This window comes from Chionomys nivalis, chromosome 11 (genome assembly GCF_950005125.1).
Source record: "Chionomys nivalis chromosome 11, mChiNiv1.1, whole genome shotgun sequence".
In the NCBI taxonomy this organism is placed as follows: Eukaryota; Metazoa; Chordata; class Mammalia; order Rodentia; family Cricetidae; genus Chionomys; species Chionomys nivalis.
The window spans coordinates 7,645,015-7,698,853 of NC_080096.1; the positions used below are offsets into that span (position 1 = coordinate 7,645,015).

General features: G+C 50.5%; 1 protein-coding gene across 1 annotated transcript; it reads right to left on the reverse strand.

The window, feature by feature from the left end:
* Window positions 1–21,616: 21,616 nt before the first annotated feature.
* C11H1orf127 (chromosome 11 C1orf127 homolog) lies at window positions 21,617–52,194 on the reverse strand. Its single transcript, XM_057784964.1, has 12 exons — window positions 52,169–52,194; window positions 44,180–44,280; window positions 40,557–40,655; window positions 38,040–38,164; window positions 36,817–36,960; window positions 31,757–31,795; window positions 30,341–30,478; window positions 29,752–29,836; window positions 28,462–28,658; window positions 28,082–28,205; window positions 23,274–23,467; window positions 21,617–22,822 (listed from the first exon to the last, which is right to left on the reverse strand). Exons 1-12 carry the CDS (start codon window positions 52,192–52,194, stop codon window positions 21,800–21,802), a joined length of 2,295 nt encoding a protein of 764 aa, XP_057640947.1. The 3' UTR covers window positions 21,617–21,799.
* Between the last annotated feature and the right edge of the window lie 1,645 nt (window positions 52,195–53,839).

Sequence of the window (53,839 nt, forward strand, 5' to 3'; positions counted from 1 at the left end):
CCCCAGCACGCCTGCCTCGGCTTCCCAGGTGAATTTGTAGGCACTGAAATGGTCTAATTTCCCACACAAGCCATGTCAAATATAATTTGGGTGCAAAGTTGGTAATTATACGTAACATCAGTCTGATGTTAAAAACACTGAAAAATTTAGCAAGAAGAGACGTCTGAAGAGACGGAAGTCTGAGGCCCAGCCAGAAAGAGGCAGGCCCAGGCCCCGCCGAAGCCAGAGTCTTTAATTAATAATAGCATGTTTTCAGGGACTCAAGGACGCAGGTCCCCAACTGTCTGAAATTCCTTTGTCTACCAATTACCAGCCTCTAGGGGTGGGGGTGGGAGCCAGGGAAGAAGGGGGGCACTGATCTTGTTAAAGAAGTTGTGCGCTTTGAGTCAGGGCTGCACCCCACCTGTGGGGCAGACTCCTACTGGCCAAATGACCCCCACTCTGCCCTTGTGTCCCCAAATACTGGTCCTAGGCCAGAGAAGAGAGAATCCTACCTCCTCTACTCAGGATGAATTGTGGGAAGGGGGTGAGCTTAGCCGAGTCATTCAGAAGGTTCAATGAGTCCAGAAAATGCTTAAATAGGGCACAGAAATCACCCGCCTGTCTCTAGCAATCTCATTCTTAACTCTAAATTCCTTAGTCCTCATGGCAGTCCTGCCCCTCCTCACACAACCTCTGGAAACCCCTTCTAAGGGGTTCTGTAAACCCACGCCTCCCTCTGCCCCTGAGAGCCTACAGAGCACTGTTGAAAGCCTCAACCTAGGCACTCAATGGCTGGAATTACAGTCACACATCACTGCATAGGACTTCCGTGGTGCCGCAGTGGGCAGGAAACCACCTTCACTGGTGCCCTGAGAAATCTTCAGTCTGGACTGGGGGCAAAGTTTAGTTGACAGGATTCCTGCATGGCATGCACAAAGTCTGTGGTCAGTCACCAAAACAGCATCAACTGTTGTGGTGGCAAACGCCTGTAAACCCAGCACTGCCGTGATGGGGGCAGGAGGATTGTAAGCGCACAGCTTCAATCCCAGCACTCGGGAGGCAGAGGCAGCAGATCTCTGTGAGTTCGAGGCCAGCCTGATCTACAAAGAGAGTTCCAGGATAGGCTCCAAAGCTTCACAGAGAAACTCTGTCTCAAAAACCAAAGAAGAAAAAGAGGAGGAGGAGAAGGAGGAGAAGAGGAAGAAGAGGAAGAGGAAGAAGATGAAGAAGAGGAGGAGGAGGAGGAGGAGGAGGAGATTGGACAACATAGAAACCCTCAAGGCTATCCTAGCTACATGAGATCTTGTTTTAAAAAATATAGGGGGGAATGAAAAGGGAGGGACGGAGAGAGGGGGAGAGGCAAGAGGGGGAGAAGAGAGGAAGGAAGAAAAAAGGGAGCTCATTTCTATTCCACAGACCAGGAAGCTGCGCTCAAAGGAGCATGTCCACCGCATGGGGAGCTGGGAAGCAGAATGAAAGGCTGATTGAGATCCCACCACCAGCAGCAAGTGTTCCTTGCCCGTGCAGAGATCAGGTCCTTCAAACACCACCCTCAGCCCGAATGCCAGCCCCAGCTGCGCTTCGGAATGGTGCTCCTCAAGCCTCCCACTGGCTGCATTTGCAACTTTATTTAGAGCCATGAATGTCCAGGTTTGAGATTTTCTGGGTGCTGCTCGGGTGCAGGGAGTGTTTTAAACTTCCAGGTGACTCTAACGTTGGGTGTTGAGCTCACTAAACTTATTCTACCGAAGCTTAGCACTCTCAAGGCTCTCCAGCCATAATGTACATAAATATCAGAGGTCTTTTTCTTTTCTTATACATCCTTTTAAGGTTACTTTACTTTTTATTGTTTTTTTTTATATGTGTATGTGTGTGTGCGCACGCGTGCGTGTGCACGCCTGTGTGAGTTTAAACCAGCAACTACCCATGGAGGTCAGAGAACACCAGATCCCCAGAACTCAAGTAACAGACTGTTGTGAGCTGCCTGATGTGCTCACTGGGAAACGAACCTGGTCTTCTGTAAGAATGGCAAGCCCTCTTAACTGCTAAACCATCTCTCTAGGCCTCTGTGGGGTTCCTAGGTTCAATCCCCAACGCCACATGGTGGGGTAGTTATACACACCTGTAATTCTAGCACTGGGTAGGTGAAGTCAGGAGGGCCAGAAGTTCAAAGTCATCATCAGCTGCATTTTGAGTTTGAGGCCATTCTGGAAAGGACATTGGGGCACACACCTTTAATCCTGGCTCTCAGGAGGCAGAGACAGGATGATCTCTGTGAGTTGAGGACAGCCTGATCTATATATCAAGTTTCAAGCCAGCCATGGCTACATGGCAAGATCTTGTCTCAAACAGGCAGGGGGAGGGGGAAAGCTGGAGAGATGGATCAGCACTTCAGAGCCCTGGCTGCTCTTTCTGAAGATGCAGGTTCCGTTCCCAGTACCCACAGGATGGCTCACACCCATCTTCCCTGCAGTTTCAGGGGATCTATCACACTCTGCGGGCCCTCCTCAGATGAAAGGCATGCACGTGGTATACATACATACATACATACATGCAGGCAAAACATGCATATAAAATGAAATAAATAAATAAATCTACAAAAACATTTAAAGGAGAAAAAGAAGGAAAGAGAATAAAGTGTAGGCCCTGACAGTGTGGGTCTGGATGGGAACCTGTGATTCTAGCAAGTCTCCTGTCGTCGATTCCGATGCTGTGACTACAACACGCCAGGTTTGTCTGAATGTTCCAGTCATCAGAAGGATTTACAGGTAGCAGTGTCCCAGCCCAGAGACGCCGATGGCATTTCAATGGGAGGCCAGCAGTTTTCAGACGTGGGTATTGGCGTGCTAGTATCATTTGGTGGCTGGTGAAATGGCTCAGTGGGTAAAGGTTTCTGTGCCCAAGCGTGGCAACCTGAGCTCAATCCCTGGAACTTACATGAAGGTGGGAGAAGGGACCCAGCACTACAAAGATGTTCCCTGGCCTCCGCATGTGTGCCTTGGTGCACGTATGCACACACACCAGTAATAATAATAAAAGGTCTTCCACGTATTTTGAAACAATATCAACACTACCAATACTAAGACACATACATTCCTTGCCAGATGTTTTGGGGAGTTTATTTTATTAGTACCCACGTGATTCTAAGAGAGAGTGAGTGAGTTGAGCAACACAGCTCTGAACTGTACCCCAAACCCTGAAAAACTCAGGTTTCATTCCCTTCAACAAGGGATTCAGATACAACAGATTTGGGGTAGAACCTGAGAAGCAGCATTCTTTTATCTAAAAAATACATGTGTGTGTGTGTGTGTGTGCATGTATGAGTGTGTGTATGAGTGTTTGGATGGATGTGTACCTGGTGCCCTTAAAGACGAGAAGAGGGTGTCTGATCCCCTAGAACTGGAGTTACAGTTGGTCGTGAGCCACCTCATGGAACAAAACCCAGTCCTCTAGAAGACCAGCTATAACTCTTAACCACTGAGCCATCCTGCCAGGCCCTAAGAGTCAGGATTCTTAAACTCCGCTGAGGAGGCTGTAGCAGCTGGACCTCATCCTCCGGTCTACAGCCTGCATCAGCACCACCCACCCTCCATCTTGTAGGGAATCCTCACGGGCCTTGGGGGACTCCACAGGGAAAACATAGACCAGAGGGAAAATTGATGTGACCCAGACCACAACCTCTAGCCACCTCCTCTGTGGCTGAGCAGGCTGAGGGCAGCTTGGCCCAGGGGACAAGCAAGAAAACAAGAGTCCTGGTTTCTTAATAGCACTGGGTGGAGCAAAGCCTGGGAATCCAGGCGGGAGACTTCTACACAGCAAGTTCCTCGCTGTGGCTCCCTGGGCTACCCACCTGGGCAAGTCAAGACAGCACCGCCCCTGCGTGTCTCCATGTCCTGATCTCTAAAGTAAGAGAATCAACTCGCTGCACCTCGCCTTGTGTGTGTGCTTGTGTGTGGTTTTTATTTTTAGATTAAAGTCACTGCTCAAGGCAAAAAACTCGAGGAGATCAGAAGCGCTCACAGCGAAACTCTCTTTTGGAAATAACTCTATTCATCGCTCTGCGTGTGTGGCTCCAGACATTCGTTTTGCATGTGCAAACAAAGGTCTGTGTACATTTTCATAAATGGGCTTGCGTGTACTGTTGCGAGTTGCTTTTAACATTTTGCCATGCATCGTAGAGTTCTCCCTCGGCTCGCCGTAAATATCAGCCTTGTTCTTTTTGAAGTCTGCATAGTATTTCACAATGTGGACAGACTTTTTTTAATCCCACCATATTATTTATTTATTCTACCATTCTCATGTCGATGGATATTCAAGATATTTCTAGGGCCTGGGGAGATGGCTCAGTGGTTAAGAGCTTTGCCTGTTCTTCCAAAAGTCCTGAGTTCAATTCCTGGCAACCACATGGTGGCTCACAACCATCTGTAATGAGGTCTGGTGCCCTCTTCTGACCTGCAGTCATACACACAGCCAGAATATTGTATACATAACAAATAAATAAATATTTAAAAAAAAAAAGATATTTCTATCCCCCCATAATAGACAATATAGCAATGGATGCCCTTACACAGGAGCCTTTGAATACATCTTTGTGTGTGCATGCATATGCGGGCGTGCGTGTGTGTCTGTGTGTGTTCGGCATATGCGTGTGTTCCTGTGGATGTGTGCCCATGCATGTGGTTGCTGGAGCCCTTGCATGCATGTGACGGTCAAAGGTCAGGTTGACATCAGCTATCTTCTTCAGTTACCCTCCTCTCACCTCTTTTTGGCGGGGAGGATCTTCCTGAGAAACTATTCATCTTCTTTTTCTGGGCACTGAACTCAGAGCGCCATGCGTGTTAAGCACATGCTCCACCGCGGGGCTATCCCTCTCCTGCCAAGCCCCTGGAATCTTGATAGGCGTTGAATCGAATCAACAGATTTGGGGGTGGGGCAGTATAGCTTTCTATGTTTGCGTGTGTGCACATGTGGAGGCCAGAGGCTGACATCAGGTGGTGCTGAGCTCGCTCCAGCTTTTTCTTAGCTGCACTCATTCACTCCTTCATGCCTCCACTTATGTAAGTGTGCACATGGCTTCGTCAGGCCCACACGTGGAGGTCAGAGGGCAGCTTTCAGGGTCGGTTTTCTCCTCCCACCATGTGGGTCCTGGAGCTGAACTGGGGTCTTTGGGCTTGGTACCATGTACCCTTGCCCACTAGCAGTCTCCCTAAGCCTCCCTCTTGATTTTTTGAGAAGGGTCTGTCCCTGAACCTGAAGTTCATCTGTTTGGCTAGGCTCACTGGCCAATGAGCTCAGCAGAGCCTCCCGTCTCTGCCTCCCAGTGCTGGGATTAAAGATGGACACCAGGTCTGGCATGGTAGCGATCTTCTTTAATCCCAGCACTCAGGAGGCAGAGGCAGGTGGGTCTCTGTGAGTTTGAGGCCAGCCTGGTCTACAGAGTGAATTCCAGAATAGTCAGGCCACATATAAGACCCTGTTTCAAACAAACAAACAAACAAACAAACACCCTGTATTATGGAACTCAAGGTAGGACTCGGTGGTAGACCAGTTGCCAAACATGTCCAAAGCTCTGGGGTGAATCTCAAGCATCAAATGGGGTGATACCTATATCTTGCTCTCTCCAGCAATCCTGCATTGATTTATTATGACCTAGTCAAGCTTCAGTGTGGACAGACCTCTCTCTCTCTCTCTCTCTCTCTCTCTCTCTCTCTCTCTCCCATTCTTTTTGATTTAGGGTCTCATTATGTAGCCCTTGGACAGCCTAAGTATACCATCACATCTGGTTCAGAAAAACCCTCCTTAAACAAGCTTCCACGCCCAGTAGTGGTGACACACGCCTTTAATCCCAGCACACGGGAGGCAGAGACAGGCTGATCTCTGTGAGTTCAAGCCAGTCTGGGATACAGAGTGAGTTCCAGGACAGGCACCAAAGCTAGACAGAGAAACTCTGTTTCGAAAAACAAAAACAAGAAACCATGCTTCCAGCTCTCGATCAACTCCATCTTGGCCTCCTCACTCAGAGGCCCTCCCGGAGCTTGCGGAAGTGATGTCCCCCTCGCCACGATCAGCCATAAAGCTCAGTTGTGTTTGCTGAATGACAGCCACAGGAACTATTTACAGAGCCATCACTTGACAAGACAAGAAGAAAACAGCAAAGACACATGTCCAAACTTCATTCATTCCTCGTGCATGTGAGTGGCACTTGGCTGAATCAGACGATGGGTTTTACATCCGGAAAGAATAGTTCCTTGATAGTGTGTGTGTGTGTGTGTGTGTGTGTGTGTGTGTGTGTGTGTGCTTCCTTGCTTGCTTGCTCCATTCAGAGTGAACGGCTTCAGGGACAACACACTTTTAAATTTCATCAGCACTGTCCACTTCCCCTCCACCGATTTCTCCTGTCTAGACAATAAGCAAAGCAATCAATCTAACTCAGATTTGTGGCACTGCCAATTTCTCCGGTGTAAATACTTCTACCATGGCCCACATCAGCCTGCCAACATGCAGTCTGTGCCAGAGCTGAGAAAAGCTGCCCAGTGGCAAATCTTTCAGTGGGGTCCTTGTTGTTACACATCAAAGACCAGTATCCAGAGGGGGTGAAGACGTAGGGAATTGTCTCAAACGAACAGCAATAACTCATGCCTTTAATCCCAGTAGCCACACTAGTTGTCATAGAAACTGGGCAGTGCATGCCTTTAATCCCAGCACTAGAGAGGATTATAAAACGGGAGGAGACAGCTCTCAGACACAGTCTCATTCTGAGATTCCTGGAGGCAGAATTGTCATTTTGGACTGAGGTTGAAGTAAGAGCCAGTGGCTAGCTGTTTTGCTTTTCTGAGCTTCAGGCTGAACCCCAGTTTCTCTCTCTGAGTTTTTATTAATTGTGCTTCACCACTAACACCAGCACCACTGTTACCCCAGCAGCACTCAGAGGACCTGGCCTTGGCCCTGCTGTAAACAAGTGCACCATTACACACAATCTCACATACTCACATGGGTGTGAGGGCTGGGCTCCTAAACATGCTTACTGCAGGATCAGAAGGCCTGGTCTCCCATGCTGAGGGTGTGGGTGCTCGACCACCATCAAGGGACCTAGGGGCTATAAAACACTGCAGAAGCTCGGGAGAGAGAGGTCCCTAAGTCCGTGGAGCAAGGGGCTTTCCAGAGAAGGTAGTATTTAAACAGTTTTGAATGTGTTAGGGGGATGCGTGTGTTCACGCCCCGTGCACATGCAGAAGCTAGAACAGGATACTGAGTACCCTCCATTGCCCTCCACTTTATTGCCTTGAGTCAAGATCTCTCACTGAACCAGAATTCACTCCTTCAGCGAGGCTGACTAATCAGCCAACCCTCAAGAGCTGCCCATTTTCAACACCCGGTGCCATGGGTTACAGACACAGAGCCATGCCTGGCCTTTTACATGGGAGCCGGGGATTTGAACTCGGGTTTTTACACTTGCAGAACGGGTGCTCTTATCCACTGAGCCGTCTCTCTAGCACACCAGAAACTTGGAAATGGAGAAAGATTTAGACAAAGACAGCCGAGGAACGGTGCACCTCGAGAGGCTCACCCATGTGGCCCAGGGTTTAGAGCCAGTGCCCTTGTCATGTTAGGGAACTAGGCTGATGCCATAATGTAGGTGGTGTTTTTCAGAATTCTTGACCAGGACTTGAGAGGAAGAAAGACATTATAAGGGCTCAGAAGAGGAATCAATCCATCAAGTGCTTGTCTTATAAGCCTGAGGATCTGCATCCAATCCTTAGAGCCCATGAAAAGCTGCTAGGCCTGGTGGTACACAGGTGCTGAGTAGGCAGAGGCAGGAGGACAGATCCTGGGGTTCACTCCTAGCTGGGCTAGTGTAATCAGGGAGCTCTAGGCCAACGAGAGAACTTGCCTCAAAGGAGGTAGACACCATTCCTCAAGATGACACCTGACTTGTCCCCTGGCCTCCACATGTTGATGCGTACACATGTACCAGCCCAGCACATATATGAACACGCACATACATATGTACATGAACATATATGTTCACATGCACTCCTAATAAAAAGTGGAAACATGCTTTATGTTCGAACAGCATATATTCTATACTTACCCATGTAGACATGCCAGGATGCCTACACATGCCAGCTCGTAGCTGTGTGTCACTGCACGCAGCCTATACAGTGCTGGCGTGGAATCCAGGGCTTCCTGTGTGCTTGCCAATTGAGCTACATCTCCAAAGTGCCTTTTTTGTAAGATTTAGGAGGAAATGCTGACACCTGCCACAACACAGGGAGTCTGGGAGATAGTTCCCTAGGTGACACTGTCCAAACACAGAAGGTAGAGACTGTGAACCTGCTGTCGTGAAGTGCCCTGAGTGGTCAGGTTTCACAGAGGCAGAAACTAAAGCAGCGGGCTGAGAGGGGCGATGGGAAGCGAGCTCTGCCCTGGGCAGCATTTCAGTGGCAGACGGAAAGGGACTAGAGATGGACCTTGGTGACAAATCCACAGCAACGGTGTCATTGATACCATTGAACTGTATTCTTCTTTCCTTTTATTTTCAAGACAGGGTTTATCTGTGTAGCTTTGCAGCCTGTTGGAACTCGCTTCTGTAAGACTAGGCTGGCCTCGAACCCCAAGGTTGAGAACCATCAACTTAGGAGGTGAAGTAGGAGGGTTGGAGGTTCAAAGTCATCCTCAACTACGTAGCAAAAAGGCCAGTCTGGATTCCAAAAGACCCTGTCTCAATCAATCAACCAATAGACAGAGCACAGAAAGACTGGGCTTGGCAGTGCACGTCTATAATCTCAGCACTTAGAAAGTAGGATGGCTTCAAGTTCAAGGCCAACCGATCTACACAGTGAGTTCCAGGCTCGCCACAAAACCCTGCCTCAAAAGAAAATAAAACAAAGCAACAACAAAACAAAAAGAAACAAAAACAAAACAAAACAAAAAAAAACACAAAGAAACAAGAAAATACACTAAGAGCACTGGGAATCCAGATTGGACACATGATCCGACCTAAGGACCCAAGAGAACTTCTTGGAAGAAGCATCTAGAACCAAGCACAGAACCTAGACTCTCAGGCCAACGAGCAAGGAACCTTCAATACCAGCAAGCGACTAGGGTGAGCACCTGAGTCCCCCAAGAACCCCTACAGTGGCAGACAGAGGCCAGGGTGGGAGGTCCCTGCCCTGCCCCACATCCTGGAGATTGTCTGTGGGGCAGGTTGGGAACAGTATCCTTCCCACCCCATCCCACTCCTCACCCCCATCCCCAGCTGTGGCTTTCCTTGCCCGTTAGGGACTGGGGCTTTGTCTTAAGCTCCCAATGCCACTCTGGGCCAAAAGTGGAGATAGGGTGGGGGTGGGGCTGAGGATGCCGCAGCAGGCTTCTCCCTCTCCCCTTCCCCCAGTCACAGCTTGGAAGGAAAGGGAAAACATCTCCCCCTGCAAGAGCCCCCAACCCTAATCACATCTGGTTCCCATTGGCCCTGTTTGGTTCTAATTGACTCACTTCCTGCTACCACCTCTGGGAACCCCCATTCTCCAGCTGTGGGAGCAGCTCCCCCTCCTTCAGCCTTTAGCAAGTTCTGCCCCATGGGGTTCCCCATGACCTGACCTTGCTTCTTGGCCCCCACCAGGAACATGTTTCATCTTGTTGCCCCTCAGACCTTTACTGTGGTTGCTCTCCCGAGTTCTTGGGGTGTCCTGGACTTTCACGGTGTCCACTACAACCTTCTAGGTCTCATCCAGACCTTCCGGAACCTCATTAGCCTGGCCCCTCCACTCCATCATGGGAGCTTTCGTGTACCCATGCTGGATAGCATGTCGTGGGAGAGCAGCAAAGAGGTGTGTCTACCTGAGGGCAGTCCAATTTAAAGTCCCAGTGCTACCCTCAGGAACCACAGGACCCTCAGGAGCAGAGCTGATGGTCCTGGGATGTGGACGTCACGTGGACAGTATGCAGATGGATTGGAGAGGCTCAGGGGAAATGACAGAAGGCAGGAGCAAATCGGTGATGGGAGAAGGGACCCAAGGCCCACGTGGACCCAGAGAAGCGATGGAGGGGGAGTTAGAGTCTTCACCACTGGGTATGGTGACAGCCCCCTGGCAGGCAGCTCTCTTCCCTGCAGGTTCATGTCCTCAGCCCTGGTCCAATGGTGGGAGGGTATGGTTATAGTGTCAGTCAGATCCAGCTCTCTGAGCAACAGGGATGGGGGTGCCACAGGGCTCCTGGGCCCAGACCCTGGCTTTGCTGCTTATAGGTTGTGTGACCTTGGGTGATGGATGTCCCTCAGGACAGTCACAGTGTGTCTCTTAATTATAAAGCTCTGTTCTGTGAAAGTGGAAGGAGGGATGCTCTCCAGTTCTCACAGCCCTGCTTCTCTGGGAAAGAGCTGAGATGATAGGCACTATTATTATTATTATTTAATATTCATCTTACAGAATCAAGAAAGGCTAGGTCTCATAGAGCTGCAGCATGGTTAGCAGAGTATTTGCCTAGGAGACCCAAAGCCCTGTGTTCTGTCCCCAGCACAAGGCGACAGGGCATATAATCCTATATCCCACCTCTAATCCCAACACTCAGGGGTAAAGGCAGGGGGATAAAAAGTTCAAGATCACTTTCCTCTACCTAGTGAGTTTAAGACCAGCCTGAGTAATAAAAGACACTGTCTCAAAACAAACAGATAAATAAAAACAAACAAATCCTGATCCAAGGTCACACAACAGGTAAGAACAAAACCCAGAATCTGAGTCCCAGAGCCTCTTGTTATCTGTCCCTGCTGTTCAGAGGCCAGAAATGTCCTAGAGACATGGGATCTTTTCTGCAGTCTCATCCCTCAGGCTTTGGACCAGATTCTGGGCTGTCTGACCATGAACAAGGTTCAACCTTGCCCCAGTCACCAACCCATAGATGAGCGTCACCTGGGGGCCACATGATGAAACCCCCTGAGCTTCAGACCCCTCATCTGCAGAATGGGACTGCAGCCCGGAGCTAAATGTTCCCAGAGAAGTAAAGGGACCCTGTGCCATTTTCAACTTCCTTGTCACACATCATAGGGAGTAAAAGGAACCTTTTGGTGAAGTTCATCTTAGAAACATTTTAAACCCAATAGTGCCTATGTTTCCATTTCCGTGGGGGGACTGATGTAAATATGACCGATGAACTATGCCGCACCCTTCTGTCGTTATCTATGCGTGCTGAACTCTCAGGGGCATGTCCATTTGGTCTAGCCCCGGGAGCCACTCATGACCATCATCCTGAGCTGTGCAGCTCTTGACTGAAAGGTTCTATTCAGTGTGTGAGCCATCAGACTCCAGGCTGGCCCACCGTGGGAAAGCATGCTGACGAAGGATATCAGTCACCTTGGCCCTACTTGACAGACCTCCCTTTAGCTACACAGGGGCCCCTGCCTAGCACTTCTTACTCCACCAGTAGTCAGGGCTCTTTGGGTACCCTGGGACCGGGCCTGGGGCCCTGTCTTCCTTCTGGGAAAGAGGAGAAGATGGGGAAGGACAGGCTGGGGCCATAAGCAGCGAGCTGCTGCAGTGCAGTGCCGGGCATGGGGACAGGGTTTGTTTGCACGCCTTTGAAGCTGGGAGATGAAAGTGGGGGCCCACATGGCCTGCCTTTGATTCTTTCCTCTCCGGGCCCCAAGCAGCTGTAGCAGGGCCAGAGCCCAGCCCTTCACTGCCCTGGGGGACAGAAGGGGCCCCGGCCCAGAGCTGTTCTCCCCCGAATGACTTGGGGGTGAGTGGACAGACTCATCCAAAAGGAACTGAGGGGGGCAGCAGGTGTGATACTTAGAACTGTGTCATAATACTGCTGGGGACAGCTTTTCGGAAGGCGATGGAGCACCCATTGTCAGCAACCATTCCTGGGACAGAAACACGAGAGGACTATGATCAGCCATTGGGGGTCATCCGCCCTCGATAAATCACTGTACTTCAGTAACTGTGTACGCATGTGTGTGTGCCTGTAGGGGCCAGAGGTCAACGTAACTCTTCAGCTTACTTTTTGAAACACCATCTCTCACTGAACCTGAACTTACTGATTTGTCTAGACCGGCAAGCTGCAGGCCTCCTGCTATCTCTACCTCCCCAGCTCTGGGATTCCAGCACTCTGCCACACCCAACTTTTCCTCGTGTGTACTGGGAGGTCAGGTCCCCATGCATGTTCAACAGCCGTCTACTGACCGAACCATCTTCCCAGTCCTAGTGAATCTTTTTTTTTTGGGGGGGGGGTTACCATGTACCAGACACTGCTCTGGATTCCCCCCTTGAGTGACATAGGACAGAAAAAAAATGTGTCACATTGGAAGTGTCTGGCCATGTCACCCAACCACCACCATCATTATCGCCACTTCTTCAGAATCTACTGATCACTGGTGACCATTGAGGAAAGGGATCCAGCTCTGGGAAAAGCACTCGCTGCCAAGACCTCATCAGGTAAGTGAAGAGGAGGGGGAGGGCACTGGCTGTTGAGGGCCATAACTCAGAGCTGGGGCACTGTGCCTAGGCTCTGGGGTGTAAGCAGTTGGAGGTCATGGAAGGCCCACAAAACTTTGGGGCTAGCAAGGGTGAAAGCAGATCCTTGATAAGGTCCTGAACAGCCTCTGTAGTCCAGGACCTCTGTCACCTCCCACAGTGTAGATCAATCACCCCAGGCCAAACACCTGTCTGAATAGCCCAGGTCTGCCCTCAGGCCGTTCAGGACGTGGGGAACCAGCCCTCTGGCCTCGCTCTTCTACGCCCAGCTCTTGCTGCCTCTTTCGGAGAAGGCAGGACCCATGACAAAGCCAAGGCTGGGGACAGAAACAAGGTAGCTCAGAACAAGGGTCCCAGGCTCCCAAACAACCAGAAGCTGTCTCACTGTCTCCACCCAATGCTGCTGCTCCCACGTCACTAATGGACAGACACGGGCGCGAAGCCTCGAGACTAACTCACCCACAGTAACACTCTTAGGAGGAAGCACAGCCAGGACTGCAGCCAAAGTCTGTTCTTTCCACCGAATTCACTGTCTGCAAGTTTGGTCCTTTTCCTCCCTGCACTCAGAGCAAACCCAGGCGACTCTTCAGAAGCCTGAAGGCCTCCAGACAAGGCCAAAAGAAGAAGAGTGGTGACCATCAGGTAGGAACCACACCAACTCCACAACATCCCCCCTACACCAGAAACGTTGTCTCTACCAGACATGGCAAACCCACGGGGCTTCATACACCCCAACTTCAGATGGAGCCCCAACACAAAGTCATATTGGGAAGTCCTCAAGTGTTGCAGTGTCAAAAGACTGAACGCACTGAGTGTCTACACTGTCCTCTTCAGGCTGCAGAGAGGGCTCAGCGGTAAAGGTGCTCCCACCAAGCCCAGTGTCCTGAGGGTCCCACATGGTGGAAGGCGAGACCTGACTCCTGCAAACTATCCTCTGCCTTCCATGGTTCACACATGCTCCCCTCCCCAAAATAAATAAATGAGTGTAAATTTTCTAACTGAATTTTTAAAAATTGTCTTTCTTTTCTGGGAAAGGGCACATATTTGTACTGATTTACCTGAAACACACATGGCAATGGTGTGACTTTAGCATTTTCTTTTCATTTAAAAATTACAGTATGTGTGTGTGTGAAATATAACTGAAATACTACACTGACCATTTGCTTGCTATTTCTGCTTAGGTTGAGTCTGTGTAAGGGGAAAACGCTAAGTACCTATCAGCACAGGATGCTGGTGGGTAAGGCCCAAGGTGTGCAGGCGTGCAAAGATTAGTGTCCTCCTGCCTAAACGAAGCACCTGATGGGAGGGGCTCTGAGACCTGCACTGCTGACCATGGCGAAGACCGTGCACAGGTAAGTCTGAGTTTGTGAGAGAGCAGTGGAAGCAGTTCACAACACCCAGGCCCCCGCCCACATCCACCCAGACACCCGTCCGCACCTTCCCAGGCCTCTGTCCGCATCCTCCCAGACCCTGTCTGCATCCTCCCAGCTCCCAACCATATCCACCTCCCAAGCTCCCAACCATATCCACCTCCCAAGCTCCCATCCACATCCACCTTCCAAGCCCCCATCCGCATCCACCCAGGCCCCCATCCGCATCCACCCAGGCCCCCATCCGCATCCACCCAGGCTCCCGGCCACATTCACCCAAGCCCCTGTCCGCATCCACCCAGGCCCCCATCCACATCCACCCAGGCTCTGTGTTGGGGAGCCTGGAGGCCACATTGCCGCCTCTCCTCCCTGGGCTGCGTGGCCCCGCAGCTGGCTGGTGTAGAGCACACATGTTTTGACTGAAACCCCCCCTCCACCTCTTGAACACGCCAACATTAAAGGGAGCATAGCTTTGTAAAACTGAAACTATAAAATGCTTCTGAAACCCAGCCCGGGGGATTAAAGAAACCACATGAAAAGGGACTCGGGCCGACCTGGACGCTGACTTCCTGTTCAGAAGTTCGTTCAACATGTGCCTCCCACCCGGGCTGGTGGTGTGGATAAGGAGGACGAGGAAGGAGGATGGCCAGGGCTGGTGGAGGCATCCAGGAGCCTCCAGTAGTCCGAAGACTGACTAAAGGGCCTGCCCTGGTGACCTCAGCAGGGCACTTCCAGACCTCAGGCCTCCAGAGGCTCTGAGAAGGGCAGACACTGACTTTGGCTTTGAGACCCTGCCCTGTAGTAACAGACAGACCAGGAGTCATCCTGTGACAATCTCCCCAGCTTCTGCCAGTCTCCTCTGCCGTCACACTATGGTGTCCACAGGCCTGGATAGGAGGTCCCTCGAGCTTCCTCCTGGTTCATCCTCCTGTCCAGCCACAATGAGCCTCTCTGCCATGGGCTAGGGAAATGGCTCATTGAATAAAGTGTTTGCCGTGCAACCATGAGAATCTAATTTAGATCATCAGACCCATGGGGGAAAAAAAGCTGGGTATGGGGGCTAAAGAGATGGCTCCATGGTTAAGGGTACTGACTGCTCTTCCAGAGGACCTGAGTTTAATCCCCAGCAACCACAGCAGGTGTCTGATAGCTGCTTGTAATGATCCAGCATGCCTGGTGTTTCTGGCCTCCACAGATACCTGCATTCACGCACGCACACACACACACACACACACACACACAAGTCTCCACTAGCCACAGGAGCTGACTGCATATTCAAATATCATCTCTGCTAGTTCTCGACTGTGGGTCCATTCCAAGATCCTAAAGCACTTACCCTACAGTGTTACTTAGGGGAAAGTGGCCAGCTAAATGCCAGGTATGTGGTAAGAACACCACAGGGGCAGATGCCCGCCAATGCTTCTCACATTATTGGGCATGGCAGGGTTAGGACAGCCCTATAGGATGCTAGGTCCAGCTGGCACAGGCAGAGCCTTGGGCTGGAAAGGGAAGAAAGGATGCTCCACACTCTGGCCTCACAAGCCCGAGGTTTGAGTTCTGTCTTGCCGTGTGGCCCCTCTCTGAGCCCAGAGCATTTGGTCTTAGAAAAGGTGGAGATGACAAGCTGGTCAGAGATCTCCTCGGGGTCAAATGTTCTAATTTGGGGCTGAAAAATAAAGGGGGCTCTGGTCTGCCTCCATCATAGATCCTTGATTTAGTGGCCAAAGAAGGGCCCGCAGAGACTGCTGGTCTCGAGGCTGCACGCACCCTGAGTTCACTCCCGACGGACACAACACCCACACCCTCTACATCCCCCACACACATAAAATGCAGCCCCTTACAGGCCACACAGCACAGGCCACTTGGCAGCCACTCCCAGCCCCCAGCTCACTAGAACCCTCCCTCTGTTACATAAACTCCCGGTGCCCTCCAGGGTCCCCCGCAATCACTTACCTAGTATTAGGATATTAAAAAATATGGCAAGATTTTAAGAGACTTATTAAAATGCAATTAGCAGCATGTACAACCTAAGCAGGGAGATTATTTTTAAAAATGACTTGATTGTGCGGAATACCGCGCACCTTTCTGAGGCCGTAAACCTGCCAATCACACGCTCTCAGACGAGAAGTTTCCCTTGCTTTCTCTTTGTCCTTCAGGATTCTCTCACACTTCCAGTAACTATGAAGGCGGTGCCCCCCCCCAACCCACAAAATCTGCCTGTTTACACGTATTTACACTAAGACCATCTGAGAGAACCCATGGAAGGAAGTCAAGGGTGAGTCAAGTCCAGAGCCAAACCTGGAGACGCTTAAGTCAGCCAGAGGGTGGGCAAGAGATGGAAAGGCCCCTACCCTCACCGCTACTGCTTAGATGAGGGTGCAAGCTTCTGCTTTTGGGAAACTATTCTTTGATATGAAAAAGTTGAAGACAGAAACGAGGAGGAAGGCGTTCTGGGGGGAGAGCTACGGCTGACCTCTTCTGAGGGTTGCACCCCAGAGGCCTTCCCCACACCCAAGCCCCCCTGCCCCCTCCAGCAGCCACGGGTCAGGTTGGAACAGGGTGTTATGCTGCCCTCTGCTGACTGCTCTCCGCATTGCCACTCGGCTCTTACAACCTGGGGACCCGGTGGCAGGCTGTCTCCTTGGGTCCAGTATCAGTCATTCTCCCACAGGTCGGACCATGAGGACCCCTGAAATCTCTCCCACGACCTGAACCTACAGGGAAACATGAACTAGAGTTGTGTGAGGACTTCTGCCAGACCACGGCCTCCCATGCCGCCCCGCCCGGCTTAAGGAGTTTATCAAATGTGCTTGCTACTTCCTGGCATTAGGCTCCCCCTGGCACTTTTATTCCAGCCATAAAAAGGCTATTTCATTGAGAAATAAAGTCCCATCTCCCTGACGTGTAACTCCTTTCAGCACTCTTACTCAACTGCCAGGCAAAATTTATGCTTCCTGGATGCTCTCTCTCGTGATTACAACTGGAAAGTGGGCAGAAAGCTGGAAGGCGGATCTCCTTCCTGGCCGAGGGACGTGTGTTGGCGTCTTGGTCTAAGAATCCTGAGAACCCGAGGGTGCTAGAAGGGTTCCTTGCCTCAGAATAACAAGACCATGGGCTTCCAACTATGTGACCTTGGGTGAGGTCATGAGTCTCAGTTTCCTCACCCATAAAATGGGCAGAAGCATTTCTTCCTCAAAGGGGTGGTTCTGCATGCAGACGGAGGTGGCCAGTCTTTGGAAACAGAATGTCACCTTTATTCTGGAGGCAGGGGAGTTAGGTCTCCCTCTTTCCCGTCCTCTCTGAAGCTTTTGTTTTCAAGTTTGCAACGGGGCAGCCGAATCCTCTAGAGCCTTGTTAGAACACAAACTGCTAGACTGGACTGGCTGAATTTCTCTGTCTGTCATCTGGGGTGTGGTCCAACTTGTCCCCTTCAGCAGTGGCCATGCTAGACAGCGGTAACTGAGCTACATTCCCAGCTCAAGAATTTGCATTTTGCCAGGCAAAGGTGACACACGCCTTTAATCCCAGCACTTGGGAGGCAGAGGCAGGAGGATTTCTGTGAGGCCTGCTCTACAAAGGGAGTTCCAGAAGAGCTAGGGCTGTTACACAGAGAAACCCTATCTCAAAAAAAAAAAAAAAATTGCATTTCTAAGCTGAGCATGGTGGGGCGTGGCTGTAATATATCTCATCGACTGGGAGGTGGAAACAGGAGGATCGGGTTTCAAGAGCAGGCCTCTGCTACACCATGGGCCTACATGACAGCCTGTCTCAAATAAATTAGTAATTTGCATTTCTAGTGTATTCCAGGGAATGCTGATGTCGCTGGCTGGGGACCTCACTGTGAGAACCATGTCTGAGAGCCATGGCGCTGGGGAGAGGGGTGGCTCACCCCAGGTCTCAAGAGAGGAGAGAGGAGATAGGGCCGAGATGTAGTCCAGGTGGTAGAATTCTTGCCTAGCGTGCAGAAAGCCTTGGGTTCCATGTCCAGCCTTATGTGACCAGAACTCAGGAGGATAGGCAGGAAGATCAGGGGTTCAAGTTCATGCTGAGTTACATAGTGAGTCTTAAGACTGTCTTTGGATGTTTGTCAAAGAACAAGCTGGGGGAGGAAAAGGAAGTGGTTATGGAGAAAGGAAAAGGTGACCTCTGGCTGGGTCCATGAGAACAACCTTCTGTCCCTGTTGTCATCCTCCCTGGCTTGCCCTGATGTCTGTAGCAGCACACTTACATGTTTGCACACGTGCACACACACACACACACACACACACTCATGTATATAGCCAGACCTGAAAGAAGCAGAGGCATGGGAACACGGCAAGGCCTGGACTGACAAGGCCAGGGACCCTGCACAGCACCTTCATTTCTACCAGCAGGCGACCAGCCTTATCCTAGATCAGAGGTTCCAGCCATCCTCCATCAACACTCCACAGCGAATCCAGGATCCGCAAGTGAACTGACCCACTCAAGGTCACACCAGTCCTGGGCGTGACCAGTCTGGTCCCCTGACAGCCAGAAGAGCGCTCTCCCCAGCACACACACAGACTCTCTGGTTACTCGGTAATTTGGAGAATTACTGAGTTGATAGCTACAGCGCCAGTTTAAGTAAGAGTCAAATACCCAACAGAGACTCACGGCCAACCCTAAAAAGGCGTGCTGCGACAGAAGCCGTCACAGGAAGCTTCGAAAATATGAGTCCAGAGTCACAGGCTTGGCAAACCCAGGCAGGCCCTGGCCCTGTGCTGACCACTCCACTGAACAGACAGGGAGAGAAATACAATGCATGCGTACTAACTGTGGACTCCACATAGTCACTGGGGAGAAGATGAGAACTCAAGGCACCTATGATGTCCAATCACATCGAATAGCCTGGGCTGGCTAAGACCCCCAGCCCCAACCCTAGTACAAACACCCCTTCCAAGACGTCACGGCACATAGATATGTCAGGCATGAACAGATGCTTGCAAGGCCTGGGAGGTCTCAGTACGGAATTAGATGTTCCCAAGGCAGGGGCAATGTTCACGAATATGCCTGCCATAGCCCCAGCATTGGTCATGGGTACCATTCTGGCCGTGGTACATCAAGAGTCAGGGAGGGGGCGCAGAGTAGGCGCTGTCACATGTTAAAAGAGAACAGAAGCCCTGCACAGAACCCCGAGCACTTTCTAATTAAAGAAGACTGTCCCACTTCTGAGGCGATGAGGCGAGGAAGGCAAGGGGCAAGGAAAGTCTGCCTATGGTTTGTTCCGGCGGCAAAGGGCACCCAGAACTGAGTCAGTTAATGCCTAGGCTCCTCCCGCCTTGGGACTTGCTGAACCATTTATAGTGACTTGCTTTGATTTTACTATTTAGACACAGTCTCATCTATCTCGAATGTGCCAGGTAACTTAGAAGGACCCTGAACATCCACCTCTGGAGGGCTGGGATTCCAGGCATGTGCCACCACACCCAGTTATCCACTGCTGGGGATTGAACCTACAGCCTCGTGCTAGGTGAGGCTACTGCCTACTGAGCTACATCCTCACCCTGAGCTGGATGACTCCATTAACTCCGTTTCCTTCATCTGGTGTCTAAGGATGCAGTGGTATCACACATAGAGGACTCGGGAGAGAGCGCTAGTTCACAGATCTTCAGGATGTGCTCATGCCTTGGTCTGTGAGTCCCAAGGTGGCCTTGAAATGGAGAAGAGGAAGAGTGATCAGTGGCAGAAACAGAGTAAGGCACAAAATGACTCCCAGGAGCAACACTGTAGCAAGGGTGAAGATCCAGAAACAGAGTAAGACACAAAATGACTCCCAGGAGCAACACTGTAGCAAGGGTGAAGATCAGACAGATGCCCTGTTTCTTAGCAGACACATCTCATGCCTGTTAGAACACAGGAGTGGCACAGTATCCACAAGGGACTCGGGAATCACTTCCCTCTAGTAGGGCAGGCATGTCCTGAGCTAACCCCTGATCTCCATACTCCTGGCTGCTGCTCTTGTCCCTATGACCAACCACCTAGCAATGGCCACCTTTAGAAGGCCCCTACCTAAGGCCATTTGTCTCCTAAAGATCTAGATTCATGAGATGCCCACTGAGGTCAGAGTGGAACTCAGTCTCCTTCTAGACATCCAAGCCCTGCAGGTTCCTTCTCTTCTTCACCATCCACACAAATGCCTTGTCCAGTGACCTTTTTGTCCCCGGACCATCTCAGTGCCCTTGTCATTTCTGTCACTTAGCCTAGATGACCTCACCCGACTATTTCTATTCTTTTGGCAGTGGGAAGGATTGTTTGTGCTTACCATTTTTGAGACAGGCTCTCATTTTGTAGCCCCGTGCTGGCCTCAGATCCTGAGGGCTAGAATCAGAGACCTGTGCCACTGGGCTGGCTCCCCTGGCTCTTTCTGAGTTTACCTCTGACCTTCTCCTAGTGCGTTCTGTCACTCAATGCAAGCCCCACCCCCAGCTGTTTGCTTGGTTCTCTTCTGAGCACTGGGAAACATCTGAATTTGTCCCATGTGGTTATTACATCTCCAACCCTAGAATAGAGAGGGAGGGACTTTCCCCTGTCAGGAGGGTCTCCTTGTAGACATCTGTGAAGGGATGGAGTCTTGAACACACATGGTGGGGCGGGGGGCATTGTCTGCAGAATGACCGAGAGCCCAGTGCATCAGGCTGAGCTCTGACCACTGACCTCACTAGCACCTGAAGGTCTGCCCTTGTGGGATCCCTGTGAGTTGACATAGACCCAGGAGAAGCCAAGACCACCCAATGGTGTGTCCAGGATGTGGGACCCGGGCTGCCTTCTATTGGCTTCCCCCTGTAGGTGTCAGGCTTGCCTTGGCACGGGGGGGGGGGGGGGAGCACCATCCCTGGGCAGCAGTTACCCACAGGGGGCGCGCCTCGTTGGGGGCAGGGGAGGGGGCTGGCCTTGGAGTCACGGTTCGGATTCAAGAAGGGAAATCATCCGAGCTTTTAAAAAATTAAATGGAGTCAGTAATTTGATTTCAGAGAGAAGCTGAAAACCCCGTAATGGCAGGAGCAGCTCAATTCCGTGGTGAAAAGGAAAAGCCTTAAATGGGGCTATTAAGCTTTTGCCTGGGATGGATCTGCCCGGAGAAAGAGGAAGGAGGGGGCACGCAGGGGGGAGAAGTCATCTTCGAGGTAGGGACCGTTTATCAGCCAAGACAACCCTGATTATTTATTTATTTATTTAGTTTGCGTTCGGCCGCTCGGCCCCCTCTTCTTGGCTGCGTTTCAAACCCCACTTCCAGCCACAGTCGGCTTGGAGGGGGTGAGGCACTGCCCTCTCAGGGAAGCGCGGAGTGGGATTCTGGCCCAGGCCACAGCTGGGCTCCTGGGCCACTGAGTGTGGGAGCTCTGAGTCACTGCAGGTCAATGGGTCTGTCCAAGCCAGAAGGGTACCAGCTGCTGCCATAGAAACCATAGTTTGTAACACTCCATCCTCCCTCCCCGGGGATTCCAGCATGCTTGCGCGGGGCTTGGTACCCAAGGCTTTATGTGATTCTCGTTCACCTCCTTCATTAACCCCACCGGGGAGGAACGAGTATCATTTCCCCTCCATTGACGAGGAAACTAAGGCTCAGAAAGGCTAGTGCCCTGCTAAAGTCACAAAGCTAAAGAGGAGACACGGGTGGGCCTGGCTATAGGCCTGCACGCTGCCCAGATGCCTTCCCAGATTTAACAGTGAGATGTGAAGTACAGCTGGGCCATCTCAGGGAGGCCTGGGGCTCTTGTCCTGTCGCAGCCGCCTTCTGAAGGGAAGTAGGAACATACCAAACCGCGTCCTCCCTTCCCTTTGTGTCTCCCCTCCCTGGCCACTCTGACTCACGACTGAAGTCTCTAGAAAGGCTCAGCACAGGGGCCTCTTGAGGCCCCCATCCACATGCGCTAAAGCTCAGGAAGCTGATGGCTCTCAGGGGTTGGGGCCAACCTGGCCTCCATCAACTCCTGACCATCAGGGAGGGGGAATCCAGCCTCACTGGGGCAGAGCACTCTGCTTTCTGGGGGAGCCAGAAGGCTTTGGGTGTGTGGAGGTAGGGGGCTGGCTGTATGTGGATGGGCAGGCCTCAGGCCATTTAGGCAGTGACTCAAGCTGTAGGGTCCTGTCTGCACCTTCAGAAGGGGTTGCAGGCTTCTCAGAGGTGGCAGTCAGAAGGTCCCTGGGAAGTACTGTCTGAGGATCTGCTGAGCCCACACTGTGCCTCCCAGGGAGCTCTGAACTGGAGGTCCCCACGTGGGCACTGGCATCTGGCTGTCTCCCTCTTTGGATGGTGAATCTGACATCAGTCCCGGGCAAGACAATGAGTCCCAGCCCTTCCGTGCCCTGCCTTGGTTCTGAGGTTGACAGATCCAGGTACCCTCTGAACCCTTCTCCAGATGGATCTTGTTCATTCTGCAGTGGCTCCTCAACCTTGGTTATTGGTAATATCTCCTGAGGCCTTCTGGGAGCATGGTGGAAAATCAACCCCTCTTCATCGAGGCGGCTCCTGAAGGGCCTTGTCCCTGGTGGGAATTCCTCACTGATGTGGGCAGGCTCCCTTGGGGTGGGATCCACAGACTCTGTTGATTTCACAGTCTCTCTTGACAATTGTCCCAGTGGGAAGGGACTGCCTGACGGCTGGGCAGAGTCCTGCTCAGTCATCATGACTCTTGGAACTTTGGTTAGGGGAACAGATGGTTCAGAACCCAGCAGTGTTTGGGGCCCATCGAATTGCCAAGAAGGCCACAGAGGAGAGGGGACTTCTGAAGACGAATGTGTGGTCATGGAAGCGTGAGACGGGAAGACCACCTGTGAAGGTCTGGGGCCAACCTGGGAAGCTTCCGTGTGCTTTGAGGAGAGTGTAGCTGGAGCCCAGAGATGTGGAATTAAGTCTGCCTTTTTTGGAGGAATCTGAGGACCACGATGCTCTTGGCTTGCACTGGTGGAAGAGGAAGCAGTGGGCATCCAGCCTCCTACTTCCGGTGGAGTCGTTCTCATGAATGGTGCTGCTGGTTCCAGCTGCACAGAGAGGAAAAGCATCAGAAATAAAAGTATATGGCCCTAGCAACCCTGTGAACCTCAGCCCAGAGAAGGATGTGCGGGCAGTGGCCTCAGGCTGGGCTTCTAGGCCTGACTCCAGGACCCCCACCTCCACTGTTGGAGCGTGCCTACCTCAGTTTTCAACCCCCTTGTGAATACAGCAGCTGTCTCTAACGCTGCCTTCTTCAATGTGAGCCAAGCAGGACAGATGCAAGGGCCTTGCCCCAAGGTGGAGCATGTTAGGTCCCTGCTTTCCCTGGGAAACATTCTGAGTTTGAGGAAGAAATGTGACCGGGGTTGTCAAAGTGTAGCTACCCGTGAATAAAGACTAGTGAGAGAAAGGACATAGGCCCAATTAAAGCCATCCACGAGGCGGGGACCAGACCCTTGGGTAGGGAGCAGCACACAGAGCACATGGCTGTGGATTTGCCTCGGTGGTTTCTTTAGCAGACTGGTGCACAAAACGCCGAAGGGGCTCATCCTGAGCAGCCACTCGCGGGATCTGGAACTGGGGAGAGGCAGCAGGCAGCGGCACTTCTGCTGAAACGGTCTCCCATCCAGGGGACAGGGTGGGTAGAGTCGCCCTCGGTGTGGCTGTTGAGACAAGTGACTCTTCTCTTGACCCTTCCAAGTGGAAAGCAGAAGTCAGCCTTCCCCCTAGGGAAGCGAAATCTTCCTGCCACGGAAGCATTCATCCTTTCCCCATAGAAGAGAAGCCTGGTGGTCAGTGCCCAGCCCTGGCTTAAGAGCTGTCCTCATGGCTGAATCTCACAGAGCTTTGAAATTAAATTATCTGCGCTAGAAATGCAGCTAAGTTGGCGGAATGCTTGCTTAACATCACAAGTCCCTGAGTTCAGCCTCCAGAATGACATAAGCCAAGTACTGTGGTTCACACTGGTAACCCCAGCAAGTCAGAAGGTGTTGGCAAAGGGATCAGAAGTTCAAGTTCATCCTTGACTAGAGAGCAAGGTCCTGGCCAGTCTGGATCTGAGACTCTGTTTCAGTGAACAGAGTCTAATGAACTTAAAACACATAAATCCAGGTTTCTGCAGAGATGACCTGACTCCATTCACTGCCCAGCCTGGATGCTACCAGCTGGTTTCATCGGAGAGCCATCTCCTATTTTGAGGTATAATACATTGATTGGTCCAACCCCAGAAATCAATCAGGACCGGTTAACGTTGCCTGCCTGACCATTCTCAGGTTAACCAGCGCAAGCACTGCTGATATCCTAGACCAGACCATACTGTACCATGTTGGGGGGTGGGGGTATCTTGTACATTTTAAGATGGCCAACAGCATCCCTGGCCTCTGGGGACCAGGTGCTGGTGGCATTCCCCCAACACTTCTCGTTCACAGGTCCGGTACAACCATTTAGTATCCTTGGGGTAGGCTGCAAGGTGGTTAAAATGGTGAGGTTTTGTAGGGATGTCGTTGTGTGGTTATGTCTGAGACAGGCTTTCCATAAGTACCCTGGGCTGTTCTTGAACTCAGCCTTCCTCCTGTTCAGCCCCCAAGCTCTGCCATCGCAGGCACGAGGCACCATGCCCGGATCTCAGTCAACACTTCCTATCCTCAGTTTCACACAGAACACTGGACAGACTTGGCCACCGAGGTCAGAGAAGTCAGGCCTGTCTCTTTGTGGGGAATCTGGTGACTCCTGCTGCCTGAACTGCCTGCCACTCCTTTCTTTCCTAAACCCCACTGTGGCTTTGCCCCCTTCCCCTGGGTCCTGGATGCCCTTACCCTCACTGGTTTATGCTTCTTACCTGACCCCCACCAGCATTTCCACCCAGGTCCTCTCACTCACGTCTTGAGATGTTTTATTACAGGGAAACTACATGTGCCACTGTGCACATGTAGAGGTCAGAGGTCACTCTTCCCTTTTGTCACGTGGGTCCTGGAGATCGAACTCAGGCTAGCAGGCTGGGCAGCAAGCACCTTTACCTGCTGAGCCATTTTGCTAGCCTTCACCCAGTCTTTGGAAGATGAAGGCACCCCTCACTCTTATGGCTACACCCCCACTGCCATGGCCACACCTCTCACTGTTATGGCCACACCCCCACTGCCATGGCCACACCCCCACTGTCATTGACTTTTCTTTTCAGGGGGCGAGCACTCCCGCTTACTCCATTGTTCTCAGAAGCTGCCACCTGAAACTGTTAGGATGCTCCTGAACACCCTTTGGGTTTGGTTTTCATTTTGTAAGTGAGAGGGAGATTTTTAAAAATCTGTATCCTGAGGCTGAAGAGACGGCTTGGTGGTTAAGAGCACCTGTTGCTCTTTCAGAGGACCTGAGTTCAGTTCCCAGCACCCATATGGTCTGTCACAACCACCTGTAACTCTAATTCATGGAGAGCTGATGCCCTCTTCTGACTCAGAGGGCACCAGGCATAAACATGGTATACAGACACACGTGCGGGCAAAACACCCACCCGCAAAAACTGAAACGAACAAAAGTCTAAAAGAGAAGTCCCAGAACTGCAGGCATGTAGGCGACCCGTTCAGAGTCTGACTCACAAGTCACGGATTGACAGAGAAAAGACGTTTTGTAAAAATTCCTGGTGAAAATCGGGTCTAACCGGCACTTGTAAGTAAGTGGTTGCTAAAAGCAAAAGCTGAAGAAGGAAAACTGTATGAGCCACAGCCCCTGATCTCCACCCAGGCTTCTAGACTGCAGGGAAAGGCAGGAGTGGAGAGCAGAGACTATAAAAAGAACAGAAAGCTCTGGAAGCTGCAAGGAGGTACAGAAGAGGTGCACTGGGGACCAGGGAGGGGAGAGATTCATTCCGGCTGCTGATATGAAATTAATAAAACCAGAAAGGGAACATTCTTTCCCCGTGTAAATCTTCCCAGGGAGGGAGAAAAAAAATCCTCCTAAAATGTTTTTATTGCTGTTGCTATTTTCGTATTTTATTCATTATCTCCCTGTGAACAACCTACCTACCCTTCCGAGCCTAGAACAAAGTCCACCTCCTCCTGGGTCCACCTACCTTCCACAAGGCTCCAGAGACACCTCCTATCTCCCCTTACAGGCTGCTGGAGAGACCCCATCCGGTGGCCTCTGTTCCCTCCCTGCTCTCAATCCCATAGCAAGTTCCTGCTGAATCCTGGCTGGGTAGAGTTCCACCCCCCCCTCCCAAAATCAATATCAGTGCCGCAGGAAACTGCTAAAACAAAAGCAGCCGAAACATGTAAAAACTTTCGAGAAATATTTCCATTTTTAGCAGCCGGTTAGAACTCGACCCCGTCCTCACGCCCCACCCCCCAACCCATCCCGCCTTGCCTTTGTTTCTGACTTTGGGGCTAGATGTGGTAGGCAGTCCCCCTTTTAATCTTTAAATATAGTTCTGAATATAATTACATTTTTATGCAGCACCGAGACATCATATCCTGGTAACGGGGCATTCTTGCACTATTAACATCTGAGTTCAATCTCCTTCCCGTCTGTCTTCTATTGAGGACAGTTAGGAAGTCCTGAGATGAAAGTGATTGACATCATTTGTGAATTATGTGTATTTCCTCGTGCTGGATCTGAATGGGTTTTGCTCCTGGTGGTTTTGCATGTGTGAATACCAGGTTGTCTGGTCGTCCGGCATTCACCGAAAGCCCTTTCAAGACAGGGCGGTGGCATCCTTCGCGCGGGAGCTTGCACGGCATTTACAGGGCAACTTGCCTCAGATGAAGGACACAAAGCAGAGGCTTGGGCTCTCAGCCAAGCAGTCTGAGGCACTGACCGACCTGAGGCACTAGAGCCCACACAGAGACGGTGGGACACACCAAAATGGAAATGGGACATCCTGTACCAGGTTCTCTCTGCGTCTAATGCAGCATTGTGACAGGCTCTAGGATCCTTAGGCTCCAGATTGAAAAGAAAAGCCGAGGTGGGAACTAGGGATGTAGCCCAGTGGGCAGAGTGGTTGCCTAGTACAGGAAGCTTGGGTTGATCCCCAGTACTTCATAAACTCACCAGAGTGGCCGCTGCCTGTAACCTCAGCTCTTGAGGCCTGGAGGCTGAAGAACCAGAAATTCAATGTGATCTTTGACTGTGTAATGAGTTCAAGGCCAGCCTGGGCTAAATGAGTCTCTTATTGTCGCAAACAAAACAAAACCTGAGACAACACTCAGAGAAGTGGTACACACCTGCAAACCAAGCACCTGGGAGGCTGAGGGAATTTAACACCAACCAAGGCTACACACTAAGACCTGTCTCAAAATTAGAAACAAGCAGGGCAGTGGCAGCGGCAGCGCACGTCTTTAATCCCAGCACTTGGGAGGCACAGACAGGCAGATCTCTGTGAGTTCAAAGCCAGCCTGATCTACAGAGTGAGTTCCAGGACAGCCAGAGCTGTTATACAGAGAAACTCCGTCTCAAAAATAATAATAATAATAATAATAATAATAATAATAATAAATTAAAAAAATAGAAATAAAGATTAATCAGTAAGGCGTTTACCACACCAGAATAAGAATGATCTGAGATCAGATATCTAGATCCCTTGTTTGAAAAATAAAAATAAAAAGGCTGTGGAGCCAGAGAGATGGCTCACTGGTTAAAAGCATTGACTGCTCTTCCAGAGGACCTGGGTTCAATTCCCAGCACCCACATAGCGGCTCACAACTGTCTGTGATTCCAGTTCCATGGGATCAGAGCAACTCCCTGTGCACCAGGGAAAAACATGTAAGAAAAACACTTAGGCACATAAAATTGAAAAAAAAAACAAGCAAACAAAAAACCTAAATGTTCTTAAAGCCCTGTGCACCTGTAATTCTAGTACTCGGGAGACAGAGACAGGAGGATCCTTGACGTTTGCTAGCTGGTCAGAGTAGCTGTCGAGGTAGGCTCGAGGGCCAGTGAGAGACTGTTGAACGAGTAAGGTAGGTAGACACTGGACATTAACCTTTGGCTCCCATATCCATGTGCACACACACATACACATGCACACACACACATGCACACACACATACACATGCACACACACATACACACACACACAGTCGAGGCTGAGCTGGGAAGCCGATGCACTCCCGCCTCTGTCTCCCTTTTCACCACTCAGGACCTAAACCTCTCCAGTTCCAGCAGCGTACTTGACAGAATCACTCAGTTGCTGAGATGTGGGAACTCTCAGTCCAGAGAATGAATACTGCCAAAAGGAGAATGAAGCCAGGGCAAGGAACGAGACCATGGGTGGCATGTACCTGTCACTAGCAAGTGTGTTTTCAGGGCTCCTCACTTACCCACACACTGGAAAAAGTTCTCCACTCTCCAGTGTACTGGGGAGACCATCTCCGCAAAGGCAAGGCTCAGGTCCACCCTGTAGAATGCTTGTGTCCCTGGGGATTCTCTGGCATCTGGGCATAGCTGTGGGACAGCAAGGCATTGTTTCCATGTGATGAGATACATCCCTTGTCCCCTGACTGTCCCTGCTGGGGCCACCTCCTAAACAAAGCTAAACCTCTAGGACATAAACAGTGAGGCCAGCCCCCAGCCAGCCCCCAGCCAGCCCCCAGCCAGCCCCCAAAGACCTGCTTTCTGAATTTCTGACTTCAGGCTCAACCAACAGCCCAAGCAAGAGGTCTCTGAGGAAGAAGCAAGGCCATAACACCAGGATGCTGACCTGGTACTGGAGCAGCAGCAGGGCTGGGATGCTGACGACCACGAAGTCTCTGTCCTCGGTCACCGTGAAGGTGTTGGACTGGTGCACCCGCAGGAACCTGGGGCTCAGGGACTCTTCCACACGGAGTCCTCTCCTAACCAGACCCAGTCTCTGCTTTGGGATGTAAACTGAGACCTCTGCCCCTGGCTGGGATGACACTGGAACCAGAAGGAAACGAGACCCAGAAAACGAGCTACAGGGTTGCAGGGCCTTAGCCAGAGCCACACCTGAGGCCAGCCCATACACGAGTCAGTTCACTTTGACTCTGGAACTTGATGTCCCAAGAAAAGAAGGAAGGGAGTGAGGGAGGAAAGAAGAGAAAGGAAGGAAGGAAGGGGAAGGAAAGGAAAGGAAAGGAAAGGAAAGGAAAGGAAAGGAAAGGAAAGGAAAGGAAAGGAAAGGAAAGGAAAAGAAAGAAAAAAGGGCCACCCTGTCTAGCTCTCGGAGGATACTGCCATTCGAGAAGGTTGCTGGAAAAGCAGTGACAGGAGCAGGCTGGCAAAGGCCAAGACTGCAGTTCATGGCCCTACCTGGCGCCCCTCCCATGGCAAGCTGCTGGTAGGGGACAGCCTGTATCAGTTGTTTACACTTTAGCAAGAACTTTGTTGTACCAGCCCTCTCATAAGGTGTTCTGATCTGGCTCTGCAGTTGCTAAATGAAAAAGCATTTGCCTCCAAATAAAGACATTTCAAATAGTACCAACAGGGTGGGAGTGTGTGGATTTGGCAAGGACATCCCCGAAGACCACTGGACTCCCCAGAGTTCTCATTCTGAGACTTACTTCATGATAAAATTCTCATCAAACCTGCCGTGTTCCTCATCTCTCATCTGCCCTCACAGGACAAAGCCTTCGATCCATCTAACTGCGTAGTGAGAGCTTTAGCATTCAGATTCCTGGAGGTCAGCAGAATACTTCCAGATTCCTGGCCTCCTCACATTGAAGAGGTGCATGGGAAGGGAGGGTATCGCCTCTGAGTCTTGCAGAATATGACCACAGACCCTAGAGCCTGCCTGGGGACCCCAGAAGTTCCCAGATCCCAGATCTGCAGCCCTCAGTAGATAGCACTGTTCACAGTCACACTGAACGCGCTGCTCGGATGGCTCCCACGTCCACAGTCACACTTCACACTCCGCTCAGAAGAGAGGCGGCAGAATGGGGCAGTGGGGACAAGGTGTTTGGCAGAGGGGAGAAAACAGGAGTTGACAGTGCTAAAATCAGAGGTGGGCATCAGGGGCACTCCTATATCTTACCCAGCGGGCACGCAGCCTTGAGGGAGTAGGCATAGGAACCGCTCACCAGCCAGAGTGGCAGGAGCTCTAAGGAAGTGTTCCATACCTGGGGAAGCAGGAAGGTCCCCACTGTGGCCACTGTTCCTTCTAGAGGCACTCTCCCTCCTTAAGGGCCTTCCCTCCCTACTCCACCCTTTCATCTCATCTCTGAACAAAGCCCCAAGAGTCAGGGCCCAGGCCAGGGCCTGTTGCTCCAGCACAACCAGGAAATATTATTTAGCCAGGATATTTTTAGCAGGAAGCAAGCTCGGAGCAAATGTCATGTGAGCCGTCTTCTCTTACACGGCAACTTTGGGCTATTTAAAGAGATGGTAATTATGATCCTGCCACCATGATCAGGACGCGCTGAATACATGATTGCCGGAGCCCCTCATCTGCCGAGCAGAGCACTTTATGCTAATGGGGCCCAATTTTCGAAGCCGCCTGCCTAAATCTGTCCAGTCTCACAGGTGGACACGTGAATTAGCACTGCAGGATGATAAAGTGCTCCTGGGGGTGCCAGGCTGTGGGGACCCCCTCAAGACCGGCCTGGCCACTGTCCACCACTGACCTCCTGTCTCTGAAGAAGTTCTTGTCGTGGGCTTTGGACGGTGACCATGGTGGCACCAATGTCCACATCTAATCCCATCAAGCTGGCGTCCTCCAGAGAAGCCACCAGCTCCCCTCGAAGGGACAGCATCCACGGGGTCTGATGACATAAGGCAAAGTCACAATCCAGCTGACCAGGCCAGGAGACATGCTCATTTAGGGTCAAGGATCATGGGTTCTTGGGGGCGGGACTCAAGATAGTGACGAGGTCATGGAAAGGCTCAGCTGACCAAGGGGTAGAACAGCAGCAACTTAAACATGCTGATGCTCTTATATTTCAGTGAAGCCAACCTCTTACATGGGTGTTTAGAGCACAGATAAACATACTGGGCCCCCGAAAGCAGGGCCAGTCACTCAGCCTCTGTACCATCCAGGCCAGCGCAACTGGCGACCTGAAATAGGGCACCATCAATGGGAGCTGTGAATAAAGATTGGTATCTAGTGACGCGAGAGGTTCAAGGAAGAAGCACAGCCCAGTCCAGACTGAGGAAAGTCTCTAAGAGAAATGGGATCCAAGGATTCCAAAGACTCAAAGGGGTGTGAGGGAGGCTCTCCCCAGGTGACTGTGAGAACCCCTAAGACCAGGAGAAAAAGTGGGTGCCTGGCGTAATGGTGTGATGGCTATGTTCCTAACACTTGGGAGTGTGAAGCAGGGGGATTTACATGATTTAAATGACAGCCTGGGCTATGTAGTAAAATCTTGTCTCAAAACAATAGAAACTAGGGACTGGGGCATAGCTCAGTTAGTACAGTAATTGCCTAGCACACCCTGGGTTTGGTTCCACTTCCTGCCCAAACTATTAAAAAAGAAAAGCTGGACGGTGGTAGCAAATGCTTTTAATCCCAGCCCTCTGGAGGCAGAGGCAGGTGGATCTCTGTGATTTCAAGGCCAGCCTGATTTACATAGAAAATTCCAGCCAGGGCTATATAGTGATATATGTATATGTATGTGTGTGTGTGTGTGTGTGTGTGTGTGTGTGTGTATTCTGCCTCAAAACTAAAGAAGAGGAAGGGAAGGGAAGGAGGAGAGGAGTGAGGGGAAATACAGAGGACAACCATGAACCACACAGGACTGGGTGGCCTTGCTAAGGATTCAGCTCCTGCCACTGGGAACCTTTCAGAGAATTTTACCATGTCAGGACCCAGAGGCTTTCTACCCCAGCAGGGCGCCACCAGGTTCTTTTCCCCAGACAGCTTCAGGCCTCTGTGTGGAGGGTGCCAGGGGGAGTTCCCATTCTGCCATGACCCAGGCCCACAAAACTACTGTCCACGGCCACTCTCCACAGAAGGACCATGGAAGCGACAACCTCCTGCCTCAGAGCCTCCCCAGAACCAGGCCTAGCAGAACCTTCCAGAACAATGCCCTTTCCTCACCTACCTGTCCACCATCGATCCTTGGAGGCAAGGGCCTAGAGACCTGCAGGGAAGAGAGGACGCAACAGCTGCAAACTGTGAGCAAAGGTGACGCTTCTGCAATCACCGCAGCAGGAGTCCAGCGAGAGAGTCGTGCCGCCCGACTGTTTGCTCATTAAGACAAGAAAATCATTTCTGTTCTGGGACTCAAGTGTCAACAGACCCAGGGAAATGTCGCCTCAGCTGCTGCCCTGGGCCAGGCCAGCAGGGCAGCTAGTGTGCGGCGCACAGCTGACAAGGCAGAGGCTGGGTGTGCGCATGACCCTGATGCTTGTGGTGGGCTGGTTCCCAGGCCTATACCTCCCGCCTCATCTTGCCCCCAGTCACCCATCTCTTATCGCCTTTCCTTTACCTGTGGACTCCGAGGAGCAAAGGTAGAGGCGTGTGTTCACCCAAGTGCCATGCTTAGGATGCCCAGTCGTCTCGGGCTAAAATAAGGATGCTCTCAGGCAAACCCGGACAGCTGGTCCCTCACTGCACCTGAACCTCGTGATGCCAGCAAGGGACCAGCCTGGGCCCCAGCTGCACCCATCTGTGCCCTTACCTACACTTCTTTTATTGTATTATTTATGTATTTATTATGTCAGTGTGTATGTTGTGGGCATGCATCTGTCACGGTGTGCATGTAGGGGTCCAAGGACAACTTAGGGGCGTCATCTCTTCTCGGCCGTGCAGGTCCTGGAGATGGAACACAAGCTGTTAGGCTTGGGCAGAAGTGCCTTCAGCTACTGAGCCATGGCACAGCCTCCTCTTACCTCCCATTGCTCGACCCACCCTCACTCCCTTTGCCTTTGCTGCAAGCATGGGCAGGGATACTGAGGCACAGGACAGAATACTAGACCAACATAGAGCAGCTACCCTCTCCCCTTATTCCATAAAAGCTAAGAACACTGAGCCTCAAAAGACTAACGAGTTTGGACACCTCTCCTGCATAGGGTTGTCTCCTCTTTCCCCGGCAGGTGCAGAATTCATTCTTCCTGGCCCAGAGATAAGTAGGCGGAGTTGAGGTAGACCCTATCCCCTCAATCTTGTCAGTGCCTCAGCTCTGCTGCCCCTGGCCTCAGAGAGCTCAGCACCCCACAGAGAGCTCAGCACAGCCCTCAGGGAGCCTGTTGTGTGAGAGCCGGTAATTCCCTCACCTTGGAGGTGCTGCCTTCACTTAGGGAGCAGAGAGGAAGGAGACCGGAAAGGGATTCAACATTTCCCAGGTCAGCCACCAAAGCCTCACTCCAGTCTCTCCACCCCAGCCCCACAGCAACAAGGCAGCCCTGGAGGCTGCGCTCTTCCGTGGAGGGAGCCATTTTGTAGAAAGAAGGGAAAGGACGTGGGATCAAGTGCACAGGCCAAACGCGCCATGCCCTTTAAATGGCCACGAGCAGACTATATTTTGGGCCTGCAGACATTCAGCAGGACCTCGGGTAGTCTTCCCTGGGAGCAATCGCTAATCACTGCATTGAGTTTACCGGTGCCCCTGGGCACACTTAACCCAGGGCAATGAATAGTTATTGCGCAGCCTCCCCGCTCGGGGCTTGTGGGCACACTTAAGCAAGCTCGCAGATCGCTGTAAGCAGGGCATGGCTCGGGTACACCCTTGGGCACCCTGTGCCATCAGCGGGGAGAGGCAAACTATTAAATATCTATGTGCCCTGTGCCCGCGGCTGCATTTAGCCAGGGGCAAGGCTGGCGTAACAGCTTTAATTAAAACTTAATGCAAGTTCAAGGTGCAGCCATGGAAGCGGCTGCAGAAGTCACCAGGAATGAATCAGTCAGTTCAATGAGGTGATGAGGTTCTCTGATGGGTGAGGGAGAAACAGAGGAGATGAGGCGGGAGGGGGGTAAGAAAGGTGGCAACTGAGGCTCTTGCTCCCATACAGCCCAATTTTCTGCAACTCTGCCCAGGGAAATGGGGGTCCTGTAGTCCTGCAGGCTCCAACACCTACACTGGGGAAGGATGCTGGGGACCCGAGCAGGTCAAAAAGGACAAAGTTGGCGCTTGACTGGCCACTAGCTCTGCTCTGCTCCGGTTTCTGTCCAGTGTTGTATGACAGGGGCAACCTTGTCCCCTGGTGGCCGCTCCCAAAATTACAGGCCAGTGTAAAGAGACATGACCAGCCCCCAGACTGTCAAACCCACGCCCCACTATGACCATGTTTGGGGATCTTTAGGAAGAGGCCTGTGACTGTCAGGAAGAAAAACACATTGTCTGGCATGACCACGATGGGCCCTAAACATCCCTTGGCCTCAGGCACTGCCCCTTAAAGCTGCGTAGCAGAGAACTCCAGAGGCAAGATCACAGGGGGCAGGCATAGAGCTGGGGTCCCAGCCTCTGCTCAGCAATCCCTGTCTCAGCACATTTGTTTCAAAGGCGGGACAGATGAGAATGGAACAGAATGCCCCTCCCGAGGCAGACTGGTGTCCATGCAGATCTGATCATCGGCACCAGCACAGAGCTTGGCATCCAGCATGTGCTTCCCACGGATGCTTCTCAAATGGATGGTCGCTGTCATCCATAGGTCTTTCTCTCCATCCTCCCTTCAAGCATCTCCTCTCCTCTCCTTTCCTCCTTCCTTGTGGCATCAGGCAAAATTGAGCACTTGGGTTTTTAGCTGTTTGGGTTTGGTTTATTTATTTATTTATTGTGTGGATGTGTTCATGTGCAAGTATCATGGTTCATGTGTGCAGGTCAGAGGGCAACTCACGGGAGTCAGTTCTCTCCTTCCACTACGTGGGTCCCAGGAAACAAGCTCAGGTTTAGCGGCAAGCACCTTTACCCATTTGCTGGCCAGGGCTGACTTCAAACTTATGGTCCCCTTGCCTTAACTGCCTGTGTTCTGGATTCCAGGTGTGTGCCATCAAACTTCAACATCCTGTTTGGTGGCATGGTCCTTTCAAAGTTAAAGTTAACATTTTGGGAAGCCGGGGATGTGGTTCAGCCAGTAGTGTTCCCTTAGTATGTGTGAAGCTGTAGGTTCAGTCTCCGCCACCACACAATCCAGGTGTGGCATCACACTTGGGAGATGGAGGCAAGACAATCAGAAGTTCAGCCAGGCCATGGTGGTGCATGCCTGTAATCCCAGCACTCAGGAGGCAGAGGCAGGCTAAACTAGTGCTCTACCACTGGACTACTTTCCCAGCTAAAGTCAACTTTCTAAAGTGTAATTTCACATGCAACTACAGATTTCCTGTTTCTCCTTTAAAAGCTGAAATTTCTAGCAAGATGAGGCAGAGCCTGGCCAGCTCATAGCTGCATTCTGCCACTACCAGCCATGGAACCTTAGCAACTCACGTTTTGCCCACTTGTCCACTCTGTAGCATGGGGTCATAAACAGCACTTCCTACTGACAGCTGCTGTAAAGGTGAGACAGTCAACATGAGCAGAGCAGGGGCAGGGACATGGCTCAGTGGCGGAGAACTGGCCTGGAATCTATCAGTGAGAGGTCACGGGCGTGGCTCACGGACAGAACGCTTGCCTAATAGATGTAAAGTCCTGAGTTCCGTCCTTAGCGCCAAAGTAAATAATTTACAAAGCAGCATCCATAGCCATGCCCGGTGCGGCAGGATGAGTGGAAGAGAAGCTTTGCTGAGGAAATGGAGGCTTGAGTTCAATTCCTTACTCCTTTCTCCATCTGACACATTCATTTCTGCTGTGAGTTTGCAACCCTCCCCTGTTCCCAGTCAACCTCTCTCTAGTCCAGGGCTACAGAGGAACTTGAGCTTGAGGATGCCACCAAGCAATGACACACTGGAGGACGCTGTAGGCCTGTGTTCTTCCCAGTGAGGACGGTGCATCGCTCCTTGGTGCCGGGGATGGAACCTGGGACCTTGCTCACCCCAAACCTGAAGGCTATAATTCTTTGACATGATCTGGGTTAAATCAGGATCCAATGGTGCTGAAATTGCTCCGTGGATAAAACGATTGCCTCACAAGGGTAGGGACCTGAATTTGGATCCTCAGAACCCCAACAAAACCAGATGCAGTAGCTGGAGTCTGCCATCTCAGCATGCCTATAGCAAGATAGGAGGCAGCACCCAGAGGCTCCACAGAAGGTGCAAGTGAGAGGCCCTGTCTCAAAGAAAGAAAGTTGAGAACTGACTGCTGAGGCTGTCCTCCAACCCTGACACACAAGAAACTCATCGCATGCATGAGAGAGAGAGAGAGAGAGAGAGAGAGGGAGAGAGAGAGAGAGAGAGAGAGAGAGAGAGAGAGAGAGAGAGAGAGAGAATAGGGATGGGGAGAAGGATGAGGAGAGACTAGACTCTGATGTCAAGTCAGCAACTTTCCTTCTTCTTCCTTTTTTTTTTTTATGGTTCTTCGAGACAGGGTTTCTCTGTAGCTTTGGTGCCTGTCCTGGAACTAGCTCTTGTAGACCAGGCTGGCCTCAGACTCACAGAGATCTGCCTGCCTCTGCTTCCCAAGTGCTGGGATTAAAGGCGTGCGCCACCACTGCCCAGCCCTTTTACTTTTTCTTTTTGCCAGCAATTTTCCTTAATCCAGAGAGAAAAACACAGAGAACACACTACACACTCCTGCTGTTCTGATGTTCTCCGGATGACCTAAAGAACACAGCTGCAGAGACTTCGGTTGTCACCACCACTTGTCCCAACACATGACTCAATGCCCAAAAGCCCAGAGGGAGGTGATATCCAGTCAACACTAAATGTCCACAGAGAATGGGCCTACCCTGTGTCTCTAGCTGTCACCTCTGCTGGACTACATCCCAAAGCTCAGGAACCACAGTCATCTACTTGGGCCTTTGAAGAGAAGCCAGCCCCTGATGACCATTATCACCATCGGAACTCTCCCAGACCCTTCCTGGCTCTCCCCACCCTTCCCCGTCCTCCCCAGTTCTCCTCGGTCCTCCCTGGCCCTCCCCCAACCCTTCCGGTCCTCCCCAGCCCTCCCTGACCCTCCCTGGTTCTCCCCAATTCTCTCTGGACCCTCCCCACCCTTCCAGACCCTCCCCGGACTCTCCTTTGTCCTCCTGGACCCTCCCCGAACCCTCCCAGGCCTTTCAAAGTTGTTACCTGAATGAATGAGGGGTGGCAGCGGACCCTCTGTTCACCCAGCCTCGACATGATCACGGGACACTTCATTATGCAGAGATCACTCCGCTTCAACCTTTTTGTCCCTTTTTGAAACGTTCTGATTTCCAACCTGTAATTTGCTTTCTGGACGTCGGGCAAAATTCACACGTTCAAAAGAAAGAAGAACAAGCAGTTAATAGACCACGATCATAGGTCAGCCTCTGCTCACAGCAGGCACCATGAACGCGGGCCTCCCAGAAGCCTGTCTCACGAAAGAGCTAAGAAGCAAGTGAAAGGGTCTCTGGGATGGGGGACCTTGGCAGATTCTGGCCTGTGACAGTTCAGCCCTGACAGGGGAAGTCCCTGGGGATGACCCTGGACCAGGGGATTGCTCTGTCTTTCAGAAGGTCACCCTTAAAGAGACAGCATGGGTTTTTATCCGCTCATTCCTGACAACAGACAAATTGTTTCTTTCGACCCCAGTAAGAAATCCCTTGGTCCCATTCTACAGCTGAGGCAGTTGAGGCTCCGCGCATGTGAGCAACTAAGCAAACAGCACATGGCTGTTTCTGCAACAGAGCTGCAACAGAGCTTCAACATGCCAAGCCAAGGGATCCCTCAGCACCTAGGTTGCCTTCCTTCATCCTTGCAAGAAGCCCGAGTGTGAGCCCTGGAGTGGGGGGTGAATGAGGTATGGGGGGTGGGGGTAAGGGACTGTCAAGGAGGGCAATGCTGACAGGAGAGGGGCAGGGGGGCTGCTGGAGAGAAGATGATAAGCCAGGCATGGGGATACACACCTAGAACCCAGCACTCAGGAGGCTGAGGCAGGAGGAGCCAAGGACTGCTTGGGCTACAGAGTGATTTCGACGCCAGCGTGTGCAGAGAGAGCCTGCCTCAAAATAAAAGACTGCTTTTTTTTAAAGTGTGTGTGTGTGTGTGTGTGTGTGTGTGTGTGTGTGTGTGTAGTTGGTGGTGCACACCTTTAGTTCCAGCATTTGGGAGGCAGAGGCAGACAGCTCTCTGTGAGTTTGAGGCCAGCCTGGTCTACATAGGTGGTATGTTCCAGGCTAGGGTTAATAGGGAGACACTGTCTCAAAGCAGCAACAAAAGAAGCTGGATGTGTAACTCAATGGTTGTGCACTTGCCTGCCATCCTAGCATACATGAGTTCTGACCTCTGAGCTCTGACCCCAGCACGGCAAAGCAATAGTTTCCCAAACCCACCTCTTTCTGCACAAAGCAGCCCGAGTACAAAACTCGGAAGATGAAGCCGCCCTCCTGAGCAGGACGCAAGAGGAAACCACATTTGGTAAGAAGAGAATCCAGGTGGTTGGGGGCCTTCTTGGTGCCTGTGACAGAAACAGACAGGACCATGGGAGAACAGCGGAGGCCAGGTCAGGAGCATCCAACACCCAGACATAAGCCCATGGCTGCTCTGTTCTGGAGCGCCGGAGAACAGCAAAGATAGGAAGCCTGTTGGTTCTGCCAGATACCCATGGAGACTCTCCCATCCCACCCACCTCCCAGCTCTGGGCCCAGCCTGGGCTGTAGAAGCTGCCTTCTCATTCCTCTCCCGCTCGTTCCCTCCACAGCAACCCACAGAGTCCCATTCAAGCCTGCCACAGATGGCAGAGACCCATGTGAGACACACCTACTCTCTCACTGCTCTCTCTCCCTCTGCCTTAGCCGTACTGGCCTCCCTGTTACTTCTAACGCATCCTGGATAGACCCGGGACCTTTTCACTGGCAATATCTTCCGCCTGGACCGCTCTTCTAGATACCTGCGTGGCTCAGTCCACCACTCTCAAGTCTTTAAGTCAATCCCCTTGTCAATGAGGCCTCTGCCAGCCGAGGCTCCATCACCCTCTCTTAACCTCGCCCTGCTCTCAGGCCCCCTTTCTGCATCACAATCACCACCTCGGCTGCTGAAAAACGTCTAGGACTACAGCAGCGGTCTTGTTGCCCTCCACCCAAATGCCAGCCCCATGGCGCCAAGAGTATTTATCTGTTTTGTTCTTCGCCGTATCCCTAGCGCCTTAAGCTGCATCTGGCGCGTAGAGGGTTCTCAGTAAACATTTATTGGATGAGGAAAACACAAAGAGGAATATCACTGAGCAGAGGGATTACAGGCAGTTTTCATTATCGTCTTTAGATTTCTTCTGTTTCCATAATTATCTTGTGTTGCTTTTGAGGTGATTTTTTTTTATCAAGTCCCCCACCCTCCCACCCCAAAGCCCACACTTTTCATTCCCAGATAGTTGACAGAGGAGGGATACGCCCTTGCAGGAGACAGCTCCGGCAGCCTGGATGTGGGGGGGTGGGGGGGGACGGGACGACTCTCGGGTGACATGCCTCCCTTCTAAGGGCGTGCAGCCTTCACAGCTATCTTTAGCAGGAGATCAAGGCCGAGCCTGTGGCTCTGAAAGGCACATCACCGGGGAAATAAAGTGTCTCAGCCTGGATGTGCAAATTGACCCGGGTCCCTTTAGTTCCCCATCCACGTCTGCACTTTGTAAATATTTGCCTGCATCCCACAGCTCGCACCTGCTTGCTGTCCCTTCAACTTTATGGAAGGCAGCAGGCAGCATCGTTTCTGCATCCCCACCTGGCGCTGCCGACTGGAAGAAAAGCGCTTCCTCCGAAGCCACAGGTGTCTCTGACAGCGTCTAAAACTAATGGCCTGTGGCTGGCTGCTGTGACTAATTCCCTGATTATTGACTTTATGATTTTACACTTAAAACTTCTTTATAATAACACACAGAAGTGTTTAATGGGCTCTATCCAGAGCCATAAAAATTACTTATTGAACAAGCGTTTTGAAACTATTAATCTATTGTTTTCCATTAATAATGGCTTTCCAAAGAACAGGCGACGGCTTAATGTATCCTCCGCGTTTTCTCCTGGAAAAGTGGCCTTTTAATACACAAAGCCACTCCGGTTCCAGAGGCGTCGCCAGCTGACTGACCATCCCAGGGCCAGTTCAGGATTCAGCACACAGCAGTCCCACACAGCACTGTAGAATCCAGACTAAGCCAGGCCTGGTGGCTCACAACTCTAATTCCAATGCTGGGAAGACTGAGACAGGACTGCCATGAGTCTGGCGCCAGCCTGGACCACATAGGGCAGCCTGGGCTACACCGTATGATCCTGCCTTAAAAAAATAAAGCAAGGACGAAAAATCAAAAATAAGGGAGGAAGGAAGGAAGGAAGGAAGGAAGGAAGGAAGGAAGGAAGGAAGGAAGGAAGGAAGGACATGCGCACACACACAACTAATGAAATAAACAGAAATTTTAAAAAATATATTTTTTTTAATTGTCCCATTAACTTCACAGTGTGATTTAAGTTTAGGGACATACTAGCACCTGATGGGCACTTCAATCCAGGCTTGGGGCCATTTGTCCACTGAGCAAATGTCGATTAGGAGTCTCCTAAGCATGAGACAGAGTCCTTAACCCTGGAGGAACCATAGCTATCAACACGGAGCACATGGGCTGTTCCTGCTCCCTGCGACCTGCTGGTGGCACTGATGACAAGCGTGTGAACAAGAGTAGAAGGTCACTTTAAGTAGGAACCAGACTGAGAGGAACAGGGATGAGTGTGTGACCTTGGAGAAGGTCAGGGCAGGCCTGGGAAGGAGCAAGCTTGTAGCCCAGCGAAGCCTTCCAGGGAACTGCAGTGCCCGTGTCCTGGGGTGAGAAACACATTGGAGAATGGGGTGGGGGGGCTGAGAAGATAGCTTACCTGGCGGTTGCAGGACCCACACCAGCCACTGCCTCAAACCCTGCACGTGGCTCCTCGGGACCTGCAGGGTCATGTAGTCTGAGAAGCATTCGACCTTCCCTGTGGGGTAAAGAAGTTCCTGCTGAGGAGGCAGAGAGGACAAAAGGGAGGGTGGAAGGAAAGGAGGAAGAGTGGACAGGCTTCCTTCCAAGCCTGCTGCAGTGACCGGCCAGGAGAGGGCTCACCCCTGCATCTAGCCACAGTGATCAGCCAGGAGGGGACTCACCCCTGCATCTAGCCATAGTGATCAGCCAGGAGGGGGCTCACCCCTGCATCTAGCCATAGTGATCAACCAGGAGGGGGCTCACCCCTGCATCTAACATCAGTGTTTTGGTTTTGTTTTTGTTTTTGTTTTTTCAAGACAGCATTTCTCTGTAGCTTTGGAGCCTGTCCTGGAACTAGCTTTTGTAGCCCAGGTTGGCCTCAAACTCACAGAGATCCACCTGCCTCTGCCTCTCGAGTGCTGGGATTAAAGGCGCGCACCACCACTGCCCGGCTTAGCCAGTGTTTTATGGGGAGACATGAAGCAATGTGATTTCCTGGTGAGCACAGGCACTGGAGTCAGAACATATGGATCTAAAGTCCTACCGTGTGTGCGTGTGTGTGTGTGTGTGTGTCTGTCTGTCTGTCTGTCCATGTGCCTGTGGTTTAGTCTGTTTCTTCCTGGAATTGACTGTATAATAGTGATGAGGATATGGACAATGACGGCAGAAGGTGACAGGGACAGTAGCAAGGATGACATGATGGGGACTCTGACCTATGTTCTCTCCCAAAGCCTGATTTTAGTCTTCATCTTTTCTCCGGGATGTACGGTAACCGCCAGCAAAACCTTTCCTGAGGGCTGAGAGTCCCTCTAGGGGACAAACCTGAGGGTCCCACCCTGTTCTTATGCCACAGTCACATCCCCTCTCTCACGGATAAGCTCAGTAATGAAGAACTTGGAGCCTGAGGATGTGGCTTAGGGGGCAAGTCCTGCTGAGCAAGCATGAGGATCTGAGTTCAAGTCCCCAGTACCGATGTAAACAGCCACGCGTGGCCATACATGTACCTCCCACAGAGTGCTGGTGGATATAGAGACCAAGGTTGGCTGACCACCAACTTCAGGTGAAAGAGCCGGATAACTGGCACCCTCCTCTGGCCTCCGTGTGTGAAGGGGTGCACACGCCCAGACACATGCATCTATCAAACACATATACACAAAATAAACTACTTTGTAAAAGGAGGGGGCGGAAAAAAAAATAAAAAAAAATAAAAAAAAAGGAGGGGGCGGTGAGATGGCTCAGCAAGTACCTAGTGTTTGCCACCCAAACATGTTCATCTGCCTGAAAGACCCCCGGTAGGGACCTTCCCTCAGGTGGAGACCCCGGACCCACAGACCAGGCCGAGACCACGAGTCGGATGCAAACTGCAAGAGGTTTATTAGGTAGACACAGGTACCTGCGGGCGGCAAAGTCTTTCGGAGGACTTGCGCACCTGTAGACTGGGAGGAGGACTTTTTATAGGAAAGAGGGCAGCAAAAAGCAATTTACAGAAGCAGAAGCGTGGTTATCAGAATGAGGCGGGGGGCATGAATGGTTTTCCTCTCCCAGCATGGATGTCTGGCAGCAGACATCCTGCTCTTATCTTATAGGTATCCTACTTTGAAGTCATCCTGCTTTGTAGATGTCCTATCTTATAGATATCCTGTTTTCCTCTCACGAGAGCAGGCTAGCTGCTGATCCTGAGAATCTTTCAAGCAAACAGGACGTTCTCCCGGGGAGCCTGCTAGCTGCGGGTTCTGAGGAGGGGGTCTGTAGGGTCTTTCACTGCCAACCTCATTTAGATCCTCAGAACCTGTATGCCTTAGGTTCCTGTTGCTGTGATAAAAGACTTGGTTAAAGGAGACTTGGGAAGGAAAAGGTTTTTTAAATATAGGGCAGGAGCCTAGAGGCAGGAACCAAAGCAGGCCATGGAGGGGTGCTGCTTACTGGCTTGTTGTACACACACACACGCACACCCGCTTGCTCAGCCTGCTTTCTTATACAACTCAAGACCACCTGCTCACAGGCAACATTGCCCACAGTAACTGCTCCTCCTTCCTCAGTCAATCAATCAAGAAAATGCAGGGTCAGATATGCTTGCGCCTTTAATCCCAGGCCTCAGGAGGATTGATTGCCAGATCCTCAGGTAAGTGAATCTCTGTGAGTTCCAGGCCAGCTAGACTACATAATGAGACCCTGTCTCAAAAACAAACAAGCCAAACAAACAGAAAACAAAATAAAATAAAAACCGAAAAGCCTACTCCACTTTGTGGCTGGAGAATTAGCTCAGTGGAAGAGCACTGGCCTTTCTTCAGAGGCCCTGCGTTCAATTTCCAGCATCCACGTGGTGGCTCACGACCATCTAACACTGTAGTCCCAGAGGATACGATGCCCTCTTCTGCTGTGCAGATAAAACATGTGGACAAAACACTCATATCCATAAAGTACATGATAAATAAGATAAATCTAAAAGGAAAGGAGGGAGAAAGGGAAGGAAAGGAGGGGGAAGGAGGACGGAAGGAGGGGGAAGGAGGGAGAAGGGGGAAGGAAGGGTAGGGAGGAGGGAGGGAGAGAAAATGCCTCACAGACTTGCCTATGGACATTCTGATGGAGACATTTTCTCAATTGAGGTTCGTCTTCTCAGATAACTCTCGTTTGTGTCAGGTTCCCATATATGTATACACACACACACACACACACACACACACACACACACACATATACACACCAGGATACCATATAAAGAGGGAAGGAGAGAACCAACTCCACAAAACTGTCTTCTAAGTATGCCATGGCGCGTGTGCCCCGCATACACATATACACACACATATACACACACATGTACACTAACAATAATGAATAAAATTAGAAGTTATTTCTTTAAAAAAAATCAGCAGGGAGTGTGGGAGAGGGTCACAACACAGGGCTTGGCCCAGGATGAATGCTCAACAAATATCTATCTGTTCCCTTCGTAATGTCTTCTGTGTGGCGAGGGGCTGATGGTGGAGGCCCAGGGTTCTGCTGCCTGGCTGAAGTCAGGGCTCTCCTACTCATGGCTGGGGAGAAGACAAGTCCCTCACCCCTCCAGACTCTGATGTAAAAATGAGTTAGATTTCCCTGTGTGGTGGTACACATCTTTAATCCCAGCACTTGAGAGGCAAATCTCTATGCATTCAAAGCCAACCAGGTCTGTATAATGAGTTCCAGGCTGGCCAAGGCTATATATTGAGACCCTATATCAAAACAAACAGCAAAGGTCAAAAGAGCAAAACAAATCAGTGGACCCCAAGATTGCATGCCAAGCCTGGTACGTTAGCCCGTGACAGCTGTTTCAAAGCAAAAACTTCCTCAGTGAGAGGGAGCCCAGGCTCTGACTGCAGCCATCCCTGGGAACCCAAGCTCTCGGCCAGTGCTAGGTGGCAGACGGGTCTGCGGTCCGGGCTAAACACTGGCTACGAATGCTTCTGACTTCCACGTAACCACAGCAAGCAGGCAGGTTATCAGTCTGAGAAGAGGGGAACCGCCTGAAGCCTGGTGTGAACCAGAAAAGCGCGATTGATTTACCTGTCAGAGCTCCATGTGCCGGGCGAGGCCTGTCCTTGTTTGACCCGAAGGGGAGGACCCACGGGAACACAGAAGGCTGAATACAAGCCAGACAGATGGCCCTGTGAGGAAGGGAGAAGGGTGTGGAGCGGGTGCCCAGCCCAGCAGGCCTGCCTAGACTGACTTTATTCACTCAGGCAATTATACCTCATCTTTGGTTTTGTTTTCTTTTACTTTTTATTGCTGTTTTGTCATGTTGTGTTTTGGGACAAGTTTCCACCATGTAGCCTAGGCTACCTTAACCTCACCATCTAGCCCAGACTGGCCTCTAACTTGTAATCCTCCCGTCTTTGCCCACCACACGCCCAGATCACAGGTGCACAATATCTCTGCTACACTTCATTCAGTCAATTATATTTATGTGTCTATGGATCTTATTATTTTTTATTTTTGCTCTGCTAGGGGTCAAATCCGGGCCATTAGAATGCTAAGCAAGCGCTATACCACTGAGTTACACCCTCGCTCAGAGATATATCGTTTGCAAGGTGCCTACCATGGGCAGCAGCCAGGACAGGGACCACGCAGCAATGGCAAAGAAAAAAAATGAATAGAGGGATCTCCCATAGCAAGCACTGAAGCAGAAACAGGGACAAGACTCAGAAAGCTGGGGGGGTGGGGGGGTGGGGGGAGAGTGTTTCCTGGAAGGTCAATGTAAAAAGATAATTTCCAAAAAGGCAACATTGTGGTTCTCATACAGATTTTGTTTTGATTTTCTGTTTTTTTGTTTTTCGAGATAGGGTTTCTCTGTGTAGCCCTGGCTGTCCTGGAACTCACTCTGTAGACCAGGCTGGTCTCGAACTCACAGAGATCCACCTGCCTCTGCCTCCCGAGTGCTGGGATTAAAAGGAGTGTGCCACCACCACACGGCTCATACAGAATTTTTAAAATGAATCTGTATGAAAATTTTTATTAAATAATTATTAATGAGGAAACCCTGCAGATTTACAGCCAGTTCAAAGGAGAGAGAGAAAAAAAGAACAGACATATTTTCTAGTTCCAGGATGTCGGAAGGAATTTGCAAACAGACTGGAAACCAGCTCAGTCCATGGGAGGCAGAATTTCTGAATGAAAAGAGCCCTGGTCACAGACACCAGGCCCTGACAAGAATCCTTCACAGGCCCCAGGGCTGTCCACAGTTCAAGGCTCCACAAGGGGTTGGAGAGTCGGCTTCATTGGCTAAGTACCTGCCAGGCAAGCATGAGGACTTGAGTTTGGATTTCTAGTGTCCATGTAAGAAGCCAACCAGGGTGATACACGCCTGGGATCCTAGCACTGGGAGGAGGGGGCGGGGGCGGGGCAGAGTCATGCGGTTCCTATGGGCTCCCTGGCCAACTAGTCTGTCTGGATTGGTGAGTCCTAGGTTCAGTGAGAGAACTTGTCCTAAAAAGGGGCCAGGTGGTGGTGCTGCACGCCTTAAATCCCAGCACTTGGGAGAGGTAGACGAATCTCTGAGTTCGAGGCCAGCCTGGTGTACAGAGCAAGTTCTAGGACAGGCTCCAAAGCTACACTGCGAAACCCTGTCTCAGAAACAAAAAAAAAAACAAAAAAAAACAAAAAAAATGTATAATAGATATCCCTAAATGCCTAAATTCACAGTTTGCAATTTATGGATAGCCTCAACCCAGGAATGGATAAAGAAAATGTTGTATTTGCAAATAAGAAGATTGGAAGACTGGAAGATTGTGTCATTTGCAGGTATGGACAGATTAAATAAATCAGAGTCAGAAAAAAAAAAAAGGTGAAGCTGGCATGGTGATCACATCTTTAATCCCAGAACTGGGAATCAGAAGCAGGTGGACCTCTGTGAGTTCAGGGTCAGCCTGGTCTACATAGTGAGTTCCAGTCCAGCCAGAGCTACATAAAGAGACCCTGTCTCAAAACACTCATAAAATAATTATAATAATAATAGCAATAATGAAGCAATGAGGAGATGGAGAATAATAAATAAATAAGTAAATAAATAAATAAATAAGCCAGTAGTTATGATGCACACCTTTAATCCCAGCACTCAGAGGCACGGGCAGGGGGATTTCTGTGAGTTCAAGGTAAGCCTGGTCTACAGAGCGAGTTCCAGGACAGCCAGGGCTACTATGTAGAGAGATCTTGTCTCAAAGAAAAAAGCAAAAAACAAAACAAAAATATACAAATAAATAAAATAATGTGGAGAACAATAAAGACAATAAAGGAGGAACTCAGTGTCTACCTCTAGCCGCCCCACACACACACATGTGCACACATGCACCTCCATACACACTCTTGTACGTGCATGCCTCCCTTGACAAGGTATATTCACATATGTATATGCATATGTAACACATAAGTAATAAATAATAAAATAATAACAAAGCATCACAAACTAAGATAAGGAATGCTGGAGTCAGAGAAAGCAAATGTCAGCACTAAGCAAGCCTCTTCCAACAGACAGAGCCTGCAATTGTTAAAAGTCTCAGGTCTGTGAGCTGGTTCATGGGGGAAAGTGCTCCCCACCAAGCCTGATAAACAGAGTGGGATCCCTGAAACCCACGTGGAGGAGGAGAGAACCAACTCCACAAAATTGTCTCTGACTCCCCATGTGTGCAGTAGTAGCTCACGGGTATATGAGCACACACATCAATGTTAAAATATCAATAACCAATCAGTGACATAAATCAATGTTAAAAACAAATAAATAAGGCCTGGAGAGATGGCTCAGAGGTTAAGAGCATTGCCTGCTCTTCCAAAGGTCCTGAGTTCAATTCCCAGAAACCACATGGTGGCTCACAACCATCTGTAATGAGGTCTGGTGCCCTCTTCTGGCCTGCAGACATACACACAGACAGAATATTGTATACATAATAAATAAATAAATATTTTTAAAAACAAAAAAAATAAATAACTCTGCTTATTTCAAAGTTTTTATATCAGATAAAACATCACTAATCGGGGCTGGAGAAATGAATGGCTCAACAGTTAAGAGCACCAGCTGCCCTTCCAGAGGTCCTGAGTTCAATTCCCAGCAACCACAGAGTGGCTCATAACCATCTATAATGAGATCTGGCGCCCTCTTCTGGCACAGAGCCACATATGCAGATAGAGTGCATATCTCAAGATAAACCTTTAAAAAAAATACCATCAGTAAGCTGTGGCATTTGAACTAAGATGGGCAGCAAAGAATTCCAGGTTTCCATCCAGAGAAGTATATTCCAGCCAGAGAGAGCAGGAGATACAAACCCACAAGCATGGGGAAACGATCTGATGCTTTCAAGGAACTAAACACAAAGGTCAGTACAAAAGTCTGACAAAGGGCCAGACAGCAGGCGAGTGGGGAGGGCAGATACACCCTAGAGCCAGGAGTACTGAGATTTGAACTTAGAGTAAATCAAAAGTTCTGGAGACCCTAGGTGGGAAGGCAGAGGAACCCATGCACTTCAGGGTTTCTCTCTGTAGCCGTGGCTGTCCTGGAACTCACCCTGTAGACCAAGCTGGCCTTGAACTCACAGAGATCCACCTCCTGCCTCATTTGGTGCATGCTGGGATCGAAGGCGTGCGCCACCACCTCTACATGATTTTTAGGCGGCTAAACAAGAGTGTGTAGTACTCTTGCAGAGGACTTCAGTTCCTGGCATACTCCCACACTGCGTACTCCACAACCATCTACTCCAGAGACTCTGTGGCCTTCTTTTGGCCTCTATGGGGTCTTGTATTCACCTGTATATATCCCTACACAGACACACACACATAGGCAGAATCTTTTTAAAGATAAAATAGATGGGCATGGTGGTGCTTGCCTTTATTCCCAGCATTTGGGAGGCAGAGGCAGCTGGATCTCTGTGAGCTCTGCAGTGTTGGGGATAGCTCTCAGGACTCTGTACAGTCTAGATAAACACTGCACCAACCAGAGCTACAGCCCTGGTCTCCAGAGCAAGCTTCAGGACAGCCAGGGCTACATAGTGAGACTTGTCTCAAAAAAAAAAAAAAATTACATAAATCTTTTTAAAATTTATTTATTATGTATGCAGTGTTCTGTCTGTATGTTTGCCTGCATACCAAAAGAGGGCATCAGATCTCATTATAGATAGTTGTGAGCCACTATGTGGTTGCCGGGAATTGAACTCAGAACCTTTGGAAGAGCAGTCAAAGCTCTTAACCTTTGAGTCGTCTCTCCAGCCCCATAAATAAATGAATCTTTAAAAAAAAACAAAAGGGCCAGTTTTGAAGGACTGCATCAAGAACCTAAACACTCCTGAAAGGCAACCTCCTTAAGTGGCATTTGAGAAATAGCCCTGGGGTGAAAGACAGCACCTGGAAGAGCTGGCAGAAGCCAGGCCAGCGAGAAAGTTCCAGCTCCCAGAAGCTAGGAGATGGGTCCAACCCACCACTTTCAGAAGCCAGCACCATCTGAGGCTGCTCCCACTGCGGCCTGTGACCAGCAATCTCGTTCCAACAGCATCTTGGGCACGGTGCCCAAAAAGGCATGCATGAGGCTGTCCACCGAGCAAGGCTGTTTCCTCAGACTGGAAACCACTCAAATGCCTATCAGCACGGGAATGGGTGCACTGGGACCTGCTCACTCTATGAGATAGCAGAGCACAAGAAAAGGCAATACGCCTCGCGTGATACATGTTCCGCTGAGAGACATCAGACATAAGCGAGCAGCTATCTCCTGTGATTGTATTTATAGAAAGGTCAAAAATAGTTCTAGATGTTGCATTTGGTGGTGCAGATAGTGCCTCCTCTAGGGAGGAAATCGGAAATCACTGGGGGGGGGGCGGTTCTAGTCATGTGTGTGCTAGAATAGCGAGTGTAAAGGAAAAAATTGAAAACGGCTCCTGAATGGACCCTCCAAGTTACTATGCTTCTTTAGCAACAACAGTGGGGGTTCTCTCGAGTGTGCCTCTTTCATTTTCTGTGAGATACTGGAGCTATGAAACTCCAAGCACTGTGAAAACTGTCCTGACCCAGAAAAATGTGAAAGAGGGTTTGGAGTTGTAGCTCCATCGGTAGAGTTTTCATCCGGCTCGCGTAGAACCCTGGAATCGAACCCCAGCACTCCGGAACACCAGACGTGAACGCCTGTAATCCCAGCTCTTGGGAGGTGGAGGCAGGAGGATCAGAAGTTCAAAATCATTCTCCTCCACCTCCGCATGACACATTTAAGGCTAGCCTGGGCTACATGAGAAAATGTCTTTAAAAAAAAAAGTACATTATACCCAGGTGCAGTGCAGTTGGTTGCTGATCTGTGATCTGTGGCTACGGTCTAGGTGCCGTTGGTTGCTGATCTGTGATCTGTGGCTATGGTCTAGGTGTCGCTGGTTGCTGATCTGTGATCTGTGGCTATGGTCTAGGTGCCGCTGGTTATTGATCTGTGATCTGTGGCTATGGTCTAGGTGCTGCTGGTTGCTGATCTGTGGCTACGGTCTAGGTGCCGCTGGTTGCTGATCTGTGATCTGTGGCTACGGTCTAGGTGCCGCTGGTTGCTGATCTGTGGCTATGGTCTAGTTTCACATCCATTAAGAGACCTCATTTCAACATTCTGGACTGCCTATATATGTATCTGCTCTGGGGACCTCTCTTTTGTACTGAAGACAGCATTTAATAAAAATTTCTGCAATGTGCTCCTATTTCAATTTGGTTTCTTCAGGGCTGGGTAATAGATCTTTGGACCTTGCACACATGAGACCAGCACAATGCTACTTTATGTTCCCAGTCAGAGACTTAATTTTTTTTTTTCAAGTAGAGGACTTCAGATGTAGCTCATTGGTACAGTGTGTGGCAGGCATGTACAAACCCCTGGGTTTAATCCCTAGTGGAAAATATATGTGAATTCCTATTTGTATATAGTGGATATAGGCATATATGTGAATGTGTATGTAGAGACAAATGTTTAAGGTTATATTTTAAGTAATTGATCCAAGTGTGTCTGCATACACCTCTAAATCCCAGCACTTCAAAGGCTATGGCAGGAAGAATCTGAGCTTTAGATTCAGAAATTCTGTCTCAAAAACAAAAACAAGGGAGTGGAGAGGTGCCTTGGTGGTTAAGAGCACTCGCTGCTCTTGTGGAGGACCAGGATTTGGTTCTCAGTCACCCACATGGCGGCAGTTCCAGGGAATTTGTTGGCCTGTGAGCACTGCATGCACTTGGTGCCCTTACAGACACGCAGGCAAAACACTTGTATGCATGGAAAACAAGCGAGTAAATAAAGTATTTAAGGCAAAAACAAGATAAGAAAGGACAATAGGTGTCCATCAAAGACTGCTGGCACTGCCTCCTCTAGTTCTTCAGTATCAGATGAGCTGAGAGCCAAGGCTAGGGTGCCAGTCAGATCAATTGCCAAGGCCCTCAGTCTTCTAGACTCGGTTAGCAAAGAAGGGCTAGACTGATGCTTCCCAGCCTTCCTAATGCTGTGACCCTTTAATACAGTTCCTTGTGCTGTGATGAACCCCGACCATAACATTATTTTCGGTGCTATTTCATAACTGTAATTTCGCTTCTGTTATGAATTGTAATGTAAATATCTATGTTTTCTGATGGTCTTAAGTGACCCTGTGAAAGGGTCATTCGACCCAAAGGGATCACAGGTTGAGAACCACTGGCCTAGCTTGGTTCCCTAGCCTGTAACCTGAGCTGGGCCTGCCAGACTCAACTGCCTGCTCTTCATCCACCCACTGCGTTCAAAACCCAGAGTAAAGCCAGGCATGGTGGCACAGCGCTGCAATCCTAGCACTCTGGAAACAGAGGCCAGAACATCTGGAGCTTGAGGCCACGCCTGAGCTACACACCAAGACCCCATCTCAAACTAAAACCAAAGCCGGGTGGTGGTGGCGCACGCCTTTAATCCCAGCACTCGGGAGGCAGAGGCAGGCGGATCTCTGTGAGTTCGAGGCCAGCCTGCTCTACAAGAGCTAGTTCCAGGACAGGAACTAAAAGCTACGGAGAAACCCTGTCTCGAAAAATAAAAAAATTAAAAAAAAAAAAAAACTAAAACCAAGCCCGAGAAAGACCCTCTCTCTAGAGACAACCTGGTGACCTCATCACCCCTGCTCCGGGTAGTCTACCCCTGCTAGAGTATCCTTGTAGCTCCCAGCAGGGGGCGACATTATCATTATTTGATTCGTTTGCAAAGCAGAGGCTTTTACTGCCCTGTAGCCAAAGTAAGATTACCCCAAGGGCAGGTGAATCTGCTGGAGAGGCCAGGAGACCTGGGAAAGGAACAAACTGCTGCGCTGCTGCGTTGCTGCGTGGTGCCATCCTCTCCTCACCCATGCTGTTATACTGGAAAGGACATTACATCCGCCTTGCCAGGGCCAGCTCAGCCTACACCTGCGCAATCTCCTCCTCCAGCCCCTACTAGGAGCGAGATTCCAGTGTGGCTTTTACGGATCCTGAACTTTCCCTTCACGTCCCAAAGCTGAGCTCCACACTGAACAGCCATGAGAAGCGGGTGGTTCCTGGCATAGGACCCAGGCCTCCAGCTGGCTCACCCCACCCAGCTTGTCCATCGCCCTCTTTGTCCACAGATCTACAAACATCACAGAGCACACAAAAGCCCTGCAGTAAGGAGTGCAGGGCCAAGTGCCAACTACTGTTGACCTTCAAGCTGGCAGTCGAGGCCTTGCTCCTGTTCTGAGTGGGTTTGTTCTGTCCTTCAGTGGTACTGGGGACCAAGCCCTGGGCTTGCACACTCTATACAAATGCTCCCTAGGACAAGGATGGTGAAGGTGACAGTGGCTCTGGCCAGGCCTTCATTGAGAATACTGGCTTCTCCCTTCTTTCCATCCCTGTCCTCAGGCAGCTACAGAGCTGACCACCCACCTCTTTCTCTCAAGACATGAAGCTTTTGGATTCTGGAAGAAAATATTTGGTTTCTGCTCCAAACGGCATAATAGAAGCTCAGGGGACCTCTAGTCTCTCAGTTCCCAGGAGGACCAGACAAAGACCCTCTTGGGAAACTTGGGTAAGGGCACTTACCAGACAACTGCCAAGGAGCCCCACATCCTCAGCCTGGAGGCTCTCTTCCCCTGGAGGAGTTTATCTGGTGGCACTCCTAGGTCATACGTAAAAGACCAGCCTGTCCCCTTCTCTTGGTTGCCAAGAGCCACTCAAGCCAGGTGCCAGAATGGACAGATAGGTGTTAACACCTCCCAACTGGTTTGTGCCTCCTGGGGTGACAATTAATTGCTTTATCTCTGAGACCTCAAAATAATAGGGTGCTGTTCTTTGTTGTTGTAGTAGAAAACACCACAACCAAAAGTAACTTAGGAGGAAACAGGTTTATTACATCTTATGCTTAGAGACCATCACTGAAGGAACACGCAGCAGCGCGGAGGCAGGAACTGAAGCAGAGGCTGTGGAGGAATGAGGGTTAGTTACTGGCTTCACTGCTTAGCTTGCTTTCCTACACCACCAGGGACCACCAGTCTAGGGGCAGCACCATCCACTGTGGGCTGGACTCGCCCACACTGATCATCAATCAATCAAAAGAGAAAAGAAAAGGAAAGGAGGGGCATTGGGATGGTTCAGCGGTTAAGAGCACTGACTGCTCTTCCAGAGGACCCTGGTTCAATTCCCAGCACCCACATGGCAGCTCGCAACTGTCTGAAGATCCTGTTCCAGGGGATCTGACACTTTCATACCAATGCACATAAAATAAAGTTAAATAAAATCATAAAAAATATTAAAAACAAAAAAGAAAAGGAAAGGAAAAAATGCTCCCATAGACACAGCCACTGCCGCCCTAACTCCAGTCCTAAAATCTGGATTTTAAAAAGATTGTTTCATTTGGGTGGTGGCACATGCCTTTAATCCCAGAACTTCTCGGGGCAGAGGCAGGTGGATCTCTGAGTTCCAGGCCAGCCTGACCTACAGAGCAAGTTCCAGGACAACCAGGGCTATAAAGAGAAACCCTGTCTCAAAGAACCAAAAGAAGAAAAAAAAGGAGGGACTTGAGAGCTGCTCAGCAGTTAAGAGCATGCGTGCGTTCCTGAAGCATGAGGACCAGTGTTTGGACTCCAGCACGGCTCCCTCCGCTCAGGATGTGGAGTTGACCCAGAGCTTCACGTATGCTAAGCAAGTGGCTGTCTGTGTGCTGAGAAGGGCCCTGTGTGGCTTTGAACTCATTCTGCAGCCCTGCTGGCCCTCAGCTTTCAGTCTTCCTGCCTCGGCCTTCTGTGTGCCTGGGGGCCTGCACCCCTGGACCTGGCTGCATTTGTCATTTTAACTATTTTAATTAGACTAGAAGGAAATTATGCCAGCTATCTCAGAATCTGGGGATTTGGGAAAACTTTTTTTAGCTAGAGCTCAATTCACTTACATTTTAAAAAGACTCTCTCTCTCTTTCTCTCTCTCTCATACACACACACACACTCACACACACAGACACACACACTCTCTCTCACACACACAGACACACACACTCTCTCTCACACACACAGACACACACACTCTCTCTCACACACACAGACACACACACTCTCTCTCACACACACAGACACATACTCTCTCTCACACACAGATACAGACACACTCTCACACACACACTTTTTCTCAATTCTCTTACACACTCTCTCACACACGCACATCTCTCTCACACACATGCATGCACACACACTCTCTTACACATGCACACTCACACACACTCTG

Coding starts and splice junctions, on each gene's coding strand:
- C11H1orf127 (XM_057784964.1), bottom strand. CDS start 52,194: ATGTGGGGCTCCTTGGCAGTTGTCTG. Junction 30,479..31,756: donor CAAGGATCGATGGTGGACAG/GTAGGTGAGGAA, acceptor TTATGTCATCAG/ACCCCGTGGATGCTGTCCCT. Junction 22,823..23,273: donor CTGCTAAAGAAACCACCGAG/GCAAATCCACAG, acceptor CTCTCTGTGCAG/CTGGAACCAGCAGCACCATT.